This window comes from Phragmites australis, chromosome 1 (genome assembly GCF_958298935.1).
Source record: "Phragmites australis chromosome 1, lpPhrAust1.1, whole genome shotgun sequence".
NCBI classification, from domain to species: domain Eukaryota; kingdom Viridiplantae; phylum Streptophyta; class Magnoliopsida; order Poales; family Poaceae; genus Phragmites; species Phragmites australis.
The window spans coordinates 7,657,111-7,727,395 of NC_084921.1; the positions used below are offsets into that span (position 1 = coordinate 7,657,111).

Here is a 70,285-nt window from a genome sequence, read left to right on the forward strand (position 1 = left end):
ATCGCCACTTCAATAGAACCCAGCATGACGTCGTTGGACGGCACCACCAGGAAGATCTAGCTTATTCTTACCTAGATCTACAGTTTACCTAACTACTACTAGACTAATAGCTATGCCGCACGTCGATCCACCAGGAGCCCCTCACCACCAGTGCTGAAGAGGCCACCGGAGGCGAGGGTTCAGCAGGATCGCCGCCAGAATTCGATTCGCCTGCTCGGTCACCTCTGGCTACTGTAGCTGGGGAAAACACCGGAGCCTTCTAGGCGCCCGTAAACGTCTGAATTCTGAACTTGGGTAGGTCTTCTGGTGGAGACGATGTTTTAGGTGTTTCATTTGATGTTTTACGTGTGGAGACGATGGAATATATTAGGTACTAGTTTTGTTTTGATGCCATGAAATTTTTAGAAGAGAGCTCTGCATCTACATAAAGTGGCCCTAACTGTTGTTTCAAAATTTGCCACCCATTGCTTGACTGATATCTGACTCTTGGGCCCCGTATTATTAGACATCGACATGGTTTTCAAAACGCAGCATTGACTACTAAATTTTCTTGTATTATACTACTCATGAAACAACAAAATTATAATATTACAAAACTACCTTTTGAGACTAATCTACTTATATCATTTTAAAAATATTCAAATTCACGACATAAAATTAGATCTATTTCCTTGGGTTTTTCACCGGTTTTCCATCAAATAAATCACTCAGTTGTGAGGTTTTTAGATCCGATTTCCCCTAATAAACTAGATCAACTATCTCTTTTTTTAATAAAATCGGCATAGCTTGTATCGTCCTTTAAAAAAAAGATTTATTTACTGCATGCAACCTAACACGTCACTTATATGTGATTAAAGAGAGTATTATATAAAGCAGTGGCATGAATATATGTTCTGTAGCGCTCTTGGTAGGATCAAGTAGTAAAGTACCTGTGTTAAGGATGCATGGGGGCCTAAGATATAGTATCTCATGTTGCTATCCTAGAGATACAGTGAGAACCATGCATTGCATATATCAGGCTGCTTGCATGGTGTGTGTCCACTGCCACTGTGCATGCATGTTGTGACAGTACGTGTTATTATTGCGCTATTAGAATCACGTGCTACATGGCTGGCGCACGCAGTACCACTTGTATGCCTTATGATATGCTCAATTAATTATCTTTTTTAGCTTACACAGTACTACTACTGTCACTATCGTTGGCAATGACTTCTAGTAACTCATCTCTTGTCGTTAGCGGTGACATTCCTTCATGTTGCTTTTTAACGACCATTCATTCAGTAGTTCTTGTACTGCTCCTAGTCATGTAGTCATGCATGTGTAGCTATATAATTTAGCACCAGTCATGTTCATGCACTAGAGATTAAAAAAATGGAGTTGAATAAATTCAGAATAGATAAGCAAGTTCGATCAGGACATGTTTAGCCTACTTCAACGTTACCAAGTGTGTGTACAACATCAATTAGGAGATACAATAATGTGGGTAACCAATCCATCTTCTAAGCCTGCGCCATAAGTTGAAGTCCTCAGCCGGCTTGTAACTAACAAGAAATCATGCAACTGAATCGATCTTGAGCTGAAGCTTTTGGACAAGCCCTAGCTTGGCCAAACAGAATTCGACTAGCGTGTGCAGTATGAGCAGTACAAAGGCATGGAGTCCTTCCAAAGGCCGGGCATGCATGAGGTGAGGAGCTTGGGCTTAGCGAATAGACGAGAAGCGCACCAAAAGAAGGGCAGCAGAGGCAGGGAAAGAGGACAGAAAGAAAGGACGGGAGAGGGGGAGCGAAAGATTTGCATCGTGAGCAGGCAGCAGAAATGTGTACGCAGAGCCAGTCACATGCGAGTAGAGGGGCCAGGCTGCCAGGCTCTCATGCAGCGCAATGCAGTTCATGCAACCCTAGCCCGTCTTGGTCCCAGACACTGACACACTCGCAGCTCCCAGCTGCTTCCCCGTTCCTCGATCACCTGCTGGCCGGCCGCATGCTGCCACTCTGTGATATGTGTGGCTGAGGTGGTCTCACTGCCCGATCATTATGAAAGCAAATTCTGTAAGATCGGATTCTACAAAAGAACTTTATTCTATATGATCGAGTTTTTTTAAAAAAAAATTCTTTGTGATGACACGTGTTCTACCTTTCTCTTCAGCCTAGCCGTTAGACTAGAGGATGTGTGGCTGGATTAAAGTTTTACGAAAACCTTTCATAAGAAGGTCTTATAAAATTTGTTTCCCATCACTATCGCTTGCCAGTTTACATGAAAACTCTCATGGGCCCCATGCATGTACGCCTTCTTCAACCTCCAGCTTCACGACATCTCTCCATCGCCATGCATGGCGTGTAGTTACGTGGAGACAGGCGCCTCAGTCAATGGTGTGTGAGCTGAGTGGAGCGGTCGACCGGGTACCGGAAAAATAGCTGGGATCATGTGCCGAACTACTACCTGCACCATTTATCACGTACACACGCACCATTTATCTCTTTGGTATGGTTATGACTACTACTACTACCTGCAGACGACTCGTATGTATGCATGCATGGATGTTTTGCTCGATCAAAGATGAGATGTATTAGTGGATGCTGTAGTGCCGATGATTGTACGCACGATGCGCATTTATTTATTTTTAGTTTTTTTACGAGTCACGCATGCCACTGGCAGTATGGCAACACTACTCAGGAGGCGATGTACGGTCCTTCCTGTCCCGTTGCAAAAGAAGAGAAAAAAAAATGCAGCAAACGATACTAATGCTTGAGTAAATTCAGCATAACGACACATACATTAGTCAAATATAAACAAAAAACTGCACTTTCAGGAAATGTTTTCACAAAATCACATGCTATACTTGACATGTGTACCTGTTGTAAGCTTACGCACACTTCTAAAGGATTCTCATTCCAGCCACCAAGCTTTGATCGATTAACTGGTGGACCCACTTGTAAGAGACACTTGGTGAGTTCATGCTACTGTATTCGAAGGCAGTAACAACTAGACTTTGTGGAGATATAATTGCAAGAAAATATAGAGAGTCTGCACCATGCACCACGCAGTACACCGATCAGGGATTTTTCCCACCATGGGGCTGGCAATATCTTGGAGCAAGAAAACAAGACGACCTCAAAAGGCAAATTAACGTACGTACGTACGCCCTGCTGCAGCCTGCAGGCAGGCGGTGGTCCTCGATCGATCCTAGGCTAGCTGAACGCCTACTGCTTACACATCTGATCATCTCAAGTGTCCAGCGCTGCGGCTGCTTTGTAAGAGGTGCCCTGCTTTGTCCTCATGCTCTTGCTACTAGTTGCTGCTGCCTGATGCAACCTAATGGATGAGGGTCCATTCCATAACTCAAGTTTGTCCAAAAGGCGCGTTACCCATCGATCTCCAACTAACACTTCTTATCCTCCTCCTTTTACAAGGTTAATTATGTAAAAACTACTGTCTATAATAATTTAACCCGTGCTTCTCCTCCTCCTCCTCTTCATGTGTGTGTGTGTGTGTGTGTGTGTGAGAGAGAGAGAGAGAGAGAGAGAGAGAGAGAGAGAGAGAGGCGTTATTCTTCCCGGACATTGCGAGCGAAGTCAGCGAACGTCGATATGGACCCTGAAGTCAAAACCCTTCGATAGCTAGGACTGCTGCATGCGATGAGTTGACCTCGCAACATGATTTTCACAAAAAAAAGAATTGACTTTCCAACATGAGGTTGTACCGACAGTAGCTTTCAGGCTATTCATCACCCTGTTTTGATCGGCGTGTCCACGGGAAATTGCGTTCCAGTTTGGGCGCTGCACACCCCGCTAGGCTTTCGCCGTCCTACGTCTCCAGCTCCATGTCCGGCGACATCACCCCTGAAAACCTGGCAGTTATGGGTAAAAGATTGCACTGCATCGCAAGGCATGCACGAAAAGAAACAGGCTCAGAGACCAATGGAACTCGGGACGAAAACGAATCGGAACAGTCGAGAAAACCTTATAACTGTTTTTCTTTTCATATTTTCTCTCGAAAATAGGAAAATTAGAAATAAGTACAAATTTGAGAATGTCGGGATATTGAAAATAAATCAATCCGAACGGAAACACGCTGGTATCGGTCAGGAACAATAATTCAAACCGGGAATACCGACTCATAGAACCATAACTTCTAGCATCGACGCGACATATAATTAATTCACACCAACAAAAGTAATTCATACTATAGGCAAATAGATAACGTAGTAACATAAGTATTATGTCGTAACTCAAGTACTCAATACAACACTATCACACAAAGACTAAAGACAAAACAGACGGAAGAGCTTAGACAATATCGGTAAGTCAACCGAGACTAGATTATTAGCGTATTGGAGAAGTTTGAGATAGAGATGATGTTTAGGCTAATCGGCTAGACTTGACCTATAGGCTATATTGTAATTTGTAAAATTTAGTCTCAATTAGAAAAATAGAAATCTCAACGAGAAATTTCCGATTAAAAATGAGATACCAATATATATTGATCAGGAAACAACAAAACCATTTTCGTCCTATTTCCACATAAGACTTAAAAATCCGAAAATAGTCAGAAAAATATAGAAAACAGATCAAAATAGTTGATTCCATCCGTTTTCATCTCTAATTGGAACATCATTTCTTCCTACTCAATTTCCCAGCGGCTGCGTGTTGTGTACAAGGTGGAGCAACTTCAGCAAGCTCCATCAGCAAAGCACTACAAATATGCGTAGGGTTTTCTACCCATCTGGCTACTTACAAGTTACTACCGCTCACTGATATATGTAGAAATATATATAGTCTTTGCCCTTGCCCATAAATATAGTTGCGGTTTGCGGATACTATAGTGTTCAGTGGACTACATCTATCGATCTAACTAGTACGGCGTCTTTGCAGGGCTAGATGATGTTCTAATGATTTCAGAACCAAGCTCATGTATTTTACGCAACAACATTGCCTTCTCCCGCTCGAGCTGTTCTATGTACAGTTCCTGCTCGATCTGGATGCTTTCCATCTCTGTCACGGCTAACGACAGGGCCTCTGGGTCACCGCCCTCGTCAACCAAGCCAGTAAATTTCTTCAAGCTGTCTCTCATCTGTGAAAATCACAGCATGTTCATCACACCATCAGAAATTAATATTAGGGAGAATGAGAAGGGTGTGTCACAAGTAAACAGTAAGAACAGATACATTATTCAAACAACCAAGCTTCGAACCTGTGTCGATATTGTGTGTCCTTTGCCTGATGCATCTGTCGCTAGCGTGGTTTTCTTTTCCAAGTTTGGTACCCTTCGCGCAATTTTTACATGAATTTCTCCACTTTTTACTCCTTGGAGTGGTATCCATTTTTCGGCAGATTGATTTGGAGAGAGCATGCTGTATTCGACAGTGCAATGGCCAATACTAGCGGTTGGAAGGACAGCGTTGTGATCCTTGACATGCAAAATCAGGGGTTCTCCAGTTTCTGGGAACTCAAATGTCTGGTTCCACTGCGGAGAGAGTGTTTTGTAAATGACCTGCACAGAAAGAACAAGACAGCTTGAACAAATTGCTACTTTTCCATACATAACATCAACGAAGAACAGGCTGGCCAGGTGGCCATAATTCTTTCTGAACTCAGATGTACCAAACTACAAAAAATGGCAAAACCGTAGCTGGGAGAGTGTATACTAAAAAGTAACAAGCATGCTCAAATTACTGAGGAAGCTCTTCCATTATGCAAGTTGCGAAGAACATGCTGCTACTAATCTGAACTCTGAGGTAACCCGCTAAGTAATAATAATGCCAGAGTAGGACTACTACTCCAGCATTCTGTTGTAACTCTATTACTTAAAGAAAAGCTCCTCAGAATCAGTATTACTAGCAGGTAACATTAGGCAGAGATTTCATGCAAACATGGTTGGTTTCACTAAAATTTATATCAAACCTTGGTTCGTTTCTTGTTGCTCCCGTAGTGCATTCTGACATAAGGATCACTAGTGCCTCTCAGATCGGCAGCAACAAGATCTCTGGCTTCAATTATAACTAGCTCAATCCAACCAGCTCCAACCTTATTACTTGAGCTCTGAAAAAGGAAGGACTAACAAAGATTTCAGAAGCAGAAACCAAATTGATGAAATGGTATAACAGTACCAATTATGTATAACTGCCTGTACATGATGAATAATGGAGGGTTGCGCGATTATCAATGAACTAGTTTTTTCTGGAAACTTCAAAGATTTACATTTCTAATGTGCGCCCTCTTACAAATGCTGGTAGTGGTGCCATGCTCTTCACAATCCAATTTGATGCTTAACAGGAAAGAACATACCTTCATGCTATTGCTGTCATCGTTCTTTCCTGGCTCTATTTCAAGCCTGATCTCTCCCGAATTTACCTTTTCAAGTGGGACCCAGACATCACGGCTAGCACCATCTAAAAGTCCCTCTAAATTAACTCTTGCACTACCGATGCTTTCATCACCAAATGTATCTGCATTATAGCATTTGATCTGTAGATATTCACCACCAGCGATCTCATCGAACTCAAACTTGTCATTCCAAACTGGTCGAACTGTATGGGACAGCGTTTTCGTTTGGTATAGAGCCTAATAACAAAATTAAATGTTAGCATTTGAATTTTGAAATTGTCTTAACTGAATAGTTAGTGAAACTAGAGCAAGGGAACAACTAACCTTTCCGTACTGAAGTTTCACATAAGGATCACATTTTCCAGATTTACTATTCACTGTAAGGGCCCTGCCCTCAACTACTCGGACCCTAAGTTTCCTTCCTGTTCTGGACTGAAGCTTTTGTGATCCATCAAATGGGGATTGAAGTCCATCGCTCAGAGAATTGCCCAATGTAACCGACCCATCAGAGAATTGCCATTCTTTTAGCACAAGGCTAACAGTTAACTGCAAACAAATGCGTTCAGAACAGCTTCACACCTCATTCATAGAAAAAATAAGCCAGAACAAGGTAAGAAATGGCATTGCTTGCCTTTCTTATAGTTACCCAATTTCTAGTTGAACAAGTAAGAACAGAATACAAGTAATTTGCAAAAGAAGAGATCATGCAACAACTGAAACAGATCAATATATGGAGATGCAACTTTTTGAAAGTTTTGTGAAAGTCACTGTTCTAGAAGGTAAAAGTATGAGCACTACTAGTATCAACATTGCGATATTATCATCAAAATGACACCTGATTATTCTGCCCTTTCTAAGAAATTGGCTAAATAGCTTCTGAAATCCAATTGAATGAAATTTTTGTTACTTCCACAGGTTCTTTAAAAGTTGTTGGCCTTCTCCCTAATGCTTTCTCGTTCTTTCTCGCTTCCAAAAGTGCTAGTAAAATCAACAATCAATAGAACAGCCTTTTTTGTATAATCTATCAAATATTCCAACCATAAAGTCAGGCAGTTTAACAGAAAATTAAATGTAGAACTATGGAAGCATTTGAAGTTTACAACTATAAATGTTACAGAGGTCCTCATGCGTGATACTTCACAACATGTATTGATGATAACCTCCTACAAACATATGGCATAATGGCAGACCAGACAGGCATGGTGATGACTTAAGAAAACTAGCCATCACATGTTATTCAATTCCTATCAATCGGGCATTAATGCCTTACAATCTTATATCAGGACTAAAAACTAAAGTAGAAATGTAAATCAAAAGGCAAGGTACCTGGCCCTGACTATCCTCAAATGGAACAACCATTCCAACTTCTTGTCCGCAATGCTCCGTATGTTTTGCGATGACGCCAGAGTTATGCCCTATAGCCCAAAATATTGTTGAACCATCATGAACATACTTGACCTGTTTACATTATTTTCTTGAGTGTCCTTGGATATGTGGGAAGAACCACAATTGAACAAGAGTATGGGAAAATTCACTAAAATAAAAATAGCTTTATCTCTAGCATACCTTTATCTCACAGCTTGTCAAGTAATTAAATTTGACACCACTGGAATCCAATTCATATAGAAGAAACTTGACAACACCCATCTCTCCATGCAGTACCATGTTAAATGTTCTGTTCCATGTAGGATTTGGACCCTTACAGGTACTTGTTTTTCTCATCAAATTGCCAACTTCTACCTCAACAAATGTCTGTGATACCTTGCTATCAGCAATTACAGACATGGTTCCTCCACTTGAGCTTTGGTGGTTCCCTAACTCAATAGCTGTGCTCCTTCTGCCAAAGTTACTAGCTGAAACAACAGTAACTGAAAGAACACCTCCAACTGCTCGTTTCTTTAGATCTACTGATGGCAAAGAAAAACATAGGCGGCGAGGTTCAACCATTGTCTTCACTATGGTTTCAGTCAAAAGCTTTACCTACACAGTTCATGAATTATGCATTAGAAGTCATTAGATTTAGCATCCAAACTATGTTATACAATGGATGCCATTACATTAAGAGACTAAAAGATATGAACGAATTTTTAGGATGAGTCGATTTGAACTAAATCCTTAGGATTTTGTCCCTAAACGACCAACACAAACCCACCAGCCATGTTGAGACACCTGGCAACTCCATACCAGGCATTGCTTGGCTTCCACCACTGCCAAATGCTACCCCAATCCTGACTTCTGGGGTAGATTCAAAAGAATAGAGGATAGCTTCACCATCAAGTATAGGTGATAGTAGAAGCTGCAACAATGTAATCTGAATCAGAGATAGTGTAAAAGCTCAATCCGGCCCAGCAGTATACATGATAAAAAGCTCAATCTGGCACAGCCAGAGTGACTGATCGAATAATCATCAATTCAAACTTCAGACTACTTGTACATATAGCGTAATCCAGGCACAAAAGCATAAATATTGTAAGCTTTGAAGTGATGGAAGTACTTATGTACCCAAACTTTTGTGCTCTGCAGTAAAATATTAAAATGTATAGTTTTTTTTTCGAAATACCTAAAATGAATAGTATTCAGTGAAATAACACAGTCAAAGTGTACTATATTCAAAATATGAAGTGTCATGCGAACCAGTTGTTTTCCTATGTCAATCACTCAAAAGTACATATGGCTCAAAAGGACCACTTTTCATCATAGCTGCTCATTGTCAGCCAACTCAACCTATTTACAATGATGGAATTTCTCAGCTTCCAGAATTAAGAAATGTGTTTTGCAGAACTACAAAAACAAGATGTAATAAGTAAATGAAAAGGACAAACTATGGAGAGAGGAAAGGCCATACATCTCCCTTGATGTGAATGCTGTTTATAACAATGCGGCAAGTGCCAATAAGTGGCTTTGCTAATTTTGCCAAAAACATTACACTCATCTCGTGGCTATTCCAATCAAATCCCAAGCGCATGACTTGCTGTCAGAAAAACAAGGAGATAATATCAGTGAAGATGTAGTTACTAAATTGCATACCCCATAAAAGTATGTACTCTCTCTGTTTCTTTTTATAGGGCGTATTAGGGTTTGAAAAAGTCAAAGTTCGTAAGTTTTGACCAACAATTAGTTAAATTATGTGCATGTTTAGTGTACAAAAGTTGGATCAATAGATTTGTATTTCATAGATCTTTTAATACAATATCGATTTTGTAGCAAATGATAATATATTGTAAGAGAAATTAATGGTCAAAGTATACTTTTAAAAACCTTTTCAAATCCTAATACGCCCTATAAAAAGAAATGGAAGGGAGTACAAAAATACAGAATCTCTCCAGCTCCTTAGGACAAAATATCAAGGAAAAAGTCCATTTTACTCCCCAAACTATGTCTGTAGTCTGGATAATCCCCTGAACTATTAAACCGTTTGTTTTACTCCCCAAACTTCAAATATTGGATCACATAACCCCCTGAGACCGGTTTTACAAGTGGTTTTGCCATTGTGGCTGCCATGTCACCCGGTTTTTGCCACCTAGCTGCCATGTCATCTCTCTCTTTTGCTGGCACGCACCAAGGACGCGCTGGCGGCCTCGGCGGCGGTGATCTCACCGATGGGGCGACCGGTAGAGTCCTGCAGCAGCACTGGTGCACAACTGTGATCTCATTTGAGGGGTTGGGGTTTGACGAGCCTTGCCGGACGATGGTCGATGGCGAGCACCCAGTCGCGGCGGTGGTCGGCGCACATGGCTGGCCGAGCTGGTGTCGTGCTGCGAGGGAAAAAGCACGCGCAAAATGTTCACCGGGGTCGGACAGTGCTCACCGCGCAACGGGTTGGGAGGGAACAGCTCAGGTGGTGTTGGTCCGTCGGTGAGGGGTGGAGTTGGCCACTGGAGACGAAGAAGACAGCCTCAATTCGCTCGGGGAAGGGGTGGATTCAAGCGAAGGAAGGTCGGTGAAGCTTCAGGCGACCTCTAGCTGTTCTCACCTAAGCTCAGCGTGCTCGGATCCGATTGGATTTCATCGAATTTGGCCAGCACAGTGGGAAAAGACGGGCGGCGGTTTGCTACTCGGCTCTGCTGTGCGCGTGCAGCTCTGGAGAGGGAGAATGGGGAGCGGAGAGTAGAGGGGAGCGGTGACGAGAGCCGAGCACGGCGCGTGCGGTGCTCGGCCTGGCCACTTGCTCTGGCAGCGTGACGATGGGATGGCCGGCAGGCATCGCGGCCAACCTCCTTTGCGCAGCGCCAAATGGGAAGAAAAGAAGACGCTGACAGGTGGGCCTGTGTGAACAGTGAACAGTCCACGGTGGCAAAATCACTTGTAAAACCGGTCTCAGGGGGTTATGTGATCCGGTATTCGAAGTTCGGGGGAGTAAAACAAACGGTTTAATAGTTCAGTGGGTTATTCAGACTACTGATATAGTTTGGAGGAGTAAAATGGACTTTTTCCAAATATGAATGAAGATGGAAACATGAAACTACTAAGCCTACAGGGGAACTGAGCTACTTGTTTGTATATACAAATATTACAAAGCTGTCATCCGAATCAACGAAGACATCATTAATAGTACTGTATGCATCCAAAGATTCATCTCTTTTACTAAAAAAACTTCAATGATGTGGAGTCAGTTTGCTTAATTAGACATCCAAAAGTACTGTCAATAAGCTAAATCACTGTCATATAATTCTGTAGAACTACAAAACTGCCTAATACTTCTCTATCCCTCTTAAGTAAATTATGGGCAAGTGTAACTTTCAGATGCACACAAGTACAGGATAATTAACAACTAACCTGGTCACCAGAAGTGATCCAGCGCATCCCCTGATCTCCTAAGGTTGGTGGACAAGAACCAAGTGAAAATTCCTGTAATTCTATTTTATCCTGGTGATAGGAAATCAAAAACATCAGTACTGAAATCAGAAGAGAAACAAATGGAGAAAAACCTTTTTTTAAAAAACTTACTACTAGTTTTGGTTTTCGACTCTTTAAACGTCGCTGCAAAATCATAGAGCTCTGTCAGCTGTGTATGGAAAATGCAGGATAGCAGCTGCATATATTGTGATACATATTTAATATGTCAAATAAAAGAATATGCTAGTGATTATCTTTTTTGGGACCTATCCAATTCCGAGAATCAAATACACCTACATCTATCTAAAATGACCTATCAGAAGCTTGTTGGCCCTCTAATGGTAACAAGCAATTAGAACCTCTAAAGTTCATTTGCTAGATTATATTCAAGCATAAAATTTCTAAGGGTCAGTTTGTGGTTATTGCTGCTGCGCTTATTCTTTTAATATATTGAGAAAACCTCAGTTTGTTTGGGAAATCAAATTAATTTTAAACAGAATCCGTTATGCAACCTTGTTTCTCTCACATTTGTTGGGTAATTTGGAACACATTAACATCTCCATTTGCAACTTAGATTAAAAGAAAAGCAGTTAGCCAAACACTAAATTTTTAAAAGCAGTTCTGCAAACGAGATTACAATAATCCACCTCAATGTCAAACAAAGTCTAAGTATAACTGAGTTCTTTCATGAATCAAGCAAGAATAATGGTAGATTGGTCCTAGAGCCCTAGTGTCTAATGCTATAGAGTTATAGAAAATAGATTCCTCAGAAAAAGAGATACAGAGAACAAATATTCAGCAAGGATGCAGAAGAAAACCTCAACAGTAGATTGAAACCTTCTTGCTAGTTTTGGTTCCATGTAATTGGGCCAAACTTGTAACAAAAGTTTGTTCAACCACTCGCAAGGCTCTATCGGTGTGGTGGGCTACAGAAGACATAAAAGTAGTACGATTGAGAGTCTAATGTATAGAAACCAATAAAAATAAGTAAAGGAGCATACTGTTGTGTTCAGTATAAGATGCTTCCATCTTTTGTTCAAATCATCTACAGTTATCCTCCTTTTAAATCTCCCATACTGCAATTAATCATACAATAAGGTAAGAAGACAAAGCAAAACAGGGGAAGAAACAATTCCTAAAAAGAAAAGGAGCAGGGCAGAAGCACAATGTTGCTTGATATTAATCTTCCCTTGGATGTATGAGCACTTCACATTTTTCACAGCCCAAAGGGCAGATCAGGACTTCATAATCAAGAAAAGAACAATTGCTCATGCCAAGTTACAAATTGTCATCTCAAAAGCTGAATGGTTCAAAGAAATTGAGCTAAATCCATCACATCCATTAATCAGTTCAGATAAAGAACATGATAGAAACAAATACCTGAATGGTTGCCCAAACGGCAGCGCCGAGGGGAACCCAGTTTGAGAATGGCACAACCCACCTTTCGACGAACCACACAAACAGGCCAAGAGGTATAAGGAAGGGCAGCAAGGGCTGCTCCACCATGACCTGGTTAAAGAACTCCCGTGCATCCTTGCCATACAGTTTCATCAGCTTCTTCTTCACCATCTCCCCTCCCTTCAACAAAGCTCCTTTGTCAACTCTCTTGTAGGAGACGCACCTTGGTACAGATACCTTTGCTGCTTTATGCTTTTGTTTCCACTTGTTCCTGAGTTCCTGTCATCTTTGCCCACCACTCACCCCCTTTTGCACTGTGAGTAATGGATACCTGTCCACCTGCAATTCAGTCCCAAATAATGCCCACGAGAAAGAGACTCCTAAGAAAACGCAAGAGATGAGTGTGACAAGCACCCACACTAATGAGATATTTCACATCCCCCGCTTCTAGAGAGAGAAGCTCAAATTTCATATCCTCTCCGGTAGCCTATTCTAGTAGCAAGCATAAACAAGAAATTGATCGTGAGAGTCTATTCGGACAAGTCAACATTTGAATTGTACCACGAAGAACAGATGTCTTCTAGACCACATAAAGAAGAGAGTAAGCCTAACATACGGAATCATCAAGAACAGACAGCTGAATAGACCCCCCCCCCCCCCCACGGCAGTAATCGTTGAAGCTGCAGAGCAAGATTGCTAGTATAAACGAAAAAGGGTAGCCGGATTGGAACTCCAAGAATGCAAAATAAAAACGAAGCAAGGCTTGAGACGAGAACGAACCAGTTGAGCGCTGTAGATTCCAGCAACTGCCTCCGAGACGCCTCCTTCCCGATCCAGCTCACCGCGACGCAGCTTGGGACCCGATTGGATTGGGAATTAAAACCCCAAAGTTCTGGAACGAATTACAAGTCCCCTGCTGCCAGGGAGTCTCCTCTCGAACCCAAATTACCAGTCGGCGACCCCTAAAACCCGAAGAGGTCGGCAAAGCTCAAATTTTTTTAACCAACCAGGAAGGCAAAGATCAAGCTTTGCAAGTTTGGACTGGCTCCAAGGTCCAAGGACAGGAGGAGAGAGTCTTTTTTGTGGGTTCGACTGGTGGGATCAAGGACGACGAGAGTTTGGAGGGACAAAATCGGGTAGGTCTTGCGCGTCCCATTGGAAGGCGTCAAAGTTGGACTTCTGGGAGCACATCGCCTGCCGCGGCCGCGTGCCTGCTTGCCGTTTCCGTTCCTTTTTCTTTGGGAGTGGTGAATCGATCGATCTGTATCCTTCTTGTTGTTGGGGTTTAGATCATGGCGTGCTTCCCCTGACGAAATGTTGAGCGTCCGGCCTGCCTGATTTCTTCCGCTTGGCCGGCGACCCCGGTAAAAGAATGCATCAAGACTGTCCGCGACTGATTTGTGAGACCACGGGCGATGTCACAAGCATGCATCAGGGCATCGCCCTAAATTAGGTGATTTTTATGATCCAGAGTCCAGGCACGTGGTATGCTTGTTCGACAGTGGATCCAGTCAAAATCGAAGCTCTATCCTACTTAAATTCGAGCATCAACTTAGCACGGAACTAGCTGGCATGCTTAATCCACGTTGACCAAAAAAGTTTCAAGAGATGCTAAGCTCTAGCTGCAACAATGGCATCTCCATTTAGTGCTCATTTTTTGGAGGCCCTTCCTGTTTGATACGCTGCCATCCATCACAGTCTTACGGTCAGCGTCGATCGGTTACGACCTGGGTTTGAGCCGATATGCGTGTACGGACTCTGCAGCAGGAGATGCATCAGAGTCGAAAACGACCCGTTGTTTCGGTCTCTTGGCCTTTAGCTTGACGACGGGCCACACGACGAAGCTTTGTTCCCTTTCGACCCAACTGCTAATTATCCAGCTAAACAAGCTGCTAATTAACCAGATATTTTTTTATGGTCAACAAGGGAGAGATGTCCTCACCTGATATTGATTAGGACGGCAAAAGCCAAGGGGCGAATTCAAGGGGGTACTCGAGCCCCCCTACCGGGCGTGTGGATCATGGAGCCCCCTCATTCTTTTGGGGTCCTGGGTGAAAGTGAGAAAGAAGAAAAATAAGAGATTTAGGGGGGGGGGGGGGGGGGGGAAAGAGAAATAGGTGGAAGAGCCTCCCTCTGTCAGTACACGAAGGTTGTTGGATGTACATGGAGGCTTGTTAGCAATTCAAGTACCGACAAATAGTTATATAGGACCTCTCGAGCTTTATTGGTATGTAGAGTGGGATATATCAGTATTTATTGCTCTCAGAGTGGAATCTGTCGTTACATGTCTTTTTACTAAGATCACGTATGTGTCACATGAGATGTTGATCTTTGGAGTGCCGATTGACACCTTCTTTTTTTTTCCATTTTTGAACTTTATTTTTTCAATTTTCTATTAATATTGTTGAAGATTAGTTCCCAACAATGTATCCATAAATTAACTAGGTACCTTCGAGTGTAGGGATTGATCACAAAATGAGACACACGATGTATACAGGTTCGGGCCTCCGATTGGAGTAATACTCTACGTCCTGTGGGGGTTCCTGATGTATGTTGATGGTCTCGAGTACAAGCGATGTGGCTAAAACTATTATAAGGTGTAGATCGGATCTAATGTAGCTTAGGGCTAAAGTTGCCGAGTATCTCCTCTGCTAGGGTCTTGATGCATGCGTCCCCTCCTTCTCCCTTTTCTCCCCCTAGCCTTTCCGCCTTATATAGGGGTAATGAACCGACTCCTATCCAACCGTAGTCGATAGTGAGTTGTCTTTCTTGACGTCCAAGTAGATAGATCTGTTTTAGATATTGATCGTTACGAGTTGGGTAACCAATCTAGACATTCTTAGTATGTACTTTCTTGATTTTGGGTGTATCATGTACTGTTGATTCAGTTACGTGATATTTAGAGCTGCATAATATGTGTTATATATATCCTTTCTGTGTATGGTATATTCCTTATACGCATATACCCTATAGTTAGATATTCGATAATAGCCCTATAACTCTACCCAGGAGGAGGGGTTTCCATAAACGGCCACTTGAGTGCTACCAAGTATAAGCTTTGTCGAGTAAAGTGGATCAGACTTATAGTTGAAAGAATTGAGCATGGATGGATCCTTCCTCAAGTATCAAGTGGAAGCTCAGCCGGGTCGAGCGTCCTGTTGCTAACTGCACTCGAGACTCAAAGAAAAAAATTGAAGAACTCAACTGATCGATACCATGAAGGATGTACTATTTTCATAATTTTTCATTTATGAAGAGAAATAGGTGGAAAAGCTCCCCTTTGTCGACACCATGAAGGCTGTACATAAAGGTTTGTTGATAATTCGAGTACCGACAAATGGCTATATAGGACCTGTTGGTCTCTTTATTGGTCTGCAAAGTGGGACCTGACAGTATCTTTATTGGCCTACAGAGTGTGACATGTCATCAAATGTCCCTTTTTCTACGATCACGTGTGTGTCACATGAGATGGTGGCCTTTAGAGTGCCGACTAGCACCTATTTTTATAGTTTTTCATTTTTGAACTTTATTTTTTCAATTTTTCATTAACCTACTATTATTTAAAAAATCTCATTGAGGCAGGAGAGAGGCACATACACCAACATGTTCATCCCACGCGGGAGGCAGTAGCGCCTGAGGGCATCTGCCCTGCATGCTGCGACCAGGCATCCTGGGAATTTTTAAAAATATTATTTTATTAGAAAATTATAAAATAATAGTTACAATAACAAAATTGTAAGAATAGATACTTATCGATATATGGAGTACTGGTAAGAGACCTGTCAGTATTCTGAATACCGACTTACTATGTGATACTGGGCCCAGAGGCCTGTCGGCATGCGGAATGCCAACAGGTGGTGGGCCCTGATAAAAGGGGTGCCACGTAGGTTGTTGCTGCAGTCTAGCGGCCTGTCAGTATTCCGCATACCGATAGGTGACACAGCATAATCTGTCGGTACATGGAATGCCGACATGCCTTTAATAATAACCCGGTCACTGATTCCTCCTCTATTCTTCGTCTTCCACACGCAACAGGCGAGCAGAGAGCAACAACGGCGACGATTCAGTGTAAGTGCGAGCGCGCAACGGGCGGTAGCGGACCGACAAGCGGCGACGAGTGGGCGATCGGCAGCGTGCGGCGGCCATGAGCGGTGGTGAGCCACTCCAGCGAGTAATCCGACATTAGCGGTGAGGAATATTTTCTTTTTTATTAGAAACAATAGAAAATAGTTAGAATAGAGTAGGAATAGGTATAATAGAGTAGAAAAATTAAAATAGCTAGAAACATTAGGATACAATATTTAGAATAGAGTAGGAAAAATCCGGAAGAGAATAGAAAAAATAGAAAAGTTAGGATATGAAATTTAGAATAGAGTAGACCCAGTTCAAAAATTTGTAATAGTTAGAAAAGTTAGTACAGTTAGGTAGAAAATTTAGGTTTACAATAGTATGAGGTAGTTTGATAATGTAGAATAATTAGAAAAGTTTAAATATTTATAGAATTTAGAGTTAGAAATACTAATAAATATAGTTAGAGAATATTAGATAAATATTGAGTAGAGTAGATAATTTAGAAAATTTATAGTAGAGTATGTATGTTTAAAAATTAGCTATAGGTAGAAAATATAGTATAATTAGTTAGGAAATGTAGAATAGTTGGAAAAGTTCAAATATTTCGGTAATGTAGAGTTAAAATAGGTTATTTATATGATTTGAAAATTTGATATTATTAGACGCACATATTTTTTTTTTGTCAATGTAGGATTTGTACATTTGAATTGTTGTGGATTTTTTTTTTGTCAATGTAGGAAATGTAGAATAGAATGGAAGGAGGAAAATATGATTCATTTAGAATTTAGAGCAGGAAAATTTAGATACATGTAGAATAGATAATCTAGCGTAGAGCATATATAGTTTGCAATTTTCAATAGTTAGACAATTGTTATGAACATGTAGTACAAATATTTAATAATTGTAGGATATTTAAAATAGAAATGGAGTAATTTTTTGATAGTGATATATTTAGAATGGTAAAGTGTGAACTAAAAGAGTACGTAAGCGGTGATATTTGATGGTTATGTAGAATACAAGTGATGAGGTTGAATAGATTTTATGGTCGTAGATGTTGTATGTTGATTACAATTATTTAACCTAACAGAGTATAATATAGTTATTGAATCAGATATGTCGATCATAGTGGGGTTCATAATTTTTTCCGGACCTAGATATATCATGCATTATGACAATGGAGTGGATCTGAGTAACTTCCAATATGTGGACACAAAATTGCATAGTTCGGGTTAGATTCGATTGGCATAAGTGTTATGTTGACTGTATAATCTGCTGTAACTTAGTATGGCACATCAGCGGTTGAAGATGAAGATTCTGAACCTAGACGTCAAGAAATCGACTAGCAGTGGGAGCTCTTGGAGGTTACATATTCGAAGCAATGACAATAATTTATGTCATTAGGGTTGAGACGGGGTTTTTCTCATTGTATCCTTATAGAAGCGAGCGATGTTGGGTTCACAGAAGTCAGACCTAGCACCATAGAAGTTGTTGGTGAAAATATTGTCCATTAGGAGGTGCAGAAGAGTGTGGTTCTGAAGGTACCCCTACAAACTAGTACACCGGTTGAGCTATAAACTGCAAGAGAAGAACATAACGATAAGGAAGAAAATCAGGTTGCGATGCATGCTGATCAGGGAGAGCGGGATGAGGCACTAGTGGACCAGGTGGAGGCAGATAACGATGAGTTCCTATTCATACTAATCTAATGGTATCTCGAACAGGCATCTAAAAATCTTAGTAAATCGTTAGCGGTAGTTGAGTCAACAAGCTGGCCGATCCGAGGTAGAGGGAAGAGATCCTTCAGGCACGCTTTGTTGAGGTTGGTGAAGTCGACACACATACTCTTCTTACCATTAGGCTTCCAGGCTATGATGAGGTTAGCCAGCCATTCCGAGTATTGCACCTTCTCTTTTTATTTTTCTTCCTTTTCCTTCTACATTTGTTCTTTTTTCTTCATTTATAAAGTTTTGATTCAACATTTTTATTAATTCAACATTTTTATAAAAAATATTCAATATTGTTTAAGTTTTGTTTCAATATTTTATATTATTTCAACAATTTTTGTAAGTTTTGAAGCAACACTTTATTCAGATCAATATTTGCAACTTTTTCTAAAGTTTTGATTCAACATTTTTATATTAATTCAACATTTTTTAACATTTGTTTCAATGTTTTATTATTTTATACACTTTATAGTAATTCTATTTTTTCTCTTTTTTGGAACATTTAGTTTATTTGTTCGATACTTTTTAAAATGTTAAGTCAACCTTTTTTCTAAAATGTTGAATTAATATTGTTTAAATGCTGATTCAACATTTTTTTTCAACTTTTTAAGAAATGTTGGCTCAACATTTTTGTCACGTATTGACTCAACATTCCTTTAGTTAATTCAATATTGTTTAAGAGGCTAAAAATGTTGGCTCAACACTTTTTGTTCAACTTTTTTCGACTCAACATTTTTTTTTGTCAGGAGTTGACTCACCATTTTGTAGTTAATTCAATATTTTTAAGAGGCTTTCCGATTCAACATATTTCCGATTCAACTTTTTTTGTTGATTCAAAATTTGCAATGGCGATTTCAACATTTTTTTTACAGTGTGTTATTTGTCAGGTATTTGATATGCCATTTTCCTGTGTGATTCAATATTTTTCTCCATCAAAATAATTTGAATAAAATAGATGAGAAATGGGTCGGCGGCGAGTTAGGCGACGGTAGAGAGCAGGGACGAAGCAAATAGCGGCGTGGTGCCAATGGTAAGTGTGATGGTGTTAGGGGGCGGTCAGTGCAACAAGGCAACTGCGAGCAAGGCGATGGCGAAGTGCGGGCGGCGAGACACGACATCAGAATGCGGGCAACAAGGCAGAACAGTAGGGTGCAAGCAGCAAGGTGGGATAGTAGGGTGTGTGCAGCAAGACGAAACGGCGAGGTGCGAGCGGCAAGGCAGGAGACGGCAACAACAAAGTCGTTGGGGTGCAAACGACGGAGGTGGGGAAGAAGAAGATAATAAGGTGAGAATGAGAGGAAAAGTTGTCTTTTTTTGTTTAAGAATGGGCCTCACGCCTGATTAATTATCTAGAAAAAAGATAGATAACTCTTTGCTAAAGGGGGTGACAACTAGTTGGCTAACCAGCGGTAAACCACAGGGTAGAAGCCCCCTCTAAAGCCCCTCAACCAGGTGAATCTTAGCTCTAATCTTAACCCTAATTCCATCACAAATATAGGGAAAAAAAATCATGTATTTGGCAATTGTAACTAAACTTGTTTGCCAGTTTATTACAGATCTGATTCGGTCATCGTGGCAAAAGAGGTGAGGCGCAATACAAATAACAGTCTAGGTAACCGTCCTTTTTTCACATGAGCTGCGCATGCTAGATGGCGTTATGCATGCCTTTTTAGAAAGGATCACATTCATTGTCTATATTACAAGTTCTCTCGCTCTTCCACTCACTTGATGGGACAATTTGTGTGGCATATTGCTCAACGGATTGCATAACACATACGCATAATCACGAACATCGTGAGAGTCGCCAACAATGAGTTGGGATACATCACGACAATCTGGATATACCTCATGATGCTGGTAATCAAGCTAGGATGTAGACATTCATCAATCCTTAGCCCTCGGTAGTCCTGCTCCTGCTACGGTTAACCATGTTTTGTATTCGTGATCAAGTCAATGATCTGTTTATGCAATATTATATATAGTTGCACCTACCCTGCAATTTGTTATCTTTGATATAATTTAGTCACCAAAGAGAGAAGGGAAGAAAACGTGGATCCTAGAAAACACTGTTACGGATGAAAATAGATGTGAACGGTCGGAAAAACTCTCTAAACATTTTTACTTTCATATTTTCTCCATTGGAAGAAAACGAAAACAAGAAAAATGGAAATAAAAATGAACACGGATTGCCGGTTATATGAAAACAAACTAATCCGAACAAAAATATATCGATATCAGACCAAAACTAATGATAAAATCGGAAAGATTGAACCTCAAAATCATGAGTCCATGACTTGAAACATTGAAATAGAAATGAAGTAGGATGTCAAATAAAAGACAAAGACACCTGCCATCTATATCATGAACTTGCCTTCACAGGCACACAGACGCACAACAGCCTGTTCTGTATTAGACAAATGAAATCGCAAGCTCCCATTATCAGACGCATCAAGTCTGGAAATTAAAAGCTCCCATTTTTTAAAATGAGATGATCATATGAACACACATGGACTAGGGTGGCATGGTGGCAAAATAATTGACAGATGTGTGCTACTGCTGCATATGCTACTAAGGGCGTAACCCAGTGAGGCAGTTCCGCTGTGTCAACACTCAACATACGTCCAACAGACCAACACCAATACGAGAGCAAAGGCACCGGATGGCAGTGCCATGCAAATCCTTAAGCAACATATCTCCCAAAAATCTGAAGCCAAAAGAGTTCAAGCACAACATCACCTTACTGCCACCTTTCTGCATGACTGCATCCCCTAAAACACAAAATCAAATAACTCAACATCAGAACTAGTTTCAGTTCCCATACAACTATAAATAGTTTCAGTTTCAAAAGCAAGAATAAAGAAATGTTCATAAGAGATATAGCCATATTTGTTTCAGTTCATATAGAAGTGGATATTTGAAATACCATATTAGGTATCTGCCAGACATACAAGTGCCATCGAACAAATCAGACATACAAGTGCATGCATCTAATTTGTCAAGTGGATGAAGCTTTAAGAGAAAATATCAACTATGCACTGGCTAGATATCCAAACCATTCAATCACAACATTTGTTTAGTTATTGCTGTTGAACTGCGCTAAGCAAAAACTAGAATCAGCACAACTAATAGTAGACTTCCCAGGACCCTAAACAACAGATGAATCATATCTTCTTGTACAACCAACAAATATAAATAAGATTAAGAAAATGGGTGCATGACCAACAGGGAGCATTCTCAAGCTTAGATGCAACCGATTTTTGAAGCTTATGGGCAACAGCTACACAACCAAAGAAACAAGATACAAGCTCCTGTATTTTTAGTTTTCGAAGAAGGCCTGCTGATTAGCACAAGAAACAATACGTAAAGATAATAACCAATACATACACATCAATGTTAGGTAACTGCTAGAGATGCAAGTGCATAGTCTACTGTCTACACATAGTCCATAGTCTACTATCTACATACAGCCATAGGAACTACAAGACTCAAACTAAATTAGCAAGACAAAAGGCGGCAGCATCGGCGGTGATCTGGTGTACCTGAAGTGGAACTATTGGTGTTGAATAAAAATGGGATTCCACAAAAACCAGCAGAATGATGCCTCACCCGTTTTCGGCCCCGTATCCTGACCTCACCGCCTGCCTCGTTTCCATCCCGTTCCCATATAAAAATCAGAAAACAGAAATTGTTGTGAGACCGTCCCACTTTCATCCCTAAACACTATGTTACTGACGTGTGGATGATATGATATTGTTTGCAGTCTGCTATCTGGCTTTTGTTTTTGAAAGTGCATCTAAGTCTCCTATGTGGGTTTTAGATAATTGATGATAAACGATTAAGAGACTAATGAGTTTATTGAGGTTATGATCAGGTTTTAATCCTATTGAAAAATTTAAATGACGTTGGCGTCCCTCAAAAAGAAAAGAGAAGCAGCATGTAGTCACTCAATAAATTTTATTTTATTTTATTTTTGAATCTGAGTATAGATTTGTCGTTCTATCAATAGGGATGCGTTTAGATTGACTTGAAGATATCTCAGTGCTCAAAAGACTCTTTTAGACCAAAGATGGGAGTCAAAATCACCTCACGAACACTAGGTAGTTCTTAGTTTTTGTCTGAACCTGGAGTCTCTGAGTTTAGCTCTAGCAGGGGGTGTTCGGTTTGGTGTTGGAGTCCAACCCGGAGTCTCCGAGTTGGCCCGGATACTCTGGATGGCTGGAGTCTCTGGATGCTTCTCTGGTAGAGGTGCTCTGCTTGAGTTAAAGTGTTTCACCCAAAATCTTCGGGTTGACCCGGATACTCCGGGTTCTGTTGTCTATCCGGACCCTCTAGGTTGGATTCTGGACAGGGCTCTCGGCTAAGCGTTTTAGTACCAACCCAAAGTCTCTGGATTGACCCGAATACTTTGGGTCTATACAAAAAATACTATAACAGCTAGTTTTTGGAGGTGAGTTTAAATACCCTCTCACCCCCTCCTTCATTTGCTGCTGAACCAACTTGACACAAAAGCATTCAAAGCCTCTTTAGAGCCCTCCCACTTCTCTAGTGCATTAATTCTTACAAGAATTTGAGAGTTGGGTTGGGAAAGTGAGATCGAGTGCTTGTGAGCATACATCCATCTTTGAGTATTTGAGTTCATCATCAAGTTGTCGATTCGTGTTCTTTACTTTTGGAGCTCCAAGTTCCTAGACAGCTAGGAGTCACCCGGAGAGAACCCAAGCTTGTGGAGTGCCCCGAGAAGTTTGTGAAGGTCATCCTCACCTCCGTAAGGAAAGAGGAAAGTTGAGTAAGCCCCAAGCTTGATCTTCGTGGTTGCTTGGTGAGGATAAGGGTTGAGAGAGACTCGACTCTCTGTGAGCACCTCAATGAAGACGTAGGATCATTGGATGCGAACTTCGGGAAACAAATCCGTGTCTCCTTTGCTTTCGTTGTTATTTTAGTTAATTTTGGGCGATTTGACCCAATCTACATGATTGTGTGTTTCTAGCTGCAGGTGAAGTGCCAAAAGGCTTACATGCAACCATAGAAATATGTGGTAACACTTAGAATCAATTATAATTGCTTAGGAGTTTATAGCTTTCAATTTCCTGTTTTTACCTGGGCTATCCGGGTTGAGTCCGGAACCTCCGGACCCTAGAGTATCTGGTTTGACCTGGAATATCTGGATTGTTTAATCTACTATAAAGTTTTAATTTTCAGAAAACACCTATTCATCCTCCTCTAGGCGACATCACGTACATTCAGTTTTTTGGATGAACTAACACAAGATAGTGCCCATTTCTATTTAAAAAGCAGGACAAATACAAGAAAATAGAAGGTTATAGTCAGGAAAAAAAATAGAAGGTTATAGTCAGGAAAAGAAAAAAAACAGCAACTAGTACAATAAAGTAGTGTCACGTCCCAAAACGCTAATCACGTGATTTAACGTTCATAATCATCATGGTATTATGTTTATGCATATTCGTTTGATAACTCGAGTTTAAACATATTTCAAAACTACTTGGAGATAGTTTAGAGCCCTATAGGAAAACCCTAAATGCTTTGGAGATGAAGAAGAATAGAAAAAGAGAATAGAATTAAGTTTTCAGCACAAGACCGCCCTCGCGGTCTGACCCGGATTCCCCATGATCTGAACGCCAGGGGACAACAATGGAGGCTTGCCACATGGGCATTCCACGGTCTGACCGATACTTCCTGTGATCTGATCGCCACAACGCAGAGGCTCCACTTAAGCAAGTCGGTCAACTCTCTCTCTCTCACACACACTCTCACTCACTCCTTCACACACACCAAGAGAGAGAGACCACCTCGACGCCCATGACGACTGAAGATCAACGGAGGGGACTTCCTCGAGATTATCCCCTTCACACTCATCGTCGATGAAGTTTTCACACGAGTTTATCCACCTCAAGCACCAAACCACCCTGGAGCTGGATCTCAAAATTAGAGGTTCTTTGGAGTGATTCCCTCTAATAGAAGGCTTCCCTACACTAAGATGAGCCATCCCCTATCCTTTTTTCGTCATTCGCAAGCTCGAGTTGATCCCCATATCATATGGATCCAAGTTCAACCTAGCATAGGGCTTATCCATGGGATATTTTAAATGTAGCTTAGTGAATGTTGTCCAAATTACTTTAGAAGCACTTCACTAGTCCCATAGAGAATTTTGGTACCCTTTATGGTCAAAGATCTCGCTGGAGCCTTTGCTGACGACCCCGCAAAGTGGTGCCGGTAGGATTTCACGATCTTATAGCCAATAGGGCTAATCTGACCGTCAGACATCGGTCTGACCGCTGACATACCGTCGGTCTGACCGCCAGAGGACAAAACCTTCTACATGCTGACTTTCTGACCGTCACTTCAACACCGAATTGACCGCCAGCCACTTAAAGCTATATGCATTTAGGTTGCCTTATCTGGGATTCCGAACGAGATTTCAAACTTCGGAACCCTAATCATTTGTTGGTCTTTTGCAAATGTTTTTGAAATGCGATGCTCTTTTAATTTTCAAGCATGCATCATATACACACTTTTCCATCGTTTGATTATTTTTGTGATGTATTCTTGATTCGTTTAGAGAACGTTACACCGTCGGTCCAACCGAATGAAGGCGACAACAATCTACCGGGGTTCTGTGAGTGTTGCACCGGGAGTATCAGGCAACTGTCAGAGCAGCAAGATAGGTATCTAAGCATACTCAACCTATTACTTTGGATCTCGTATTGTATAACTTGACAAATTATGCTTTATGTATGTTTGCATGATTAGTGAGTCTATTGTCGGGTTTAGATGGGTAGAACCTATATTGATGAATTACATTACCTCTAATTTGAGTTGTTGATTATCCATATTCTTGTAACATTGATAACATTATTGATGTCTAACTTACAAGTTTGTTCGATAGGCTTAGCAATGCTTAGGTTATCGATAGAAGTCGAGTAATGGTTCAACTGTTATTCGCGAGCTTAGAGTTTACTTATTGTTTACAAACACAATAACAATGATGTGGGTTGTATGAGATGTGAGGGTGATGCGAGATGTGGGCGGTGCTAGGGGTAGGTCGGGAGAGGAGCCTGGATGCTATAGATCGCTTGTATCGTTTAAGCATCGTCCGTCAATACCGTTAACTTTAGCACTTTTCGTACAACCACATATTCATATAATAGATGAATGAGCTGAGTATCATACGTCATGCTGACGCTTACCTTGCGGCCCTATGATGAGTAAGAAAAATAAAGGAGAAGCATGTGGCAGGGAGCTGGAGGTGTCTGGGACATGCTCGCGGTAACCCCGATACCATAGGGGCATGTATAAGTGGGTAATTCTGAGTATGAGAAAGGTTGTCTCAGGAGCTAAAAGGATGGACCGGGTCGTGCGAGTAAAGTTGTACCCCTTGTAGGGTGTAAGAACAATTCTAATTATCGCGCTCTCGGTCATAAGCATGCTTCTGTCCATCCGTATTGGTCGTAGAGTCACGAATGTGGGATGTTGTGGTACGACATATTGGATTATGGTTGAGCTGGTTCTATTTACAGATATGCTTATTATGGTTCCAGTTACATATGTTATTGTAATAATTATGGGATAGAATGATATCTATGGTTAGAACATGTACATGTCAAGTTGCATTTTACTTATGAAATTTACTTAACCATGTGATTGATTTCATACTAATATCTCAATACATTCTCCTTGTAGTCAGGCTATTATATGTATCAATTATAGATTAAGTCTTGCGAATACATTTGTATTCACGCTGCTCTTTCAGGTTCTGCCGGTGAGGAGGAGCTCGTGTTTGGCTACTTCATGCCTACCGATATAGGTGGTAGGAATGAGTATTGCAAACTAGTCGTGTGGTGTGTTTTTATGTGGAGCCTAATGGTATATAGCTTCACCTAGCTTTAGGTGTTGATAGATGTTACTTTTCACTTCGTAGTTTCTCTAATCTTTTATTTTAAATTGTTATAAATAGTTAAATGCTTAAGAACTTGTAATATAATTTAATTACTAGCTCTTTCTTAAACTTTATTGTGATGCTATATGTTGAAAAAACATGCGTTCCGATCTTAAGCATAAAACACGTGCCGGGACTATCGGGATGGTATTTCGGCTAATCATCGTAGTTGTGATTAAGCAAATGATCGTCCTGATGATTAATTAGAATACTATTTAAACAGTTCCTCGTAAGTAAAAACAACGAAAAAATTGCAGCCGGTTGCCAAACAACACAGGCCACCAAATAGAAACTAGACCAGACCTTCTTTACACCAAATCGGTCGTGCTGGCGAGACCGACAACCACAAAGAGGAACCTGACCGCCCTCCGAACCAACTGTCGCCATACGAAACTACTCGCCGTTGTGTCGAAACCTGAATGCTCTACACAGACCTGGCGCCTCGTCTAAGGGTCTGTTTGTTTCAGCTAGAGATTATGAAAAACAGCTTATAAAAGCTGGATTGTCAAAAGTTGGATTGTGAAAAGCTGGATTGTGAAAAGCTTTTAGACTGTAGATTCTAAAAAAATTTAATGGATTGTTTAGTAAAATGGATTTTCACAATTTATCAAAAGCTAAGGAAAACCAACCTCTCAGATTCTCACAATCCAACCAACAGATTTTAAAAAACTATAACCAAAAGCTGCCTGTTTGTTTCAGCTTCGGATTATAAAAGCTGAAAGCCAGAATCCGAAGCTGAAACAAACAGGGTCTAAGGACACCGACCACCTCAAGCCACCGTACAAGGCCGCCTTTCACCGAAGCGACCATCCCTATACGGAACCGCCCACCGCCACACCGCGCAAGCCAATGCGACATGGCACCTTTGCTGGCCTTCGCATCGTGCCATGACCACTTTGCTGTCTTTTGCGGTCTCTTCTGCCGCATGGCCTCGCGACCACCTACCACACTGCCATATATAAGCCATACCTGCTATCCGCCAACCACACTGTCATTCACAAGCTATCTGGCTTTCGGTGCGGCCATTCATATCCACGTGAAGCCTTAAGAAAGAGAAAACAAGGCATCTAGTTAATATCGTGCTGACGCACTCGCAGCTGCATGGTCAACGGTCATACTTCTCACGGGTCTTGGCATGTGGGCTTGCATGACACGTTCTTTGTTGAAAAGCTGGGGTGAGAGGAGTTGGTTCTGGATGGCAAGATAGTCGTAAGAATGCCATTTTCACTCCTACATTCGGAGATAGACTTTGTTTTTGATATCGCTGGTTTTTTACTTTCACCGTATCGTGCAATCTACACAACTTACCGATGGCACTGCCACAGCGAGGATACACACAACAGAAGAAAGAACAACTCGGACGAAACCAGCCCAGCGCTGAGACGAGACAAGGTAGACAGGTGGCACTGTGTTCGCACGTGGCGCCCCACCCAGACGTCACAGCGTCATCACTACCACCCTCACTTCTACCCGGCGAATGAACGAGCAATTGAGGGTATATTTATTTGGACTTATGTTTTTATTTATTTGAAAAGCTATTTTTAAAAATAAAATATTAGCTTCTGTAATAAAATTTTAATTTCTCAGCATATAAATTAAAAAAAATATCTCAACAAGCTTTTCAGCTTTAGTTTATTTTACTTAAAAGTAGACTTCTGAATTTTTCAAAAACAACTTCTTCAAAATATCATTTAGTCTGACTTCTAGCTACTAACAACAGAAGTAAAACTAGAAATAGAAAACAAACCTGAGTATCCCATCACTCTTCGATTCTACAATGTACTAGCATTCGTACGTATTTGCCACGTTTTTTTCAAAGAAAAATTCAAGGGTACCGAATGTTATGAACCTAGAGGCGGCACTGTAAAAAAGAGTGCAGCTTTTTGATAAGAGATTACTCCAAATAGTTTTGGATAAGGTTAGGTCAGGAACATATGATGTTTTGGATGAGGTTTGATCAAATTGTAAAATTTTGATCATTAATATTTTTGAAAATATTTAATTTCAAAACTTGAAAATTATAAGCATAAATTTATCTTAAAAAATATTTTTATAGTATTATAAATTTATTAAACTTTATAAATATATTATAGTAAAAAATAATGATCAAAGATATAAATCAAAGACCGTAACATATTCAAATATTTTTTTATCCATCTGTCCTCATGCTGACGGGCCCATTTCCGTATCCAACTCATATCTGCATCACCAAATTTGTCCCGAACAGAATAAAAAAGTTGGAACAGAAAACGTGAAAAAGAAATTGGCAACAAATTTGAGGAGATTACGACGAGAGAAAACGAGGAAAAAAAGAAGGGGGGAAGGGGTGGGGGAGGAGGGGAGGGTGCAGCAGCAGAGAGGACGAGAGAAGAGAGGCGTGGTGCAGTACACGCTACGCACGCGCCTCGGCTCGCAGCGCTGGCAGCAGCGGAGCACGATAAAATTCTCGTCGCCTTCGCGTCCTTGTCCTCCGCTCATAGTTTCCTCCGTCCTACTCGTCGCTTCGCCTAGAGTCGGTGCCCGGAGGTGACTCGCCCTTGCGCTCGTGACGGTATGGCCATGGACGACGCCGCCGCCGCTTCCTCCTCCTCCGTGTACGCTGCCGCCGCTGCCTCCGACCCCACGCACGGGTGGCAGACGGTGTCCTACCCCAAGCGCCACCGCAAGCAGCCGCCCCCAGCCGCTGCGCCCGATCTGGCGCTGCAGGCCGGCGGCGGCTCCAAGGCCAACGTCTTCGACGACGTCGAGAAGCGCTCCCAGGAGCGCCACCGCGCGCTGCAGCAGCAGGCGGCCTCCAAGGCGGCCGACCTCGACGACGCGCGGATCTTCGCGGCCGCGGGCTACTCCGACGACGATGACTCCGACGAGGCCGCGGCCCCGCGCCAGGAGGGGGAGGCGAAGAAGCCCAAGAAGCCTAAGGTGAAGAAGCCCAAGGTGACGGTCGCCGAGGCGGCCGCCCTGATCGATGCCGAGAACCTCGCCGCGCATCTCGTTGAGATCTTGGTAACGCCCCGTCTCGTCTCGCGGAGTCGCTGTTCGGAAATCAGATCTCGTGGGGATGGCCCGGATCAAGTTTTTGTCCGTTTGTTAGGGATTGGATATGGGTAGGGTTTAGTGTTGGATCTTGCGGGACTTGATGAAATTCTGACGAAATGCTAGGTCCTACGGGGTTTCGGATCAAGATGATTCAAAATTCTATCTGCTTACGGCAGTTTTTTTTATCAGAAAGTTGGATCTTTGATTGTAAAGATGGGATCTCGGAGAGCTTTGAGTTTTGGTGCAAGGAATAGATCCTGTTAAAGGTGGTAACTCTTTCTGTCATGCTCATAGATTCCGATTGATTGTTCTTTGTGTAGGGATCGTACGAGAACCAGCCGGACATTCAGCTCATGAGGTTTGCTGACTACTTTGGCCGGGCATTTGTAACTGTGAGCTCATCGCAGTTCCCGTGGGCGAAGATGTTCAAGGAATCGCCGGTGTCCAAGATGGTTGAGGTGAGTTATTATTTCCCTAGAGATCCTGTATTCTGTTTACGCATATGAGCATTGTATTTGGATGGCACATAAATGCAATTGCTGTTTATAGGATGATTATGCTCTTACAACATGTTTATTGTCTTGTAGCCACACACACTGCATATAGAATTTAAGATTTCACGCCAAATTTGATACAATGCATTCATGCATCGTCAGTTGTCGTTTGAGAAATGGTTATGCCACATCTGTCGTATGTCTGTATTCGTAACAAACTGAATTCCAGATAACCAACCTGAGAAGTAATTGAGGCCACCAGATTATTGTAGTAATGCATACTAGAGTCCCGATTTGACGTCATCGCATTGATTATGATTGTAACATGCATGTCAAGAATATTGGCTTGATTATGTTAATTTTGCGTGTCGGGGATGTGTAATCAATTGTATCACTATATATCCTAATACAACTGGATAAGGTCATTTAATTACTATTATGTTTTACCACATGCTTCATATTAGGCATTATAGTCTTGCATCAATGACATTGATTGAATGATACGTGTTTCCTTCCTACAAAAATTGTAGCTATGCCTATACATGCTAGTAATGTTTCGGTCTATGTAGCACCGATATGGATACGCGGATACACTATTTTTTCAAAAAACCCGATACGCGGATACATTTACATTTTTTTAAAAACCATAAATAAGTTACTAACATATTCTACTTAAATTCTATTACATAACATACTTAAAAGTCTCAATTAATCAGACAAGCTATTGACAGCTAGTAGGGAAACTATCCTGCCAGGATGCAATTCAGCACTGACATTGCACATCACAATTCACAAACTTAATCTGATGGAAACAAGAAAACCACATCTGAGTAGCCAATGAATTGGGGTGGAAATGGTAGGAAAATGCATGAAACAAGTTCATAATTCTACCGAGCTTTGAATTATTGTGAAGTTTGCTCATTCAACAGAGTGCTACACCGATAAATGAAAAATTCCTCAAGGAAACATGGCATGACAGTTCTTCAATTCTAATAGACTGCAACAACGAAAAGATGATGAAGCCAAACTGTTTTTCTTTTCTGAGAAGTACATTCTGGGAGCTTAGAAAAAGACATGGTAATCAATCAAAGGTTTGAGGGCCTGATCATTTGCAGCTACAAAGCACTAGTAAATACTTGTCAATTGTAGCTGCATGCTGGGCTGGAGGGTTGCTCTACAAGAACTACAAGAACAGATCATGCTTTGCCAGGCTACTGGCTAGAGGGCAGAGGAGTAGAGAGCGGCTACTCACCAGATCAGTGAAGGTGTTGCTGGTTGGAGGGAGTGGAGGCGCAGGTGGGCGGGGGTCTGCTGGCTGGAGACAACGAGGCGTGGCCGAGCGGGCGGGCGGAGTGGTTTCCGTCTGGAGCTGCGGGATGGCGGGGCGGCTGCCGGCGGGAGGGCGGGGTGGCTGCTAGCTGAAAGGAAGCGGCAGGCGAGGAGCGGGCGATGGAGAGGAAGAAACGAGGACTCGGGGAGGAAAGAAGCTCACTTCACTGCTGTCGACTCGCCGCTAGTCGCCGCTGCGGCCTGCGAGCGTGGAGGCGGCGCCGCTGCCGCTGCCGCTGCTTTGTGCTCATGCGTGCGGGCGGCTAGGTTATTGACTGGAGCACCTGTGACTTGATGTATCGGCTTGGGCTGGGCCATATCGACTTCGTGGACCAATACGTACCGGCCCAAGTATCTGATTTTTGTGTATTTATTTTTGGGTGGATACTGCTTGGATACGTATCGGTCGTGTATCGGTGGCGTATCCATATCAGATACGGTGTCCGGTGCGGATACGCGACCAAAGTGACTTATCTGTGTTTTAGAGGTTTCGGTATACTGCTGGTAGCTGATATTGCCGTTTTGACTCGGATTAACATGATTGTATTTTACGTTACATTGAGATATATAAGCAAGATATTGCCTCTTGCTTTTGTTTGTAGGTTATTTTTGGTATGCATCTAACTAATCGGTGTATTGTGCAGATTCCGTTGTGCCATGTTCCTGAGCCAGTTATCAAGACGGCGAGTGATTGGATCAGTCAGAGATCTCCTGATGCCCTGGGAGATTTTGTTCTGTGGTGTATAGATAACATCATGTCTGAATTGTCAGGTCAAGCAGCAGGAGCTAAGGGGTCAAAGAAGGTTGTTCAGCAGTCTCCAAGGGCTCAGGTAACATCTATCTCATTATGATTTTAATTATCTAGTTACAAGGTATCATCTACTTTCGATGGAGAGTGCAAATAATATTGCAATTAGAACCGTATTCTTTTGTTTGATATGAAGGAGCTACTTAATTATCGGGTGATTTCTTAACATCCTGTTAGTTTAATTAGCTTAATTTGTCTGCAATATGTTTGACAAGGCGAAGCATACCATGCCCTTTGTTTTAATCACATGGGCTAAACTGGATCCTTGTCAATGGAGTCTAGCAGTAATATGGTGTGCTAATGCATTTATAAAGATATGGTTCTCAAACAACCAGCTTGCAATGACCAACAAGTAGGTTGCACAAATGATATATTATTGGAATAATATGCTGCCATCTTGCATGGCTGGATAGAAGTAGATGCTTTGGTAGTGCCATTTGCGTTAGATATAAAGGTTTGTGATTGTGTGATAAAACTTAGAAAGAATCTGCTTTAGTTCTTTTTAGATACCCTTTTATCTGAGTAAGGAAGAAACCAGATGTTTACATAATTGTTTGATTAGGACCACTAAGTGTTTATTCTAATTTTCTTTTGTTCATAATTTGATACTTCCTGATGAAATTTTAGCATTATTAGCATTCTGGGCTCTTGATTTTAACTTACTGATGTCAAGTTTGTTTCTCTTATATGCAGTATCTTCCCATATTTTCCCCTTTCTGTAAGTTCGTTAGGAGAATGAAATATTTGGTTAAGGACGTTCAAGATTGCATGGAAGTCATATATATGATAAAGCTTAAGTTGTCGATCATGTAACTTGACTGGTGTAACTTACATAGGACTATTGACCTTTTGATTTTAATGATGCATAACTCCATCTCTCTCTTTTTGGCCGGTAGTTCTTAACTGAATATTGCTGTTGACAGGTTGCAATCTTCGTTGTCCTTGCCATGACTTTAAGAAGGAAGCCTGAGGTACTAATAAGCCTCCTGCCAAAGATAATGGGAAACAATAAATATCTTGGACAGGAAAAACTTCCCATCATTGTCTGGGTTATTGCTCAGGTATTTCTTCCCTGGTCCTAGTGATGCTTAATACTTATGATGCTCTAAATTTTTTTCATTTTTCATTTCCTTGTATAAATTCTTTTCTGATGTACTACAGGCGTCTCAAGGTGACCTAGTGACTGGCATGTTTTGCTGGGCTCATTTCCTATTTCCGTCACTATGTGCAAAGTCAAGTGGGAATCCCCAGGCCAGAGATTTGGTTTTGCAGTTGCTCGAGAGGTATTGCATAGTGTAAAGCTGATGAAGAACATTTTGTTTCTATGTTCTCTGTTATAGGACAGGAGACATTCTGATTCCATCTTAATACACTCCAAAAATATTTATAAATCACTTCATATTTTTCATGTGTAGAATTTTCTCAGTCCCCAAAGCTCGAGCTGTCTTGTTGAATGGTGCTGTTAGAAAGGGGGAGCGCCTGGTTCCCCCTGGTACATTTGACCTGTTCATGAGAGCTGCATTTCCTGTTTCTAATGCTCGTGTCAAGGTTTGTTCGGTCGTTTCTACCTCCTGCTTAGTACACTTTCAAACGAGTCACGTTCTGACCACTTAGAGGAATTCTGTAGGCTACAGAAAGGTTTGAAGCAGCCTACCCAATGATCAAGGAGTTGGCTCTTGCTGGTCCTTCTGGCTCTAAAACTGTGAAACAAGCATCACAACAGCTTTTACCTTTGTGCGTGAAGGCAATGCAAGAAAGTGAGTTGAAATGCAATGTTTCATCCATTAGCTTACTTAGTAACATAGTGCCTGGTTACATTTGTTTTGACTTTTGATACACATTCAGTCAGCTTACTGGTGATATCATATTTAGACAATGCAGAGCTCACCAGGGAGTCTGTTAATGTATTCATTTGGTGCTTGACTCAAAATACGGAGTCCTACAAGCAGTGGGTGAGTAGTCTTTTGACCATTTGCTCTTGTATTGTAACCCCATGCAAGAAAGTTGGGACTCAAGTGGTTTAATTTCAATTTTCAGGAAAAACTTCATCCAGAAAATATTGAAGCCAGTGTTGCTGTCCTGAGCAAAATCGCTATTGATTGGAAGGAGGTGTCTCCTAAGCTCAATTCTGAAGCCCTTAAGACAACTGTGAAGAACTTAAAGGTTAAGGTGATAATTTCATAAATTGTCTTGTTCAACATTTTTTTTACCGTTCTGCTTTATTCACATTGTGCTTGACATGCTGTATCGCAATGCACTCCTTCAAATTGAAACTTTAGGAATCATTTAGTTAATTTTAACTCATTTATAAAGTGCTTAAGGCTTTTATGATGGCAAAACGAGATACATATTCTGTTACTTCAGGCATTTCCCACTCTTAACCATATGCAAAGGCAAGCTTTTTTTGTTAACAAAGCTAGCAATATTATTAATTTGAACTGTCAACATATCCTGAGATATTCATGTGTTCTAATCTGTGCATTGGCTGTTATTGCAGAATGAGACAGCTCAAGAGTCAGCAACGGATGCTGGAAAGCAGGCATCTATCAAAGAAGCAGACAAGTACTGCAAGGTGATCCTCGGAAGGCTGACGCACGGTGCCACCTGCTTGAAGAGCAGCCTGGTGGTTATCGTGCTTGCTGTTGCTGCTGGCTTTGTGTTATCTCCTGACATGGACTTACCGGCTGAGTGGGAGAAGCTCCAAGCGATGGTCTTGGCGCACCTGTCGTTCTAAACATACCGTCCAGATGTTGATCAAAGTTATACAAACCATCCAAAGGAGATGGCGTTCTAAACATTCCATCTCCTGACATGGACTTATCCAGCAGTGAAGAAAAGCGCAGGGAGACAAAATAAGAGGGGATAGATCCTAGAACGAAAAGAGTATAGTTTCGCGAGTTAGTTTTTCACAAGCGACTTTGCAGAGCATTAAGTTAATTGGTAGACTGATGGATAAGAAGACGGTTGGGTCAAATGGCTCAACCAGAGGACTAACACTTTTGCTTTCTCGTTCTGCGTCTGAGATGATGGGAAACAGTTTTGCTTTTAAATCTGGAATCTTGAATCGTATTCCGTGTGTGCTGGTCGAATATATGTATTTGTTGGTGTTGATACCTTGTTAAATTGTGTGTCATGCTGCGTCGATGTCTGTGCTGTTGCCCAAGATCTTCCTTCTGCAGGTGATGGATCGGACGTCAGGGTATTGTTGCCCGAAACCTTCCATTTCGGGATGGTGTTCGATGGGAAAGATTGCTTTATGGGTTACTGAGATTTAGAGATTGCTTTATAGGTTACTGATATTTAGTTGAAATTGGACTGAACCATAAGGTTCTTTTTTTTGCTGATCTACCATTTTTCAGGTGGTGTTTGGACGAGGAAAATTGCTCTGGGATCTGTGCGATTTTGTTACAATGGGACTCTACAAGGACAAAGGTTTGGATTCAGATCCCATCGATCCAAACATTCTTTTCCGCGTGTAAAATCATAATGCTCTGCAAAGGAAAGCCGTGTGGATATAGATATCCCGGGGCAGCGAGGTGCCGTGCCGGCGGCGAGGGACGGGGACGGATCATCGAACCCGCCGTCAGGTCAAGGTGCCACATGGCCGCGCTTTAATTTGCTTGACTCGTGATGAACGACGAGCCGGCACCAGCACGATGCTTGGTTGGTGCGGACGGTGGCGCCCGCCCACGTGTCGAGCGCCACCGCCACCGCCACCGCCACGGCCGACCTCTCCGGCGGACCCCGCCACTGACCCGCCAACCATGGCAAGGCAGCGCGCGCGCGCGAGCGAGTGGCCTAGTGCTATGGCACTAGCTGCTACGGCTGAGGTTGCGCTCAGTGTGCTTGCTCCTGTTGCTGCAGTGGTGCTAGCAGTACAAAGGGGACTCCACTTGCGCCCGGCGCGAATGGCAGCCCACCCCTCTTGCTCCTCGGCCTCGCCTTCTCCCGAGACATGGCGCCCTCCGCGTCCCCTCGCGCCCTCGCGCTCTCCTCCGCCACGCGGGTAGGTAGCCAGCCCAATAACGCCGAGAACTCGGCCGGTTAACAATCTCTCTTCTCCTGTGCTGTGCAGTGCAGTTGGCTGATCTGCTCTGCCTCTGCCTTGCTGCTCCTGTTGCTGCAGGTCTGCCTGCCACTGACGCTGGCGCTGCGGCAGCGGCCGGAGGCGCGTGTGCCGCGCGCACCTGGCGCCCAGTTCCGCCCGGCAACCGCGTGCTCGTGGTCCCGCCCCTTGCGGCCTGAGCTCGCCGCTACGTTCCCTCGTCCCGGCGCCCGCGGCACCGGCAGGGCGCCGCCGCTGTTCCGGCCTCGCGCATGTACGCGATTTTGCTTCCTTCAACAATTCAATTTCGCTAACGAGGGCTTACAACTCTAGCTGGTAGAATCATATGCTTAAATTGCCTTGGATTTATTCCCTTCCAAGATCAGGGATGACGACGTCTCAGATCGCCAGCTCGGCCTTCACCTGGGGCACCGTCGCCGTCCTCCCCTTCTACACCCTCATGGTGGTCGCCCCCAATGCCAACCTCGTAAGTCTCCCCCTTCTCCTCTCATCCCAGCACACGACATGTCTGGCAGTCGCGGAGGGACGCACTCTGAGTCTCTGACCTCACCTCATCTCCTTGCCCTTGCGCAGACCAAACGGACCGTGGAGAGTAGCGCCCCCTACGTCGCCCTCGGCCTCCTCTATGCCTACCTGCTCTACGTGTCCTGGACCCCCGAAACCCTGCGCGCCATGTTCGCCAGCAAGTACTGGCTCCCTGAGGTACTGCAGCTGCGACAGCATCGCTGAGAAAAGAACTACGCACTGTCTCAATGTTCTGCTGCTTCAGCTGTTGCTTAGACAAATAAGATGTTTTCCTCTTATCCAATGCGCAGTTGGCTGGCATCGTCAGGATGTTCGCGAGCGAGATGACCGTCGCCTCTGCGTGGATCCACCTCCTCGCCGTCGACCTCTTCGCGGCAAGGTCAGGCACCACGGAATCAAGCATAAGTTCTGCACTGCTGGGGATGCAAGAGAGATTGTTAACGATTGTGTTTGAATCCGTAATGCAGGCAGGTGTACCAGGATGGCATCAAGAACGACATCGAAACGAGGCATTCGGTGTTGCTGTGCCTGCTCTTCTGCCCGGTTGGGATCCTGGCTCATGTGATGACTAAGGTACTGTCGGGCGCGGTCGGCCGCTCACACGGATGATTGGTAGGTTGTATGTACGATTCAATTGTTTGGGTGGTGGATTTTTGTGATTCCGACATGAATAAAATTGATTCAATGCACCGATTCTTTTCACCTGGGATCACCTTTTCTTTTATAATTTACGCAATTGCCTCAGCAACCGGATTTACATGTCATCGGAAATACAACTCCGCAATGTGTTATACACGCACAGCCTATCTCAGCTCTCTATCTCTCACACCTATCATCCTACTACACTTTTTGAATATACTGTGAACAAGAAGTAAATTCATATGATTTCAGACAAGCAAAAAAATATTTCAGATATCAGTAAACAAGGAAAATGAGTGGAAAAGAATCGCATTGGACTGTTCTTAGTTTTTTGAGGGAACAATAGTAGGGCAATGCCCGACTGTACAATGAAAATATTAATACAAAGAGGTTTATAATTACAAACAAAGAGAAAAAGGCAATCACTTCTCTGGATGCATTGCCTCCTTATTACAAGTCGTGCAAATGTATTGAAATAGTAATGGATCAATCCTCGTGGTAGCGGCAACAAAGAATAATTTTCCCCTATATTTCTTTTTATTACCATTTTACTGTACTTGTAATGGTATAGCGTCTGCTTTATGCCCATCAAATATCCGGTTGAGTATCAATGCCAATCTGATGCCGGCCTGTGCTAGCCTCTTCTCCACAACCGGGTATCGAGAGAAGAAATAATCATCTGCATCTCAGAATGCAGAACTGTCAAGTATTGTTACCCAAAACAAAAATATGAGGTGGTATTTTAGTTTTCATCATATCTGCGTACCTCCTAGAGTAATGCCTTGCTCCACATCTTTGTAGGCATAGTTGCAGGACAAGTGTATGCTCTCAATAGCATAGCTGCATGGCATATGGTCAAGGTCATATAACGTCAATTCTGCGTTTAACTGTAGTGCGCATGAACAAAATAGAATGTCTGAACTGAGCACGAATCCTACTCGTTTGCGCAGGTAGCCCTTTTGTTCTTGCAATTTTCCCAGTGAGGAATGTCGTCAGACCATCCATCCTACAATTCACAACATTAGAAACTAGAAATCTCTCGTCCTTGAACTGGATGGAAATCAAGACATGGACATAGTGGTGTTCTAATATACTCACTGTAAGGTTCATCTTGAGAGCCTCTACCATGGTATCCATACTTTTGTTGTAGAAGTCCTTGATTACCGTATCTATGATGCTGACATCCCACACCTAGCAAAACACAAGACTTTCAGACTGAGAACACTGAGCACAAGTGGGTAGATAGACTGTTTACGAGGGGAGACAGAACAGACATGGTGAAGGTTTGTTTTCCTCCGGTACCAGTGCACGATGATGGTGTTCCCCCCTTCGTCGTCCGCGTAGCCGACGTGCAGCGGCTGGTGCACGTCTCCGACGAAGTGCGCCAGGAACATCAGGCTCTCCGTCAGGTTATCTGATCGTTCGTGTGGATGTTCAGAATTAGTTCTGCCTAGCTTTGACAGTGTTCTGCATAGTGCTCGGGGAAAAAAAGAGCCTACATGAACTCTTTGAGTGGCCATAGCTGTAGAGCTGGTCCGTGTAATTGTTGATAGCTCCGACGACACACATCCCTTTCTGGCCACGAGAATTGTGGCAGTCCCCTGAAAGATAAATACATTTAACCGCATGAGTTCATGCTTGATGCTGCTGCACACCTTCAGCAAGCAGAACACTCGCGCCTGACTCCTCTCAACATCTCTGTCAGTCTGCGTCACTGTCAGGCAAGTTCCAGAGGTGCTCTTTGGCTTGCCACGTGAAGATTACCTCAAGTTAACAGCGAATTATTTTGATAAAGCAAGTGATTCAGAGTGTGCAACGTATGTTCTTCCTTCATTGCCAATCGGAATCGGATCTTCCAGGTCATTGCACATCACATGCAACATATCCAACTCTGACAAGAGATTGTGCGGGCACATGTGGCTGCCGGCGACGTGTTCGCAGGTGGTCACGTTCCTGGCCCCGCAAGAACGTGCGCCAAAGATAACGTGGCACCATATCTTGTTCGGAGCCGGGACAAACGACATGCCTGTCTCACTTGCCCACGTGCAATTATTAGTGAGTAGAGATGAGAGCTGCTGGTTGAAAAGAACATGTATAGCCCAACAATGAGGTCAAGTATATGCTGTGCTGATGCGTGAAGCAAGCAGATCAAAGATCTGATCTGCAACTTTACTCAAACCCCTTGTCGTCTCCTAGAAGCAACATTTCTTGGTTGGTCGTGACCCAGCCCTTGACGATGCATGAGAAAGCGTAGCCCGGCACAATTCAGAATAGCATCACCATCATGGATCGCCAATTTTACCTCAAATTCTTTCGTGGGCTGTTTAGTGAAGCTCGCAGGGCAAGCAACCTAGAAGGAAAGTGCAGTGGGAAATGATACGATGGGCACGTGTCCATCAAACTTTCCGGCAAGTGTAAATTGAATGAGATTAAAGAGAAATCCTTGTTCTGTCATATAGTCCAACATTTGTACTTTGGCAACGTATCTATTTGGTTTTTATTCGGAAGAATAAGTATCATATTGCTCCCAAACTACAATTGGCATCCCTCGACTCCACCTTGGTGCATATCCAGCTGAGCTGCTATCTAGCTCAGTATAGTTAAATGTAGCCATTTGTGCTCAAAAACAGGCTTCAACCAACTCCCTACCCCTCGCTATTTTCGGATCCGGTTCCTCTGACTTCACCGACTTTAGCCCGGTGAAGTTAGAGAGGAACAGTATTTTGTGAGAGGATGAATAATGCCTCTGACATCAAATATTGTAGTAGTGGTACTGTAGCAACAGAACTGTAGCAAATCTGTTAGTTATTGTAGCGACTTTTTACTATTCACAACACTATACCATCAAATCTGATCCCTTTATCTTAAATGAACTGTTGACAGCTCGTTGAAGTCACTGACTTGTCAGACGATCTCATTCCCTATTTTCATCGGCTTGCTACCCTCTTCCTGTCACTCGCAAAATGGAGCGATCGCAAACGAGCTTGGCATCATCCGAGAGAGAGAGAGAGAGAGAGAGAGAGAGAGAGAGAGAGAGAGAGAGAGAGAGAGAGAGCCAGAGAGGAAGGTCGGCCAGGGAAGGGGCCTCCCGACGGTGGCTCCTTTGGCCGAGCGGCTGGCTGGCCGGCGGTGCAAGCAGGGCGGCGATGACTTCCTTTGGCCAAGCGGATGAAAGTGCAAACTGGTAGTGCAGATGAGTTAAGGTGCTGATGACGACCCGAAGGCTGGATCCATTTGGTGGTGAGGCTCGATGGCGTTCGAGTGCGGCCGAGCGGTGACGGTGGCGAGGGAAGGGCGTAGCAATGGCGACTCAAGTTGGGGTTGTGCGGGAGATACTCTCTTGCAGGTAGAGTGAGGAGCAGAGAGGAGTAGGAGGGGAAGCTTGGCGGAGATATATGTGGGTGAAATTTAGGGACCGAAATTTAAAAAGTTAGTTGGATCTTATATAGAGAAATAAAAAAGAGAATTTTTAGGAGACTTCCTAAGTAAGGATACAGGGAGCGAGATTTAAGAGCCGGTTGGAGAAGTTTTTATTGATACACTTATTTTTGCTCATGCAAAAACTAAATTAGACTGTGCAGACAACGCATTTTCCTGTTTGTTTGGGCATCATTTGTGCAGGTAAACCACTGGTCTAGCAGGTTTTCCCCCTCTCTTTTCTTTTCGTGGTATTTATGCGAATTTTAAGTGAAGTGCGTGCGATAGCATTAGCCTAGCGACCCCAAGAACGCTCGCTTTGGCTTGCAGCAGTAATCAAGGCGCGCAATTAAACCACGATCAGCTTATGGAGAAGCTTGCTAGCTGCTTGCGGTGATCAAGAAGCGGGGAAGAGAAGAGAGCCGAGGGGGGAATGAGTGTGGCGTACGAGAGAACTTGAAGCTGCAGACGCCGGGCGTGTTGGCGTAGTGGAGCGGGCTCGACCAGCGGTAGTGCCAGCGCACCTGGTCCGCCCACGGGCACACCGCCGACAGCTCCCCACCCGCCGACTCCGGCAGCAGGTCCTGCACCGCCGCCGCCGCCTTCTCCGACAGGTACTTCTGTACGACACGGCCAGGCAAATTAGGATTCAGAAACACTTCCCTGCTCTCTGCAGTTCGATATGAACCAATGCCGTTTACTATGGAGTTGATAGGGCGACCTCGGCGATCTTGCAGACCATGATGTGGCCCTCCTTGCCCCACGCGTCGGCGCGGGGCGGCAAGACCGAGGCGAGGAGGAGGAGGGCGAGTGGGAACAGGAGCAGCGCCCGCGCCATCTCCCTCGCTCGCTGCTCTCGTCTCTCTCCTGCCTGCCTCCTCTGCCGTTGACGAACAGAGCAGTGCTCTGTTTTTTTTCTCCTTTCTTTTTGAGGGGTCTTGTTGTCGTCTCGAGTTGCGAGCTTTCTTGTTGTGCTGGTATTTAGTGCCGAGATTTTGTGCGGAGAAACGTAACGTGGGGGCCACTTTTGTGGCCCAGCCCGATTGGAGATGTTTGTGGACCTGTACGGATAGCCCAGTGGCAGATCAAAGAAAAATCCAATTTATCTCCCTTAACTCTTTGTTTTTTCTCTCAACTTGGAAACCAGATTTTTTTTCTTCTCTTGCAACCATCGAAACTCGTCGTTTAGACTCTCCATGCTGGTTTTTAAAGTGGTTTCATCCGATGTGTCACTCGCCCCTGGCGACTCAGCATTGGCCGAATTAAAAGAAGGAAATTCGGATCGTATCCGTTTTACCATCCCCGAACCCCGTTTCCCATTTTGAAGCACGAATCCAAGCTCTTGGAGTCGGTGTGAATCTGGACTGAGACAGTTTCGTAGAGGTTAATTGGGGTGGATTGATGGTCAAATTGGGTACACTAGCGATTGCTGGAGCTGGTTTAAGTATCTTCCGTTAGGTTAGTGGAACCTAACTCGCTTATTTGTTTATGCGAGCATGTTGGATCTGGTGCATTAGTTTAGGTAAAGTTATGCATAGAATCGAGTAATCTATTGCTGCAGCATTAATTTATTTGGAGATTTGATGATATAGTTGTTTATTCGGGTAGAAAGTGATATTTTTTTTTATTTGGTTATAAGATAGAAGCATGGATGTTCTCAGAACTTTAGCAGTTAGGTTTCACTTCATGGGAAAGTACATACGTAATGAGAGATAAATTCGAGTCGCATTCTTTCAATGGTATTTTTTTGGTGTATTATCTTCATAGTCATACTTATAGGGTTTATAGTCTTAACATTAGCACCATCATAAAATCATGTGATGTGACTTTTGATGAAATAACCTCCTGTGCTAGTTCTACCTTTGAGTGTGCAGGAGATCAGGAGATGAGCGAGAGCATCTTTGTAGATGATGACTTTTTAGTTCTCAATGGTAATGATAATGATCCACTACTTCTCTCGACCATACCTGCTTTAGAGCTGGCTCCTACTTCTACTCCAGCATAGGGTCCTGCAGCCTTTACATCCACTTCAGCTGCTCTCGAGCCTGCACCAGCTATGTTTGAGGGGGAGGTTCTCTCACGACATGAGGCCCCTCAACACACTCAGTGGTGACATCCCCCACACATGATGATCATAGATCTCGATGAGAGGGTAACTAGGTCCAAGTCCGCTTCTCATGCTTATTTTACTGATTCTGCATTCGTTGCTTCTTTTGAGTCCCATGATATTAGATATGTTTTATCTGATTCAAATTGGGTCAATAACATGCATAGAGTAAGAAAACTTTTACAGAAACCAAGTTTGGGTCCTTGTAGAGCCACCTCCCAATGTTCACATCATAGGTACAAAATATGTTTTAAAAAACAAACAGTTAGAGGATGGGTCTGTAGTGAGAAATAATGTTAGACAAGTGGCTCAGTGTTTCACTCAAATAGAGGGGCTAGACTTTGGAGAGACCTTTGCACCAGTAGCTAGGATAGAATCCATTAGGATCCTTCTTACTTTTGCGGCATTCCAAAGTGCATTTCTAAATGGTTTTATACAGAAAGAGGTCTATGTCAAGCAACCCTTAGCCTTTGAATACACTAAATACCCACATAGAGTATACAAGCTTTAGAAAGCTTTGTATGGGCTTAAGCAAGCATCTAGGGCTTGGTATGATAGACTTATGTCTTTCTTGTTAGAGTATAGGTATGTTATGGGGTCGATTGATAAAACTTTGTTCACTCTTAAGCATGGTAAAGATTTTCTACTTGTTCAGATTTACGTGGATGATATCATTTTGGTGGCTCTTCTCATGCACTTGTGGCTAAGTTTGCAGAAATAATGAGCAGGGAGTTCAAGATATCGATGATAGGCGAGCTCAACTTCTTCCTTGCTCACAGATTTTATGGATGGTTGCTATCTTGAGAGACTTTAGGTTAGATTTCAGGAGTGTGCCACTTTTGTGTGACAACGCTAGTGCTATATGCTTAGCCAATAATTCAGTCCAGCACTTCAAAACCAAACAAATAGATACGAGATTCTATTTTCTAAAAGACTATAATAAGAAGGGGGATATAGATATAAAATACATTGATACCTAACACTAGCTAGCTGACATCTTCACCTAGCCTCTAGATACGACTAGATTTGCCTAACACTAGTTGAGCTTTGACTTGTATGTCTTTAACATTTTCGATTGCTAGATTTGAATTTGGACTAAGTTGAGTAGTTGTTCGGAGCAAGCTTTTAATCCTAGGCTCCTCTTGATGCTTTGACATGAAATATTTCAAACAAGTTAGCTTTCTTTAAAATAAAATTTGACAATTTTATGAATCATGTAGACTATAAAATGCTATATTCTTGATCACCATGTTTGTAATTGATTTGACTTAGTCAATGCTTGTGTTAATGCTAGTTTGATGAATATCTTGCTCTAGGTTTCTTGGTTTAAGTTAGTGGATTGAGGAATATTGTATTATATTTTCTGTCTTTATCAAATGTTTAGTTCATGATAGAACCTTAGGGGAACATGTGTTCTTTATATCGCAAATACGCTACTTGAATTGATCTGGTGAAACTTTGATAATTTGCGGAAAATTGAATAACATTGAAAAATCAAGTTTCTTGTGTAAAAATGTGATCTAATTCGGTTATGTTGAAGCCTCAAGGTGTTTGTTGTACCCAGTCGCACGATACTTTGCTTGGATAAGAGACAACTTGAGGATAAAAATGAAAGAAATATGCCTAATTGTTCAATTTTATTTTAAATCACTTGATCTAACTAAGTCTTGGTTTCATATGTGAGCATTTGCAAAGCTAACTATCATAAATGTTTGTTTCCCTAGTTTGAGATTGAAATTGGCTAGTACTTAATGCTTGTATTGCCTCGGCACGAGTGAATGCTGATGTGGTGGTCGTTTTGAACATGATTCGGCTATTTAAAATTAAATACGTCAACTAATTCTTCGATTTTAGCTTGTACAATTTCATATTCTTATGTCATTATTTCTTTTTGAGCCTTTGTGTATTTACGAGCTCCATCTTCTACTTTCCATATCCCTTTGATATTTCTAGCTTTTTATAAATATTGCACCAAATCAAAGCTCATTAGGATTGCATGTTCATGTATTACATAATATTTTGTGTTTGATGTTTGCATTGCCAAAGGAGGAGAAATGAATGAAAAAGGGGGGAAATAAAAAATTTGCACCAAATCAAAGAAAAATCTTGCATAAATGAAAAATATGCATTCATCAAAAGGGAGCATTTGACTTTGTGTATTTAAGTTGTTATTGCTCTTTCAAGGTTTTTGGATTGTTTTTGCCTCTCTTAGTCCTTATGCAACCTTTATTATGCCAAATGACATGTTTTTGTTATTTCTTAAGTTTTTGGTCACGTGGATGAGCCTATCTTCTTCAAACCAAAAGCTTTGTGCTTTGATATATTGTCAATGCACTCATCAAAAGGGAGATTGAGAAACTAAGTTGAAATACGCCTTGATTTATATGTGATGAGTGATTAACAAGGTTGTCGATTTGAATTATCGAGTTTTGGATTGCTTGAACTTGGTTTGAGCATTTTGATTATGGACTAACTGGAATTGGAGTTAGAGAAATATGTTTGCTTGTCTCATGGGGTATAGATGACGGATGCAACTTGGCGATCGACATCGGGTGATCAGGGCTAAGCAGGTGCTTGGTGCCAGACGATCAAGGAGGTCGAGTGGAGTCAAGGATGATCCTAATTGTGCACGTGAAGTTAAGCAAAGCATGAAACGGAGGATGAAGATGACATGTTGACAAAGTCAAACGATAGGGATACCGGTGTAAGTGATAAGGCGGTCTAAGGGAACAGGAGCGAGAGAAACTTGGCGGCGGTCAGGATCGTAAGATGGAGTACACATGTCGATATCAGAGCGCTTACTTAAGGTATAGGCAAGTGGCGAGTCACACTTTGAAAAGCATGCATAGAATTTCACGATTGGGCCTTAAAACCATGAGATGATTGGAGGACTATGTGGCACCATTGCGAAGCTTACGTCGAGGCGAAGCTAAGTCGTAAAGGTGCCACAACCTTTCGATGGATGGAGCAAGAAATAGATCAAAATACACTCTGTGGTAAGTATGAGTGTACTACAAGATAGGAGTATTTTAGTAACAAGCTAGAAAACTTAGGGGTCAAGTTTTTTAGGCTTATAAATAGAGATGTAGGGTTATCGAAGAGTTTAAATCAACCACTTGAACTCCTTTACCACCTATTCAAAAGCCTAGTGTTAGAGTTTTAGATGAGAGGAAGATGAGTGCTTATCTTATGTAAGATGTGAGAGTTTTTGAGAGAAATATCCTTTTAATTCGTCTAAAATAGGACTGGTCTTTTTGAGTAATAAAGTTTATATTTATGCATATGCTTGAATTTTTCTTCTTCTAGTCTCTCTATTTGTTCCCTTATAAGTTTATAAATTTTTCTTTTTCGGTTGTAATTTTCTTATTGATTTTTTTTTAACTTTGGGTTACAATTTTTCAACCTTAAAAAATTGTTTTTCTTATTTCTAGAGACATAAACATTCGTATACTCATATATTTGAGAATGCCTTAATTCTCTTATCTCTAAACCATCAACTTGGATAGTTATTTCTTTCGGTGATTGTCCTTTTGTTTTGTTTTTCGTTCAAGTTTTAAGTTTTTGTACTTAAAGACATATGAAATAGTCTTAAATAGAGCATATAGTTCATATTCCATCCGTGAGTCATGTTGTTTTAGAACTTTTTCTTGTTTTGTCTCTCTAAAGTTTATACTTATATTTGTATATTTTTAGGAGCGATAAGTGAATAAGGAGTATGTTATCTATTTCGCAAAATATTTATAAGACGATTATTCACCCGTCTTTAATTGTTATTCTCGGTACTACACTAAATAACCGTCAAAACTGATGAAATTTGATTTTTCAAAATAAAATACGTAAAACATTCATATTCTGATGGAGTACTTGTTAGCGAATGTGAACACTGGAATGTTGATGCCCATGCGGCCGGCTGCTGCGTACAGCTCAGGTTCTTTAGGAACACTCGACGAGTCTGAAGTCTGAACATGGTCTGCATTTTTCAACGAGGTGTGTGAGCGCGATGAGCGCACGTACATGGCCAGTAATCCTGACAGGATACGCTCACGGCGTTCCTCTCTGTTTTAAAGCACTGCTCTGCATAGATTGATCTGTCCGTGTTCTTGCCTGTCTTGTCCGTCTTCCTGTTCGTCCTCGTCTCCCTCTCGCTCCTCAGGTAAGTCAGGATGCAGCCGACTGCAACGCTTCCACTGCTGTTGTTGCTGCTTTTGGCTTCGCTCCCGGCTCTGTCACACGGCTGGGGAGTCGATGGCCATCTCATGGTCTGCCAGATCGCACAGGCACGCGTCTCTTTCTGCAACGCTGTGAGTTCATTCTTTCTGCCACTCGTTTGCATTCCTGTGAAGCACCACTGTAAATGTTCAGGGCCGTCTGAGTGGCGCGGCCGCGGCGGCGGTGAAGGACCTGCTGCCTTCGTACGCCGGCAACAACCTGAGCAGCCTCTGCTCCTGGACCGACGACGTCAAGTTCAGGTACCCCTGGTCGTCGCCGCTCCACTACATCGACATCCCCGACGATCTCTGCAGCTACAGCTACGAGAGTAAGCAAGCACGCCACACACTCATTCTGGCTGAAAGTCTGAAACTGACATGCAAACTACACCTGCATCGTTTTCTCGTCCCCAATTGCGTCAGGAGACTGCAAGGATGAGGATGGCATCAAGGACCGGTGCGTCGCGGGCGCCATCAACAACTACACCTCTCAGCTCCTGACTTACGGAAAATCTTCTTCTCCACAGTGTACGGATACAATCCTGCAAGCTTCTCACTACAGCTGCAGCTATTGCATAGATTCTGATGTCGACAAAAGTTTCTCTGGAGTACAGATAACCTGACACAAGGACTCCTGTTCCTTTCACACTTCATTGGAGACATACACCAGGTACAAACTACAACGCCTACTGTGCTCTGCTTACTGTAATCTCTAGTTTCTCACTTAAGCTATTGACTGCACATTGCACCATTTTATAGCCACTTCATGTGGGGTTTACCTCTGACAAAGGAGGGAACACCATCGATGTCCACTGGTATACAAGGAAGACTGTTCTACACCATGTAAGCCTAATGTTCAGACTAAACAGTAAACAATGCCATGATTCTGAAGAAACCTCAATGCTGAAACTTGTTTTCTGCACCATTTGTCAGGTTTGGGACACGAACATCATCCAGAGGGCTGAGGACAACTTCTACGGCGACGGTGTGGCCGATTTTATTGACACGCTGACGAAAAACATAACGGTGCGAGCTTGCTGATTAGTACTGATTATTTGCTATGGCAAGTGAGGAATCATTGAGACATTCACGCTGCAGGGAGAATGGTCGGAGCAAGTGCCTAGCTGGGAAGAATGCGGCAAAAACCGAACTGCATGCCCAGACATGTATGCTTTGCTTTAAAATACAAAAATTTACTTGACTACTTATTTGATTTTGTACGCAGTAGCCAAAACTTAGAGTCTCAACATTTTCGTTGATTGATTCAGTAATTGTCTAGATCTTTCTCTATGCTGCAAATTCTTCCATAAAAATTACTCTTTGTGACTTGATATCTGGTTGTAAATACTGCAAGATATGCATCTGAGAGTATCACTGCAGCATGCGTCTGGGCGTACAAGGGTGTGAAGGAAGATTCAACCCTAGAAGGTATTAATAGTATATTAATTACTGTTATGAAGTCCCGTTTGATTAAGATTAATGTACGACATTCTTTAGGGGGTAAGAATGTCCTAACTACTTTGTGCTTCTGTTGCTCACGCAGATGCCTATTTCTCGAGCAGACTGCCGGTCGTCAATCTGAGGCTAGCGCAAGGCGGCGTTCGATTAGCTGCCACTTTGAACAGGATATTCAGTTAACGATGCAATACGTTCTCTATGAAAGGATGATATATATATATATATATATATATAGCTTTTTTGTTGTGACGCAATGTTGTGAGTTTTTTTAGTAGTGCTATGTGACAGTAAAGTTTGGGTAGATTTATTTGCGTGCACTAAGGTAGAAAGAGCTAAATATGGTTAATGGGCCTGGTGGGTGAGCCCAGCACAGGCACCAAAACAGCCTGGCCTGTCAAGCACGGCTCACCGAACATGATCTGGTTTGTGAGCGGTGAAGTGACGGCCCATGGGACTAAGTGGCGGCCCACTGCATGGCCCACGGCACGATAGGCCCGTCAGGCCCAGCAGGCCCGTGAAAAATCAGGAAAAGTAAAAAATCTAAAAAATCATGTAATAAAAATGGAAAGACCTTACACACATAATTAATGTGCTTTATTATTATTTTAGTTGTCTTATTAAAAACCTTCATACAAAGGAAAAAAAGACAGCCTAACTTTAAAATTCAAAAATAACTATATTTTCAAAATAAATGAGCTAAATGGGCTATGCTGGCCTGTTAGGCACAATCATGCCTCATGGGCCAATTGTGTCTCGTCGGGCTGGCTGGGTTATCCGGGCCGTGCCCAGGTGGCGACTCTGGCATGTCCTGAAGCATCACGCCGAGCTCGCACGGTTGCCAATCTAGTGAAAAGGAGCATCTGCAAAGAGATGTCATTCTTATCAAAGACAATCCAGTGAAAATGAACTATAAAGTTACTATCTTTATTTTCATTTACTTACCACTAGTTTTTTTATAGCAGCAATTTTGACCTTGTATTTTTTTAATGAAAAGTTTATAGATATCTAAAATTTTCGTATCATTAGATTCGTTATGAAATATACTTCATTAGTATTGTATACTTTTAAGTATTTATAAATGTTTTGTAGAAAAAAAATGAAATGTTAAAATTGCTATAGTAAAAAGCTGGTGATAAATAAATAAAAACGAGGTAGTAGTAAAAAACGTATTTTGTTTTAGTATAAATGAAACCTTTCCACACCTTTTCTTTAAATATCATTTTGCTAGGTTTATTTGATGAACAGTCCAAACCACATTTGGCTTAAGATCGCCAACTAGTGCATCTAATATGTTTGGATCATGATTAAATGACATCGATTTAGAGCTTAAAAAATATATTTGATCGGTACAAGTGGTCTATGTTGGGCAATTTGGGTCGATTTGGTGTGGTTTTTCAAAAGGGAAAAGTTGAATATTACATGCAAATAATTTTAAGGAGAACACACTAGATTCACTTTTGTGCACTTGTCGGAGGATTAACTCCTGTCGCAGGGATCCCGAGAGACCCTTTTTTAGAGATTCGGCCGGGGGGATGATCCTGAATAAGTTCATCGGAGAAATAAATGGACGTGGAAATGATTGCAACGGCCGGTGGTGGAGATGATCGACCTAGTGCAAAGGGAAGTAAATGCACCGGAGTTTAGACAGGTTCGGGCCGCACGGGGGCGTAATACCCTACTCCTGTATGGATGCAATAACCTTCCCTGAGGAGGATCCCTCAGGGATAAGTCTGGTTACAAGAATATATTGTCTAACTAAGAGCTTGAGGCTCCTTGTTCTAGCTCTGCTCAGGCTTGCTTGCAGTGTTCTTCGTCTAAGTGTGGCACGGTCGATTGCTTGGGCTTGTTCTCTCCTCCGATGTTTCGATGTCTTGGTCGTGTCTCTGATTCAATCTATCTTCTTCTTCTTGATCTTTCTGTATGCCCATCCTTTTATGCACTCGCCGGCCACGACATACCCCGAACGGGAAAGAAGGGGCACAAGTTCCAAGACGCCACGACTGAGAAAGGCGTCATCATTCCCTCTGGACGAAGTGACAGGGGCGGTGGAAAAAATGCGGCGCGTGTCCGATCACCCGTCACTGTGGACGCCCTGGCGACGGGCGCCGTTGAGAGGGCCCACCGGGCAGCCACAGAGGCACCCGGCGCGCCCACCCTGTCTTGTTCCTCTGCCACGGCAGGGTGGCAGGCGGAACGCCTTGATCCTGGCAACGTTATCCCGAGATACACCGGATGATACGGGACGGGACCCGTGCAATTAATGGCCCCACGCCTCTCTGCCAAAGCACGACAGGGACTGACACTGCGGCGGGAGCAGTTGGGCATGTCAAGATGTCAGGCCGCGCACACCCATTAAATGCGGCCTCGGACCTCTGACTGGTTGACACCTCATCGGCGGGCCCCTCGGGGGCCTTTCTGGGTCGTCGGGGCACCGAGTGCTCGGGGCTACTATTCACCTCCCCGAGCACTCTCTCCCGGGCACTCTTGCTCGAACCTTCGGGGAACCGAGTGCTCGGGGGCTGCCACGAGCAACCCCGAGCACTCTCTCCCGAGCACTTTTGTACTGACCCTCGGGGAACCGAGCGCTCGGGGGCTGCCACACGCAGCCCCCCGAGCGCTCTCTCCCGGAACTTAGCTCTTCTGATCATCGGGGGACTAGGGTGCTCGGGGGCGACCGGGCACCTCCCCGAGCACTTTCTTCCCGGTACTTGGACTCTGCGGGTCATCGGGGAACCCTGCTCGGGGACCAGAGGTTGTGGCCCCGAGCACCTTCTCCTGGAACTTAGATTTTCCTCATCCCGCCGGAGGGACCTCACGGGATAGTGACACGTGGCGTACGACTGGCCTGGCCTCGGGACTCGGGGACCCCTGGTTCCTGATACACCGACAGTAGCCCCCGGGCTCATTGGCAGATGATGGCACGGAGACTGCGGATGGGCCCTTCGTCGCGGACGAGGCCGAGGCTGGCGTGGACGTCACATGGCAGGCTTTCAAGAGGTGGCCCTTTAGACCCGGGCTTCTGGTACGGCCCAGCGAGGAGACAAGCGGACGCGTGGTCACACAACTCCCGAAGGACATGACGATGGTGCGGGCGGCACGCGCGGCTGCCGCACAGATCGAGGAAAATACGCCTGGCAACCGCTGACGCCGCACGATCGGCGGGAGATTCGCCTGGTAGTCGCGTCGACCGAGGAAGCCGTCCCGCCGAGTGAACCGTTGGCCGGCAACGTTTGAACTCTGAAATATAAAAGGGGGAGGGGATCGATCCGCCCCCCTCTTTACGCCTTCTTGCAATCTTGCTCTTGTCTCCTTCGTGCTCCGGAGCCCTTAGAAACCTTTCAGGCGATCGGAGCGCTTCTCCTCCTTTCTCTCCACCATCAGACAACCTCCGCTCCCGTCGAGATGCCGAGAGCCGGAGGAGGCCGTCGTGACAGGACTCCGGACAGCGTGCTGCCGGAGTCTCGTCTGAAGAATGAAGAGGCGGCGGCCAAAATTAGGAAGCTGCTGGTCCCCGAGGGGCAGGAGGGAGCCGTGGTGGTGACGCCGGCGAACTTCCCGCCGGCGACGACCGTTCCCGGGCGGATTGTTTTGTTCACTTCTTTTGTGGTGGCGGGGTTGGTGCCGTCGTTTTCAACCTTCTTCTTCCAAGTTCTCGACACCTACGGCATCCAACTGGTGCACTTGAGCCCCAACTCCGTCGTGGTGCTGGCGGTCTTCGCGCACTTCTGCGAGATGTTCGTGGGAGTGGCGCCTTCGGTGACGCTGCTCCGACACTTCTTCGTCCTGCGGTCGGCCGGAAAGAAGAGGGGGTACAATACGGCGGATGTCGCGGGGTGCTGCAATCTTCGGCTGCGAGACGGCTTGGGGGAGCAGTACATCCCCCAGGTGCTGCACATCAAATGGGAGGAGTAGCGACGGGACTGGTTCTTCGTCGACGTCGACCCCCATGATCATCTCGCTCTACCGGAAGCGGCGGCGGAGCCCCGGAAGTCGACGTGGGAGGTGTCGCCGCCGGAGGACGCGAGGTTGGAGCCGGTGTTCGAGCGCATCAGGCTTCTGCGCGACTCCGGGCTGACCTCGGTAATGGTGGTGGCGGACTTCTTGCGCCGTCTCCTGGCGCCCCTGCGGGAGCGGGCCCGACCGTGCTGGCTCTACACCGGGCCCGAGGATATCACCCGGACCCAAATCGGCGCAAGCTGGAACCTGGGCCCAGCGGAGCTGAGGGGCATGACCCGAGTGGTGACCAGAGTGGAAGACATGAGTCGGGCGGAGCTCCCGTGGCCGGAGATGGCGCTCTGCGCCAACCCTAAGCGCGCGGCGATCATGGCGAAGCTGCCGGAGTTCGATGCCTAGGGGCTCGTCGACCGGCTGAGGAGCCGGAGCCCCGAGGCCCCCGAGCTCCCTGGGTTGGAGGAGTTGGCCAGCGAGGAGGCCGCGAACAGCCTGGCGTGAGCTGGTGGTGGGGCCGCTGCGGGCAGCATCCGCCACACCAGAGAAGAGGGCACCGTCGACAGCGTAGTAGCGGCGGCGTCGGGGGATCGGGGGAAGCGCCCCCGAGTCTACATCCCAGTGCCGGACTCCCCGCCGTCGCCATCGGCAGCGGCGGCGTTTCCGGTCCTGGAACCGCGTCTTGTGAGGATGGGGCCTGACCCGGCGCCTGGGAACCGCGCGGTGGCCCCGCCGAGCCCCCGGCGGAAGAGGAGACGAGAGGATTCCGGGCCGGCACCGCCGGACCCGGACTTCAGGCTCCCGGCGGCCAAATGGCAGTACTGGGGGACGACGACCGAGTAAGTTTCATTCTTCGCTCCTTCTTGGGCGCTCTTTGCCCGAACTAGGCTTCGATTTTTTAACCTTCGTCTGTCTCCCGCAGGCCGGCCACGGGCGCCGCTGCGATCGAAGGAGCGCCGGCGCCGGCACCAGAGCCAAGCCCGCCGGCCGTGCCGAGGATGGCGGACGCAGCGATGGCGGGGGCGCCAGCAGACGCGGCGGCCGAGGGGAGGACGGCGGAAGCGGTGGCCAAGGGGAGGATGGAGCCGTTGCCCGAACCTACGGCGCCGGTGGAACCTACCCCGGGCATGCAGAGCCCAGGGCGGATGGTGGCGGAAGCAGCGGCCTTGCCGGGGCCGACGGATGCGGCGGCCGAGGCGGGAATGCGGCCGTCGCCCGAGCGCCCGACGGCGGTCCAACCTACCTCGGGCGTGCCGAGACCGGGGCAGATGATTGTGTGGTGTCCCTTGGGGACCCCGAACCCCCCGGAGGCGGATCGCGGGGAAACCAGCGCCCCACCGGTGCCCGGCCGGCCTGCCGACCCCTTCTTGGCCACGATCGAGGGCGTCCAGATGGCGGTCGGGCGGCTGGGCGCGGCGGTGGACGCGAAGGAGGGGCAGCTTGAAGCAGAGCGCGCCCGGCTGGTCTTGGAGAGGGCGCAGCTTGCGAGCGCCCAGGATGAGGCCCGCGTGGCGGCCGCGCGGGAGCAGAAACTCCTGGAAGATACCCGCGCGGAGGTCGCGCGGGAACGGGAGATTTTGAAGGCCGCCCGCGCCGAAGCCGCGCGGGAGCGAGAAGACGCCGCCCGCCTGGTTGAGGCGTCGCGGCAGCAGGCTGCCGAGGCCCTTGCCAGGGCGGGGCAAGCGCAGGAGAGGGAGGAAGCGGTCGCGGTCCGCGAGAAGGCGGCGGAGGAGCTCCGGGCCGAGCTGACCCGCCGAGAGGGCGAGGCCGATCAGACGCGCGCTGGCCTCCAGCGTTGGGAAGAAGACCTCCGGAAAGTTGAAGAAGATATCCGCCGGTGGGGGGAGGACATCTCCCTCCGGGAGGTCGACAATGAGATCACGGCGGCGGATCTGGGCACCCGGGAGGACTCGCTGGCCCACCAGGAGGACGTGCTGACCCGCCGGGAGGGGGAGCTGAGTCGTCGAGAGGGGGAGGATGCCGCGGCGGCAGCGGCCATCGCCACCAGGGAGGAGGAGAACGCTAAACATGAGGCGGAGCTGACCGCCCGTGAGCGCGCCTTGTCCGAACTGGTGGCACAGGCAAAGCAAGCCGCCGGCTTTGCAACCGACGGCGGTTCTTCTGGCGCGGCCGGGGGCCAGGGACTCGAGGAGCAGCTTCGGTCCGCGAAGGAGAAGCTCGAGACTGCCTTCGTCTCGCGGGTCAACCTGCAGCATATGTTGGAAGACATACTCCGGCGGATGCAGCGGGCCGTGGAGAGGGCCGGCCTTGGGCGACTCATCGCGGACGAGAAGAGTGATAGCCCCGCACGACAAGTCCTAGGGCTTCAACAAGTCTGCGAGCGCCTCGAGGTGCTGCCCTGGGCCGTCCAGGAACTCGCCGCCCGGGAAGGACGCGGCTTGGCCCACGCGGTGGCCGAGCACGTTCTGGCCTGCTATCGGAGCAGAGACCCAAACTTCCCGCTGGAGCCGACGCGAGAAGGAGTGGTCAAAGCCGAGGGAGAGGTCACCCGGGAAGCGGTTCGGAGTACCCCTACCTGGAGCGCCAGCTGTCGGAGGATTAATTCCTGTCGCAGGGATCCCGAGAGACCCCTTTTTAGAGATTCGGCCGGGGGGATGATCCTGAATAAGTTCGTCAGAGAAATAAATGGACGTGGAAATGATTGCAACGGTCGGTGGTGGGGATGATCGACCTAGTGCAAAGGGAAGTAAATGCACAGGAGTTTAGACAAGTTCGGACCGCACGGGGGCGTAATACCCTACTCCTGTATGGATGCAATAACCTTCCCTGAGGAGGATCCCTCAGGGATATGTCTGGTTACAAGAATATATTATCTAACTAAGAGCTTGAGGCTCCTTGTTCTAGCTCTGCTCAGGCTTGCTTGCAGTGTTCTTCGTCTAAGTGTGGCACGGTCGATTGCTTGGGCTTGTTCTCTCCTCCGATGTTTCGATGTCTTGGTCGTGTCTCTGATTCAATCTATCTTCTTCTTCTTGATCTTTCTGTATGCCCATCCTTTTATGCACTCGCCGGCCACGACATACCCCGAACGGGAAAGAAGGGGCACAAGTTTCAAGACGCTACGACTGAGAAAAATGTCATCATTCCCTCTGGGCGAAGTGACAGAGGCGGTGGAAAAAACGCGGCGCGCGTCCGATCACCCGTCACTGTGGACGCCCTGGCGACGAGCACCGTTGAGAGGGCCCACCGGGCAGCCATAGAGGCACCCGACGCGCCCACCCTGTCTTGTTCCTCTGCCACGGCAGGGTGGCAGGCGGAACACCTTGATCCTGGCAACGTTATCCCGAGATACACCGGATGATACGAGACGGGACCCGTGCAATTAATGGCCCCACGCCTCTCTGCCAAAGCACGGTAGGGACTGACACTGCGGCGGGAGTAGTTGGGGATGTCAAGATGTCAGGCCGTGCATGCCCATTAAATGCGGCCTCGGACCTCTGACTGGTTGACACCTCATCGGCGGGCCCCTCGGGGGCCTTTCTGGGTCGTCGGGGCACCGAGTGCTCGGGGCTACTATTCACCTCCCCGAGCACTCTCTCCCGGGCACTCTTGCTCGAACCTTCGGGGAACCGAGTGCTCGGGGGCTGCCACGAGCAACCCCGAGCACTCTCTCCCGAGCACTTTTGTACTGACCCTCGGGGAACCGAGCGCTCGGGGGCTGCCGCACGCAGCCCCCCGAGCGCTCTCTCCCGGAACTTAGCTCTTCTGATCATCGGGGGACTAGGGTGCTCGGGGGCGACCGGGCACCTCCCCGAGCACTTTCTTCCCGGTACTTGGACTCTGCGGGTCATCGGGGAACTGGGGTGCTCGGGGACCAGAGGTTGTGGCCCCGAGCACCTTCTCCTGGAACTTAGATTTTCCTCATCCCGCCGGAGGGACCTCGCGGGATGGTGACACGTGGCGGACGGCTGGCCTGGCCTCGGGACTCGGGGACCCCTGGTTCCTGATACACCGACAGCACTGTTTCAAAAGGTAGAGAAATGTGACGATATGAACGCTTCATGCGTGCTTTTGGAGATCATGACAATGGAGGTCTTCGCTAAGAATGGATGGAAGATTAGTAATAGAATTTGTTTTTGATGCTATTCATCTATCATGGTGATGGCATTACCCTAGAATTGGTTATTATAGATGTATTTTAAATCATATCACAGACGGTTATAGATTCTATCTCTGTAAAAATGTCTGTGATATCGATCTTATTACAGACAATTTCAGAACCGTCTGCAATCATTACTACTGAAAAGGGCTTCACTGCTAGCTCTAAAACCACCTTCACTGCTGGTTTTAGAGCCGATAGTGGACAACGAGCAGAGTGATAGTCTCGACTATCATTGCCGGCCCGGGAACCGACAGTGAAGGTGTTATCACTGCTGGTCAAAGGCTTCAGCCGGTAGTGATAGTCGGGTGCCGAATAGATGTTTCTGGGGATGAAAAAATTGAAAAAAAAATTGTTTGCACCCGAGGAACCCCCACGCCTGCGCCGTCACAAGTCACACGATTTTTCATGTGAAATATGCACGTGTGTGGTTTGTGGCACTCGAAACTGGAAACTCTCACCTCACGTGATACGTCCTTGCCATCCCACCATAGAAGTACTAGTGATAGTATTAGCATATGCAATCATTTTGATATCTTCTGTCTGAAAATTAAAATGATTATTTGGATATCTGAATGATCTCAAATGAAAAAAATTTCAACTACAAAGTTGTAGATCTCATCGAGGGATATAATTTTGATATAAAGTTTGTCACCATCCAACTTCGTATGAAAAAGTTATGATTTTTTTAAAAATAAATTGTAATGCACTATCACTGTTGTTTCGTGGCTAAAGCCGGTAGTGATAATCAAGATTCATTGACCTTTTAGTGCCAGTACTTGATACGAACTAGCAGTGATACTACATCACTACCGGCTCGTAAGGAACCGGTAGTGATAGGCCGACATATAAGGCTATTTCTATAGTAGTGAATACACTTATATATAGACGAATTTTCTAGATAACTGTCTATGCGTAGTAAGAGTCGCATACGTTGTTTGTTTAAACCCGTCTATGATTACTAAGAGTCGTAGATGTTTTTTAAAAAAAAACCCTATCTGTGTTAATTATCACAGTCGAATTTTTATAAAAAATCATCTGTGTCTCCCTTTCTCCCTATAAGCAAATTTGCTTCCTAGGGGGGAAGGGTCTCACAGATACATACTTTATGATTCGTAAATTAAATATATTGACACATTGTTCATAATATCGATCACACATTGTTTAGAACAACAAACATAGACATTTACATTTCACAAAAGTTAAGAACATCACACAGATACACATCACACATTGTTCAGATCATGTAAACCTAGATTAGTGGTCGATCGACGCCATATTCCAAAAGGATAAAATGATTGACATCGTGGTGACACCGTCTTCCAAAAAGATGAAAAGTGATCAACTTACTTAGGTCAATCGATGCCGTATTTCAAAAAGATGAGATGATAGACATTATCTTAGCCTCTAGAGTTTTAGCATAATATCAACCCAAGCATCATCTTCAATGAGAAGCTCACAATCATTCGGGCTGCACCTTGGCTATCTCACGCATGATCTAGAACGAGACTGTGTTCCTTCCAAACCGCCAGTCATGGTTTAGCAAGAAATGGACATTCAAGAATTTATTGCAGTTGACAAAAATGTCTCTATTTTAATGAACAATAATGAAGAAACTTCCATCCGGTAGAATAGAACGTAGAACACGGTTGATGGCATACACAGGGTTGGCAGAGGGAGGCTTCATAGCAGCGAAGAAGACGAAGTTCGCCGAGCCGAAGTCAATGCCAAGCATCCATGCCATCGAAGCCGCTATAGGGACAACCCCATCCTATCACCTCCTGATTGCCGTGAATTGCACAATTGCAGATCTATGACGAAAACATGGTTGTGTCATCAGTTGCACAAATCAAAGCAATAAAAACCTAATAAACTCTAACTAAACCGCGAAAGGAACCATATGATACTCACCTCGATACAATGAAAGGGATTTGGCCCCTATCGAGATCTCGCTTCTGCAATGTTGATGACGAGTGAGGGCACTTCTCAGTGCAGTGGAACACTTGGATATGGCGAGTGAGAAAGAAAAACACTCATCGTCACTTTATGTTGAGGGGAGACGAGGAGTTGTGTGTAGGTGAAAGTGCATCTAGTCTCCCTATGTGGGTTTTAATGATTGACGACAAACGATTAAGGAAGAACTAATGTATTTAATGAGTATTTAAATAGGTAAATGTCCCATTGATGTAAGCAACATGACGTTGGCAACCCCGACGAACGGTTTAAAGTACTCCTTTATTTTTGAAATTAATTATATGACCATTGTACTATTAAGAGGGCTCTAACTCTGTGACTTGGTCTTAATCTTAGTGCTAAAAAAGGATCTACAGTCAGTCTAGAAAGCGACACAAGTTCACAACATGAACACAGAGTCAAAACCTTCTTAGTGACATCGGATGTTCAGATGTTATTGGATAGTTCAAAAATTCAGAACATAGAGTTCTCAGTTTGAGTTTCATTTTCATATTGGATGTTCCAATATTTTCATCGGATGTTCCGATGTAAGTCGAAACGCCCGACGTTCTTAATCTTGGAGGTCTCGGTCTTGAATTAAAATCCAACATCGTATGTTCCGATAGGTTAATCAGATGTTTCAATCAGGGTTGGAACATCTGGTTTTAGTGAACATAGATCTTTCGGTCTCGATTTAATTCTCCACATCAGATGTTCTGATGTTTGCATCGAATGTTCCGATATGTTGTTTTTACCAGGTCTAGGTTGTGTTTCGAAGTTCAAATATATTATTTGAACTAATCAGATGTTCCGATCGTGGAGGTTCGAATCTTTCGATGTGGGTTGAAAAGGTACCAAATAGCTAGTTTTTGAATGGCTCTATTTATATACCTATTCCCTCTCTCACTCCAGAGACCCTGTCATTTCGCCAAAGCAAAAAGGCACCCTCCTCTCCTAGGTAAGTGTTCCACCTTTAAGAGGGATTTGAAAAGAGAGCTTGAGATCTTTGATCACTACCTGACATTTCTAAGTTTTTGTGTTTGCATTCTTTTCTCTTAGAGTTTGAGGACACCTAGATGGCTAGGAGTTTAAGGACTCCTAGAAAGTTTGTGAAGGCCGGATTTTGCTTCTGCAAGAGAATAAATACCATAAGGATGCTGATGAGTGCTTTGTGTAACCTCAGGTGGAAAAAATATTAAAAGAGACTCAATTAAGTGTGATTGAACCCCTCAACAAAAATGTATGATCCTCTTAAGGACCCGAACTTCGGGAACAATATCACTGTGTCATTGTCCTTGGGTTATTTTGCATATTTGCTTTACTTTATTGCAAGATCATAAATTACTTTGTGTTAATCTTAACATTTATATCTCATATAGGATTGCATATTGTTACTTGATTTAGAATAGTTTAAAATTTTGTATTTAATTTCTTTAAGGAAAATTTGTAACTTGTTTGAAGTTTTTTTTTTCAAAAAGGCCTATTCACCCCCTCTAGGCCGTCACCTCGATCCTTTAGCAGGAAGTCGAATGACCTTGGGGAGACGAGTGGGTTGTGTGTTAGAAGCTAAAAGCAAGAGGAGACGAGAGGTCAAATTTGAAAATATTTACGGGTCTTTAAATACAGACAGATGTTTATAAAATCTGTCTGTGTCTACCGAATAGACTCATACTGATATTATAAGAAACCGTCTTTGATAATATCACATATGGATTTTTCTAAAAGTTGTCTGTGTTTGTATGATTGAAACAAATAGATTTATAAAATCCGTCTGTGAGCTCATTCATATCTAAGCGTCAGTCTTGTTACAGACATATTTGTCTTAGTAACCGTCTAATAATATTTTATCTGTGACGAGTTATAAAAAACTATTTGTTAGACCTATGCTGGCCACTCATTTATTTCAACATTGTAATAATTATCGGTTAGTTACATCTGCGGATACAGAGGGGAGGAGAAGTGTACATTCCATTGCCAAAGAAAATGTGCCCTATATGGCAAGGACGTCATTACTTAACCTAGGGAATGAACTAACTAATCACCATTATCCCTAGGACTAGCTACCTATGGCTAGTATTATTTTCATTTCCTGGCAACATGCAGTACGGACGATGATAGATTTATGCAGTTCGATGTCCCCTACCCTCCTACTATACTCGTAACTTGCGTACATGACATGTCCATACATGAACCTGGCTATCTTTTTCACTTAACAAACGGTAATCCTGATGGGAACTTGGGAGGACGTATACTAATCATTGGTCCCGGCACGATGCATCCATCCAAACGTACCATGTTGCAGGCGAACAAAATGTGTTCTTGCTTTGATTTTTATGCAGACAGATGTCTGTTCTTGCTTCTTGCTGCACAACACCCGCTTTGATTTCGTTTGCGCTTTGAAACTTACTGCCCTGAGACGGCGAGATAGGCGGAGGAGAACGCGACTGGAGTTCTAGTGCATGCCATCGGTGTACAATGATTGGAATGAAGGTGATGGCGATCTATCTGGATAATCACTTCATTTTACTCATGGCCGGTTTTGTCGTCGTCGTACGTCTGCTCCAATGTAATTATGTAATCGTTTTCCGTCCATGAACAGGTAGGATTACTTCTGGGTGATTTTTTACGTATGCAACAGGTCAGTAGCTACGTATGTCTAAAAACCACTGATTTGTTAATTCTCTACATGTGATTAAGATTAAATGAGCCAGCAGGGAGAAAGGTGATCAAGCACTATACGAATATGAATAATCTCCCTAGCTAGCTACTAGCTCGCGCAGGTGCGTCGATCTATTCCAGCTACATTTCTCTTTCTTTTTGGTTCTCGTTAAAATCTGCGTGCTGCTGTAGAAAGTTCTTTAATTTTCTTTGCACCTAGATACTAGCTACCCGTGTTCCACTAATCCTGATCCGGCCTAGTACGTGTGAATATGTTATGGGTATGATTCTCCCTCCCAGAACAGTAGTATGGAAACGTGTGGAATTCATGCATAGCAAATATATATGCAATTAAGGTGTAGTCGTCATCAGTCAAGAGATGGGGTGCAGCACCAAGCCACCAACGATAGATCTAACTAAGGCTTTAATCCCTGTATATGCATAGTCATCATCGACACATATTCGCTGGTACGTAGTAAGGCGAACAAGGCCGGCCGTGGTTTTTAAACAAGAGTAGCGTGTTCGAGTTATGATCCATGGACTTGTCCCTTCAGGCTGCTCTTGCCACGTTTAAGCGACCACATGCTGATCGGGATCATCGCCATCGTCGGCGTCACGGTCGTCGTCCTCGGCGTCGGCGTCGGAGTCTGCGCGAGGTGCGCGCGTAGGTAACCTACCCTAATGGACGTAGGCTTAGACTCTTGCGATCAAAACCACTCGAGCGGAAGTCAAGTGGAAAAAACGTTGTTGTCATCCGATCCGTGCATGGGGGGACGGAAAGGAGCTCAAGGAAGAATCGATGGTGGTGATGCACCTCTCTCCTCTCCTTTATGATCACCATGTTTGCACCAGTGAAAAGGAGACGGAAATGGCGATCACTTTCGGAGGGGACTGGAGGAAGCAAAACGAGCCGATCGAAGCGGCCGGGTATGAACCTGCCATGTGTCGACCGCGGAAAGCATCCTAGTGTCGGTCTCAAGTCTCCCAGGCAAGGTCAAATCAGCTTGAAGATGTGTGCAAGTGTTGGTTACAACAGCATTTTGCACTGTGGTTTGATAAAAGGCAAATATGATAAGTAGGTTTTTTTTAAGGAATGGAATTATATTAAAAAAGAACACAGTACATCTCCATTTTGTAACATAAACCTTAGGCAAACTGAAAATTACAATAAAGTCCTCAAGGGTCATCTCCGATAAACTTTGTTTCACCCCATGCCGCCGTCACCGGAGTCCGTTCCACTGCAACATCGACGAAGAGGTACAAACCTTAGAAGAAGCTGCATCATCCAACATCCCAACACCAACAGGACGCATGTAGATCATTGACCAAGCATCAGCCACCTCATCGCCGGACACTGCAAGGAAAAAAGATCTGCGTCACCTCCAACCAACAAGAAGAAAGGGCCAGAAGCATAGCTACGACGGCGCGTCGAGCAAGCACCCGCCACCGTTGCCTAGACAATCATATCGCAGCCGGGGAAAGATTCGCTAGCACGAACAAACAAGGGGATGAATAGAAACTCCATCACAACCGTCGAAATACAGCAAGGAACACATCTCTCTCGGCCATCACCAGCATCACCGGAGTTGACAAAGAGGAACCGTCCACCTCCATGGCCACCGACGATGAATCTAGCGACATGAACGATGACAGAGAACACGACAGCCATGGCGGCGACACAGAAAAAGCTAGTAGCACCCAAACAAGATGAAAACTAGAAACTAACAACAAGAAAACTAGCTTCGAAACTATATAAGACTAGGATCGGCCTCCTCCCTCTCCCCACCGGTAAGAAACACCGGCGAGGAAGAGAGAGGGGAGAGGCTAGATTTGGCTTGGAAAGGACGTTTGTTTTTCGCCTGTCTGAACTGTAGCAGGAGAACATAAGTAGGTTCTGAAAACATGGATCCACTGAATTACTACCAATTAGGGTATTTAAACATATCCTAGCATTTTGCTATCCCTTCTTTGCGTATCATGTACGGCAGATTAACTACACTATTCACATCTTTCGAGCTCCTAACCCTAAGACATCACGTACGCACAGATCTGCAGGGCCATCCCTACACTACTACCGAACGGATAAAAATAGCGTTTTATCAATATCGGTTCATCAATAATTATAATTAAAAATATATTAATATTGATCATTAATTTTTTATAGATAAATAATGATTGAAATACTAAGAACTATCATTGATAGTCATTGTCACATGCTGATCCACATACCAACTGACACTGATATTTACTATACTATAAAAACCCACCTTCTTTCCCAGTCTAACCAGAATAGAGCCAACCCCAGGCTGAGCAGAACAGAACCGATCATCATTTTTGCCGTCCTTGCACTTAGAGCGCTTAAAATTTGGAGAAGTTAAGATGCTCTAAGGTTAGTAATATGATATATATTTTATTTTTAGATAGATTGCTTTGGGGTTGATGGTTGGTACTTGTTACATGATGATGAATTTTACGATCCAATTGGATTTAATTTAGAAAAAAATTGCAAAATACCATTAGAACTGTCATTCGAGTGGTATCCTTGCAAAAAATAAAAAAATCAAGATGGTATTTTTAAATGCCCTTAAAATCTAGCTCCAATTTTTTATACGTGGATTGCATATATTTTTAAAGTCTTGCATTTAAATAATAATCTAATGAATTTTCTCTATTCATTAATCAACGTAGTGAATTTAACACGATTGATAGAATACAGTGTTGTAAGGATATCACGTCCACCCACGGGTCGCAATCAAATATGACATCTTTTGAAAGGCGGGTCCCCCGATCCGGCCTAAGTACAGAAAGGAAATGGGCCCTCAAATAGGGACCAATCAAGATGCAAGGTAATTCAATAAATTTGTTCTAAATTTTGAATTGCTTAATGATTATAAATTGAATGGTTTTAATTATAATGACTTGTATATGGACCGGTTATGGATGTGCAAGGAACGAGGGCTAGAGTTTTTATTGGCATCGAGGCTTTTTTAGGCTACCGTGGCGTATAAGAAGGCAAAAAGGAAGCGTACCAATCATTATATATGTTGTTTGTGTGTCGACTGCAAGAATAAGAAGTAGTTTTCATATAGAGTAGATCTGTGCACACTTAATTTGCAAGGGTTTCAAGGCTGGTATCAAGGGTTAATCCCTGACAATGATTTCAAGGTGTACCGGTCAAAGGGCGTGGAACAACGCTGAAGGTGTCCATTCGTCGGTGTGTGTTGGACTCAAGAACACCAGAGTTATTTAGGTTTAGGTCTTCCGAAGGATAACAACCTTACGTCATGTGTATTTTGTTATGAGTGATTGTGAATCGGTTACCCATCCTCCTTTACAAACTGGATCCTCCTCTCTTTATATACCAGAGAGAGAGAACTTACAAGTAAACCCCGATTAGCAAACCCATGTCTAGCCATATATTCAACTCTTGGATCATATCCTGGAGAACTGAGTGAGCCCAACTTGCCATGAGAGCTTTGAGTGCCTGTCCCAACCGTAGAACGCCTCCACACCTGCCTTCCCTGGCCGCCCGGCGCATCCCATTGCCATGTGCCATAAGGTCGTCTACCAAGCTATCTTGTCCCTATGCCTCATGAGTCTACCTATAAAACCGTCCACTTGCCTGGTCGTTCTGCAGATCCTATCTCGTCAGCCATACGGTGCTGCGCCGGCCCATAAGGCCACATCCGTAGCATTTAATACTATAGGACGGGGCAGTTCCTAACCTCACCGTCCATGACTTTGTTCACTGGATGGGGTGTCTGGGGAAGGAAAACACTTAAGTAGATATCAAACAATACGGTTAGATGTGTTAGGTAAGGACCGGCCTCGCGACCAGCAAGGGTTGATCGTAGGATCTCATAATATCGCAAGGAGTCTAGTCGCGCAAGCCTTGTGCTGGTCGTGTGAGCTTGGACCTGGTCCCGCGATAGGCCAGGGTTCAGAAAATATCCCCCGTCAATCATTATATTCCTCGTGAGGCTCATTAGCTAGGACCCACGGTGAACTTGAAGATGTTGGGCATGAAAGGCAACCAACAGTCGAAGAAGACAGAGGCAATGATATGACAGCTAACGAAGACTTTGATATATTAGTATTTGAAGATACTTTTATCAAGAAAGATATAGGGGATACTTTTGTTAGCAACAATGAAGATGACATAGAACAAATGTTGTGTGATGGAGAGGGGGACTTCACTAGTGAAAGACAATATCAAAAGTTCCAGCGCATGTTAGAAGACTCTAAAACACCAGTTTACCTGAACTGTAAAGATGAGCACATGAAGTTGCATATGGTGCTGACACTAATGCAAATAAAGTCTAGCAATGGTTGGACTGATAAGGGCTTGAATGAATTGTTAGACTCTTGAGGGAATTGCTTCAAAAGGGGAACGTATTGCCCAAAAATAAGTGCCATACCAAACAGGTTGTCTGCCCGTTGAGACTCAAAGTAGAGAAAAATACATGCATGTGGAAACGACTGTATGTTGTTTCGCGGCAAAGATGCAGACATGGAAGCGTGTCGCGTTTGCAATGAACCATGGTACAAGTGTAATGTTGATGATATCGAGAGCGATGGCATGGGGGTGAAGAGAAAGAAGAAAATACCCTCTGTTAATGTAGTTTGATATTTCCCCATAATCCCTCGTTTGAAGCGATTATTTGCTAACAAAGCGAATATCGTGTTGATGCGATGGCACGTCGAACAATGCAAGGAAGATATAATGCTTAGACACCCTGCTGATGGAATGCAATGGAGGAGATTCGATACAAAATACAAGAACTTCAGAGATGAAGTGAGAAATCTAAGGTTCAAGTTGAGTACGGATGGGATGAATCCTTTTGGCAACACGAGAAGTACTCATAGTACTTGGCTCATGACTCTCTATATCTACAATCTTTCACCTTGGATGTGCGTGAAGCGGAAGTACCTTATGATATCTTTGTCGATTAGTGGGTCGAATCAACCAGGCAACGATGTTGATGTGTACCTCAAACCATTGGTTAAAGATCTTATTGTACTGTTGAAAGATGGCGTACGGGTATGAGATGAATACAGACGTGAGAATTTCACACTGCATGCAATGCTATTCATAACAATCTCAGATTGACATGCTCTTAGTAATCTATCAGGGCAGACTGTAAAAATGGTACAAATTCAGTGCTTGGAGAAAACAGGAGAGCGGTGGCTGGCAAACAGTCAGAAAATGATCTTCATGGGTCACTGTAGGTTCTTTCGTCTGGATCACCCATACCATAAGAATAGAAGATCTTTTGACGAGACAGTGGAACATCGTTAAGCTCTAAAGATTCGCACAGGAGAACAGGTATTTAAGATGGTAAAGACACTTAGAGTTGTACTTAGAAAGGGGCCAGACAATACAAAAATCCTAGCTGAGCAGCATGCTCCTATACGGAAAAAGATATTAATATTTTTGTTGCTGCCTTATTAGAAGTATATTATGGTCCGACATGCAATCGACGTCCTGCACGTGAAGAAGAATGTGTTTGATAGCTTGATTGGTACCTTACTAGACATATCCGGTAAAATAAAAGATATACTAAATGCACAGCTGGACCTGAAAGAAATGTAGCTCAGGAAGGACCTACATTACATGCAATTAGATAAAGGCAAAAAGAAACTTCCCACAACTTGCTACACTATAAACAAGGAAGAGAAGATCAGCCTGTATGGTTGCTTGCGTGATGTCAAGGTTCCGACCAGTTACTCCTCCAACATCAGGAGCTTAGTAAACATGAAAGATAAGAAATTAGTTGGCATGAAGTCTCATGATTGTCACGTGATGATGATGTAGATGTTTTCAATTGCAATTAGAGGTATTCTGCCGGATAAGGTCCGAGACCCAATCATAAACCTATGTTCGTTCTTCAACGTAATTTCACAAAAGGTCATAGATCCGAACAAACTGGCAAAGCTGCAGCAAGAAGTGGTTCATACTATATGTCAGTTTGAGACTATTTTTCCGTTGATATTTTTTTATATAATGCCCCATCTAATTGCTTACATTGTGAGTAAGATAAATAGCTTTAGCCCCGTATTAATGCATCAGATGTATCCTTTCGAAAGGTTCATGGGGATTCTGAAGAAATATGTTCGTAACCGAGGTCAACCGGAAGGTTGCATTGCCCAAGGATCGAGATTTTCTCTACGGGGATGACACTATTTATATATTATTTGAGGAAATATATCGAGTGTATCAGAATGATGCCATCGACGTGTCTATCTTGAATTGTTGGACTCTGCAAGTGTCATATACGTATAATTCACGCTATATATTTCTATACCATTAGATTAAATGTCTTAACTTATTTTTTTGTGTATAATAGAGGTAAAAAGACGCAGGACGAACAACATCAACAATGTGAGATTCATCGACCTACATCATATAAACCCGACAATGATCAGAACTAATCCAAAACAAACCGAGGACTATGCATTAAAGTATATTCTGGAGCTACAATTGAAAAAATACATACTTTTACCCTACCACTTTGATATGTTTTTCCCTCTATGAATGTTCTATTCTTTTTGAGCAATACATCAGAAATTAGGACCAACTGACCTATGGTGACCTATGTGCAATTATCCCTAGATCCTACTTGTCATCCAGCCAGATATTAGCAAGATCATTATCTGTGACTCATAAAGTAATGCAAAAGAAACCTATCAACCCGTCATTGAATTGCTATAAAGGAAAACCTGACCATTTCGTTATTGTTCTTGTAATATTTCCTTTGATTGAATCTAAGTCTACTTACGGCGATAATCACACACGTACAGAGTGTACTTACGATATATCAAGAAGAGTGTTAGACACCGACCATACATGAAATAATGGATAGTCCGACATGACTTTACTTGTAGGAAGCAAGGTCCGGGTAATAATTTATGTGCTTTTATGTAATAGAATTCATGCACGGATTCAATGGAGACACATAGCTCTAAGTGGCTGATGCTGAGATAGGCAGCATACATATTGATGACTAATTTTCAGGTCTGATACGTATTCATGAGGATTGATTTCTTCAATTCTTGAAATTGCATCTCCTCAAGCTGTCTAGAGATCGACTCTTGCCTATCGAAATCAACGCACTTCAAGAATAACTTGTTGGGTTCATCAATGACCAAGTCATCAGTCCAACTAGTGAGTTCCATGAAATTAGCTCATCTCTCTCGTTACCTTCATCCAACAAGAAAAGGCAAAGTTCAGACCATTCGATTAACCAGAAATCTTAAACTCCTTATCCTTGTTGTAATAAAACTTGATATGTATGTGGTGTATATATATTGTGATGAGACATGATATTTTATAACTTAAATTTATTTGTGTTTATGTATATATGCTGCGATGAAACTTAACGTCTCGTAAATTAAATTAATACGTGTGTGTCAATAAATATATCGTACACTATTGGCGGCAACAACCAAAATTTGAAAATAGGCATGGTATTAGCGGCAACTGCAAAATTTTGAGAAGAGCGGGAAACACATATCAGTGTCGGTTCATGGATCCAACATGCACTAATACTACACATATCAATGTCGGTTGGATCCATGAACTGACACTGATGCTGATTTTCAGTGCCGTTTCTATACTTGACACTGATAGTCAGTAACTATCAATGCCGAGTAATCAGTGGCGGTTCAAAACCCGCCACTAATGGTGATTTTGAACTGCCACCGATGAGGATTTCTACAGTAGTGCTAGCTAGTCAAGAATGATGCATTATATTTGTCAAGTACACATTCGAGTAGTTTGTACAATGTTGGGGGAGCATTATATTGACTTGAAAATTTTGGTTGAACTCTTAGGTCGCTTGAGCCAAGATCACTACCATAGAATACCCATTTAGTGCTAGTTCAAAAAGGCCTTTGGTGTCGTTTTTGCATCCGGTAGCGATTGACTAGTACTAAAAGGTCCGGACTAATCATTGTCGGTTGCACACTCGACACTGAAAGCCCCTTCCCGGAGCAGAAAAATGAAATGAACTGGCTCGGTCACCGCTCGCGTTGCCGCTCGACACGGTGCTCTCACCGCCACTTCATTGATAGTTCCACCGACCCCGTCCTTGCCCCGGTGTCATGGACAAGCTCGCAGATCCCACCGCTATCTTGGACGAGCTCTCAGATCTAGACACCACCGTGGACAACGACCTCACCCCTGCGAGCCCCTGAGCGTGGCGTGGGCATGCTTTTGTGGTCCCGAGCAACCCATCACCACCCACTACATGCCCCTGGGCCCCCCGCCAGCAAGGTCCGACTCCACGACCGGTGCGGAGATGCTATGTCGTGCGTCCTCCTCCTCCTCCCCCACCCTTCACTACGTGCACCTTCACCAACCCAACGAGATGGTCCAACATGGTGCTACCCCTCTTCCTCTCCCTCTTCTGTGTTGTTCGCCAAACAACCTTATCCTCCTCTCCCTCACAGCATGATCCAGCATCGAGCTCAGCTTCTCCCCTGGCCACACACACTCAACAGATCCACAGCGAACAACCATGGTTGAGCTTCACCGAGCTCAGCAGCCGAGCCATCCACAGCCACATGACCCTCTCTAGCATTGTCTTGTCACCAAAAAACTTCACCTTCGCTCCAAGCTCAGTCCAACTCCCTCATGTTCGCACACCGAGATCCCCAGCTGAACTCCATGCCACATAGAAGGGAACCGAGCACTGTCGCCCAGATCTGTTGCACCATCGATGAGCTGCACCGAGGTCAGGCGCCCAGGAGCACGGAGGAGGCTCGCTAAGAGCTTCTTCACGTAGATAGATTGGAGTGAGAGAGGAGGAGAGTTCGAAAGAGGATGAGAGAGGGGCGTAGAGGAGATAGGGACACAGATGGCTGCGAGCCGGATGTGAGACTTGTGAGCCCAAATATTAATGAAGTAAAATTTCTGAACATCACTACCGGTTTTTAATTCAAACCGGCACTAGTAATGACTTATCATTGCCTGATGTTATCTAAAACCAGTAGTAATACATATTTTTTTTTACGAAACGACATTGATACTTCATCAGTGTCGATTCTGCTCTAACCAGCACTGATGACCTAGCACATATGACAAGTTCTATTATAGTGGATGTACTTACTATATATACTATTTAGCGATCTACAAAAGTTCAACACCTATATATAAACAGAATGAGAATTTGGTCATAGATATTGGAAACGAGATAAGACTACGACTGTATATAC

At 44.1% G+C, this 70,285-nt stretch overlaps 5 protein-coding genes across 10 annotated transcripts; 3 read left to right on the forward strand and 2 right to left on the reverse strand.

Annotated features, from left to right (window-relative positions):
* Positions 1 to 4,455: 4,455 nt before the first annotated feature.
* Positions 4,456 to 13,983, reverse strand: LOC133901402 (uncharacterized). Of its 5 annotated transcripts, none has more exons than XM_062342849.1 (15): positions 13,338 to 13,983; positions 12,540 to 12,888; positions 12,161 to 12,235; positions 11,978 to 12,085; positions 11,271 to 11,303; positions 11,100 to 11,189; positions 9,169 to 9,294; positions 8,476 to 8,619; positions 7,890 to 8,303; positions 7,650 to 7,781; positions 6,648 to 6,869; positions 6,285 to 6,560; positions 5,901 to 6,053; positions 5,191 to 5,490; positions 4,456 to 5,070 (listed from the first exon to the last, which is right to left on the reverse strand). In XM_062342849.1, exons 2-15 carry the CDS (start codon positions 12,726 to 12,728, stop codon positions 4,852 to 4,854), a joined length of 2,481 nt encoding a protein of 826 aa, XP_062198833.1. In that variant the 5' UTR covers positions 12,729 to 12,888; positions 13,338 to 13,983; the 3' UTR covers positions 4,456 to 4,851. The 5 variants fall into 5 exon arrangements, with proteins under 5 accessions (XP_062198833.1, XP_062198790.1, XP_062198964.1 ...); XM_062342806.1 differs by having other exon boundaries at positions 12,540 to 12,896; XM_062342980.1 differs by having other exon boundaries at positions 5,901 to 6,038; positions 12,540 to 12,896; positions 13,338 to 13,977.
* A 14,666-nt stretch (positions 13,984 to 28,649) lies between these two features.
* On the forward strand, positions 28,650 to 35,096 carry LOC133901690 (uncharacterized). 2 transcript variants are annotated; one of them, XM_062343173.1, is made up of 10 exons: positions 28,650 to 29,309; positions 29,663 to 29,800; positions 31,810 to 31,995; positions 32,897 to 33,034; positions 33,135 to 33,256; positions 33,389 to 33,521; positions 33,601 to 33,730; positions 33,846 to 33,925; positions 34,011 to 34,142; positions 34,471 to 35,096. In XM_062343173.1, the coding sequence occupies exons 1-10, from the start codon at positions 28,860 to 28,862 to the stop codon at positions 34,705 to 34,707; spliced, it is 1,746 nt and encodes a 581-aa protein (XP_062199157.1). In that variant the 5' UTR covers positions 28,650 to 28,859; the 3' UTR covers positions 34,708 to 35,096. The 2 variants fall into 2 exon arrangements, with proteins under 2 accessions (XP_062199157.1, XP_062199235.1); XM_062343251.1 differs by having other exon boundaries at positions 34,011 to 34,136.
* A 139-nt stretch (positions 35,097 to 35,235) lies between these two features.
* LOC133901905 (protein MAO HUZI 4, chloroplastic-like) lies at positions 35,236 to 37,266 on the forward strand. The gene is made up of 6 exons (XM_062343476.1): positions 35,236 to 35,979; positions 36,100 to 36,292; positions 36,405 to 36,505; positions 36,613 to 36,741; positions 36,855 to 36,943; positions 37,032 to 37,266. The coding sequence occupies exons 1-6, from the start codon at positions 35,929 to 35,931 to the stop codon at positions 37,171 to 37,173; spliced, it is 705 nt and encodes a 234-aa protein (XP_062199460.1). The 5' UTR covers positions 35,236 to 35,928; the 3' UTR covers positions 37,174 to 37,266.
* Positions 37,267 to 37,512: 246 nt separating this feature from the next.
* Positions 37,513 to 41,573, reverse strand: LOC133901816 (endonuclease 2-like). Its single transcript, XM_062343366.1, has 8 exons — positions 41,342 to 41,573; positions 41,069 to 41,240; positions 38,703 to 38,804; positions 38,478 to 38,617; positions 38,302 to 38,394; positions 38,142 to 38,209; positions 37,970 to 38,043; positions 37,513 to 37,882 (listed from the first exon to the last, which is right to left on the reverse strand). Exons 1-8 carry the CDS (start codon positions 41,456 to 41,458, stop codon positions 37,752 to 37,754), a joined length of 897 nt encoding a protein of 298 aa, XP_062199350.1. The 5' UTR covers positions 41,459 to 41,573; the 3' UTR covers positions 37,513 to 37,751.
* A 5,228-nt stretch (positions 41,574 to 46,801) lies between these two features.
* LOC133887422 (endonuclease 2-like) lies at positions 46,802 to 48,593 on the forward strand. Its single transcript, XM_062327372.1, has 9 exons — positions 46,802 to 47,004; positions 47,090 to 47,264; positions 47,359 to 47,463; positions 47,550 to 47,605; positions 47,695 to 47,778; positions 47,869 to 47,961; positions 48,034 to 48,101; positions 48,290 to 48,363; positions 48,479 to 48,593. Exons 1-9 carry the CDS (start codon positions 46,891 to 46,893, stop codon positions 48,571 to 48,573), a joined length of 864 nt encoding a protein of 287 aa, XP_062183356.1. The 5' UTR covers positions 46,802 to 46,890; the 3' UTR covers positions 48,574 to 48,593.
* The last annotated feature ends 21,692 nt before the right edge of the window (positions 48,594 to 70,285 follow it).

Coding starts and splice junctions, on each gene's coding strand:
- LOC133901402 (XM_062342849.1), bottom strand. CDS start 12,728: ATGGTGAAGAAGAAGCTGATGAAACTGTATGGCAAGGATGCACGGGAG. Junction 6,561..6,647: donor TGAAACTTCAGTACGGAAAG/GTTAGTTGTTCC, acceptor TTTTGTTATTAG/GCTCTATACCAAACGAAAAC. Junction 5,071..5,190: donor GACACACAATATCGACACAG/GTTCGAAGCTTG, acceptor TGATTTTCACAG/ATGAGAGACAGCTTGAAGAA.
- LOC133901690 (XM_062343173.1), top strand. CDS start 28,860: ATGGCCATGGACGACGCCGCCGCCGCTTCCTCCTCCTCCGTGTACGCT. Junction 29,801..31,809: donor CGGTGTCCAAGATGGTTGAG/GTGAGTTATTAT, acceptor TGTATTGTGCAG/ATTCCGTTGTGCCATGTTCC. Junction 34,143..34,470: donor TGAAGAACTTAAAGGTTAAG/GTGATAATTTCA, acceptor CTGTTATTGCAG/AATGAGACAGCTCAAGAGTC.
- LOC133901905 (XM_062343476.1), top strand. CDS start 35,929: ATGGCGCCCTCCGCGTCCCCTCGCGCCCTCGCGCTCTCCTCCGCCACG. Junction 36,742..36,854: donor GCAAGTACTGGCTCCCTGAG/GTACTGCAGCTG, acceptor TCCAATGCGCAG/TTGGCTGGCATCGTCAGGAT. Junction 36,944..37,031: donor GTCGACCTCTTCGCGGCAAG/GTCAGGCACCAC, acceptor TCCGTAATGCAG/GCAGGTGTACCAGGATGGCA.
- LOC133901816 (XM_062343366.1), bottom strand. CDS start 41,458: ATGGCGCGGGCGCTGCTCCTGTTCCCACTCGCCCTCCTCCTCCTCGCC. Junction 41,241..41,341: donor TGGTCTGCAAGATCGCCGAG/GTCGCCCTATCA, acceptor CGTGTCGTACAG/AAGTACCTGTCGGAGAAGGC. Junction 38,210..38,301: donor CTCTCAAGATGAACCTTACA/GTGAGTATATTA, acceptor TGTGAATTGTAG/GATGGATGGTCTGACGACAT.
- LOC133887422 (XM_062327372.1), top strand. CDS start 46,891: ATGCAGCCGACTGCAACGCTTCCACTGCTGTTGTTGCTGCTTTTGGCT. Junction 47,606..47,694: donor TCATTGGAGACATACACCAG/GTACAAACTACA, acceptor ACCATTTTATAG/CCACTTCATGTGGGGTTTAC. Junction 47,779..47,868: donor GGAAGACTGTTCTACACCAT/GTAAGCCTAATG, acceptor ACCATTTGTCAG/GTTTGGGACACGAACATCAT.